This window comes from Scyliorhinus canicula, chromosome 6, assembly GCF_902713615.1.
Source record: "Scyliorhinus canicula chromosome 6, sScyCan1.1, whole genome shotgun sequence".
Classification (NCBI taxonomy): Eukaryota; Metazoa; Chordata; class Chondrichthyes; order Carcharhiniformes; family Scyliorhinidae; genus Scyliorhinus; species Scyliorhinus canicula.
In genome coordinates, this window is record NC_052151.1 from 88824320 (window position 1) to 88896408 (window position 72089).

Here is a 72089-nt window from a genome sequence, read left to right on the forward strand (position 1 = left end):
GGAAACAGACACGGGGAGAAAGTGCAAACTCCATGCAGACAGTCACCCGAGGCTGGAATTGAACCCAGGACCCTGGAGCTGTGAGGCACCAATGCTAACCACAGTGCCACCGTGTACACCTTGTATCTTGTATCTTGTATAATCTTGTACACCTCGATCAAGTTGCCCTTCAGTCCTCCCTGCTCCAGCAAAAACAACCCAAGCCTATCCAGCCTTTCTTCATACTTAAATATTCCATCCCAGGCAACATCCTGGTGGAGTGCCTCTGCACCCGCTCCAGTGCAATCACATCCTTCCTACAATGTGGTGACCAGAATTGCACAGTACTCCAGCTGTAGCCTCACAAAAGTCTGTACTACTCAAACATAATTTCTCTGCTTTTGACTCTTTGCCTCGATTGATAAAGGAAAGTGTCCCATATGCGGCACGGCTGCACAATGGTTAGCACAGTTGTTTCACAGCTCCAGGGTCCCAGGTCGATTCACGGCTTGGGTCACTGTCTGTGCGGAGTCTGCACGCTCTCCCCGTGTCTGCGTGGGTTTCCTCCGGGTGCTCCGGTTTCCTCCCACAGTTCAAAGATGTGCAGATTAGTTGGATTGGCCATGGTAAATTACACTTAGGTTGGGTGGGGTTACTGGGTTATGGGGATAAGGTGGAGGTGTGGGCTTGGGTAAGGTGCTCTTTCCAAGGTCCGGTGCAGACTTGATGGGCCCAATGGCCGCCTTCTGCACTACAAATTCTATGATTCTATGCCTTTTTCACCACCCTATTAACCTGCCCTCTGCCTTCAGAGATCAAGGGACAAACATGCCATGGTCCCTTTGTTTCTCAGAACTTCCCAGTATCAGGCCATTCATTAAATACTTCCTTGTCAAATTATTCCTTCAAAAGTGTATTACCTCACAATGTTCAGGGTTAAATTCCATCTGCTGCTTTTTGGCCCATTTGAACATCCCATCTATATCTTCCTGTAACCCAAGACACTCAACCTCACTGTTAGCCACCCAGCCAATCTTTGTGCCATCTGCAAATTTACTGATCCTATCCCCACATAATAATCTATGTTGTTTATGTAAATGACAAACAATAGGGGTTCCAGTTTACTCCGGGCGCTCCGGTTTCCTCACACAGTCCAAAGATGTGTGCAGGTTAGGTGGATTGGCCATGCTAAATTGCCTTTAGTGTGCAAAAAATGTTAAGTGGGGGTTACTGGGTTACCGGGATAGGGTAAATATGTGGGCTGCAGTAGGGTGCTCTTTGTAAGGGCTGACGCAGACTCGATGGGCGGAATGGCCTCCTTCTGCACTGTTAATTCTATATGGTTCTCATCCCCACTCTCCTGTCTTTTGCCTGATCCCCTTAGAAGCCGAGAAGTCTATCAATCTCTGCATTGAAGAGACTCAATGACTGAGCTTCCACAGTCTCTGTGGGAAAGAATTCCAAAGATTTACCACCTTTGAGTGAAGGAATTCCTCCTCATCTCAGTTGAAAACGAGCTACTCCTTCCTCTGACACTGTGACCCCTGGTTCAAGTTCCTCACAAGCCAGGAGAAGCATCTTTTCTGCATCTAACCTGTCTGAACCCTTAGGGATTATGTACATTTCATTCCGGTCACCTCTCATTCTTCTAAACTCTAGAGATGACAGCCCCAGTCTCCATAATATCTCCTCATAAGGATATTCCCAGTATCCCAGGTCTTCCTTAATCATGGTTTCTCACACACCTTCTGATCCAGCAGAGGGCAGCAGAGCAGAGCTACTGATCAGCTGTTCTGGGGAAATTTGCATACGTGCAGTGCGGTCAGCCTAAGTTGAAGGTGAATCTGCGAAGGGGACCCGAGGAGTTTGAGTGAAGGCAATCATCCAGCAGAGGGCAGCAGAGCAGAGCTACTGATCAGCTGTTCTGGGGAAATTTGCATACGTGCAGTGCGGTCAGCCTAAGTTGAAGGTGAATCTGCGAAGGGGACCCGAGGAGTTTGAGTGAAGGCAATCATCCAGCAGAGGGCAGCAGAGCAGAGCTACTGATCAGCTGTTCTGGGGAAATTTGCATACGTGCAGTGCGGTCAGCCTAAGTTGAAGGTGGTTTGTGGAGAGGCTGTTGGCAAGTGACAGTTAAACCCGAAACACTTTGTGAGTGTTTCCCACCCTACCTCCTCCTCTAACCAACCCCCCCACCCCACGGTGGTTGGGAAGCGGGAGCAGGGGCCTGTCGTGAAGGTGAGTGAGTGCCTTTAAATTTGCTTACCTTTGAGCGGGAGCAGGGTTTGAGGTAATATCAGGTAAGCTCTTCCTTTCTTTTTCTTTTTCTTGTTTTTTTTTTTAAATCTAGAGGTGATGTCAGGGAAGGCAGTACAATGCTCCTCCTGCAGAATGTTTGAGGTGAGGGACGCCGTCAGTGTCCCTGCTGATTTCATCTGTGGGAAGTGCACCCAACTCCAGCTCCTCAAAAACCGTGTTAGGGACCTGGAGCTTGAGCTGGATGAACTTCGGATCATTCGGGAGGCAGAGGGGGTCATAGACAGGAGCTTCAGGGAAATAGTTACACCAAAGACTGGAGATAGATGGGTAACTGTAAGAGGGACTGGGAAGAAGCAGTCAGTGCAGGGACCCCCTGCGGTCGTTCCCCTGAGTAACAAGTATACCGTTTTGGATACTTGTGGGGGGGACGACTTACCAGGGGTAAGCCATGGGGTACGGGCCTCTGGCGCGGAGTCTGTCCCTGTTGCTCAGAAGGGAAGGGGGGAAAGGAGTAGAACATTAGTAATTGGGGACTCAATAGTCAGGGGCACAGATAGGAGATTTTGTGGGAGCGAGAGAGACTCACGTTTGGTATGTTGCCTCCCAGGTGCAAGGGTACGTGATGTCTCGGATCGTGTTTTCCGGGTCCTTAAGGGGGAGGGGGAGCAGCCCCAAGTCGTAGTCCACATTGGCACTAACGACATAGGTAGGAAAGGGGACAAGGATGTCAGGCAGGCCTTTAGGGAGCTAGGATGGAAGCTCAGAGCGAGAACAAACAGAGTTGTTATCTCTGGGTTGTTGCCCGTGCCACGTGATAGTGAGATGAGGAATAGGGAGAGAGAGCAATTAAACATGTGGCTACAGGGATGGTGCAGGCGGGAGGGATTCAGATTTCTGGATAACTGGGGCTCTTTCTGGGGAAGGTGGGACCTCTATAGACAGGATGGTCTACATCTGAACCTGAGGGGCACCAATATCCTGGGGGGGAGATTTGTTAGTGCTCTTTGGGGGGGTTTAAACTAATTCAGCAGGGGCATGGGAACCTGGATTGTAGTTTTAGGGTACGGGAGATTGAGAGTATAGAGGTCAGGAGCACAGATTTGACTTCGCAGGAGGGTGCCAGTGTTCAGGTAGGTGGTTTGAAGTGTGTCTACTTCAATGCCAGGAGTATACGAAATAAGGTAGGGGAACTGGCAGCATGGGTTGGTACCTGGGACTTCGATGTTGTGGCCATTTCAGAGACATGGATAGAGCAGGGACAGGAATGGTTGTTGCAGGTTCCGGGGTTTAGGTGTTTTAGTAAGCTCAGAGAAGGGGGCAAAAGAGGGGGAGGTGTGGCGCTGCTAGTCAAGGACAGTATTACGGTGGCGGAAAGGATGCTAGATGGGGACTCTTCTTCTGAGGTAGTATGGGTTGAGGTTAGAAACAGGAAAGGAGAGGTCACCCTGTTGGGAGTTTTCTATAGGCCACCTAATAGTTCTAGGGATGTAGAGGAAAGGATGGCGAAGATGATTCTGGAAAAGAGCGAAAGTAACAGGGTACTTGTTATGGGAGACTTTAACTTTCCAAATATTGACTGGAAAAGATATAGTTCGAGTACATTAGATGGGTCATTCTTTGTACAATGTGTGCAGGAGGGTTTCCTGACACAATATGTTGACAGGCCAACAAGAGGCGAGGCCACATTGGATTTGGTTTTGGGTAATGAACCAGGCCAGGTGTTAGATCTGGAGGTAGGTGAGCACTTTGGAAACAGTGACCACAATTCGGTGACCTTTACGTTAGTGATGGAAAGGGATAAGTATACCCCGCAGGGCAAGAGTTATAGCTGGGGGAAGGGCAATTATGATGCCATTAGACATGACTTAGGATGTGTTGGTTGGAGAAGTAGGCTGCAAGGGTTGGGCACACTGGATATGTGGAGCTTGTTCAAGGAACAGCTATTGCATGTTCTTGATAAGTACGTACCAGTCAGGCAGGGAGGAAGGGGTCGAGCGAGGGAACCGTGGTTTACCAAAGAAGTGGAATCTCTTGTTAAGAGGAAGAAGGAGGCCTATGTGAAGATGAGGCGTGAAGTTTCAGTTGGGGCGCTTGATATTTACAAGGAAGCGAGGAAGGATCTAAAGAGAGAGCTGAGACGAGCAAGGAGGGGACATGAGAAGTCTTTGGCAGGTAGGATCAAGGAAAACCCAAAAGCTTTCTATAGGTATGTCAGGAATAAAAGAATGACTAGGGTAAGAGTAGGGCCAGTCAAGGACAGTGGTGGGAAGTTGTGTGTGGAGGCTGAGGAGATAAGCGAGATACTAAATGAATACTTTTCGTCAGTATTCACTCAAGAAAAAGATAATATTGTGGAGGAGAATGCTGAGACCCAGGCTATTAGAATAGATGGCATTGAGGTGCGTAGGGAAGAAGTGTTGGCAATTCTGGACAAGGTGAAAATAGATAAGTCCCCGGGGCCGGATGGGATTTATCCTAGGATTCTCTGGGAAGCCAGGGAAGAGATTGCTGAGCCTTTGGCTTTGATTTTTAGGTCATCATTGGCTACAGGAATAGTGCCAGAGGACTGGAGGATAGCAAATGTGGTCCCTTTGTTCAAGAAGGGGAGTAGAGATAACCCCGGTAACTATAGGCCGGTGAGCCTAACGTCTGTGGTGGGTAAAGTCTTGGAGAGGATTATAAAAGATACGATTTATAATCATCTAGATAGGAATAATATGATTAGGGACAGTCAGCATGGTTTTGTGAAGGGTAGGTCATGCCTCACAAACCTTATCGAGTTCTTTGAGAAGGTGACTGAACAGGTAGACGAGGGTAGAGCAGTTGATGTGGTGTATATGGATTTCAGTAAAGCGTTTGATAAGGTTCCCCACGGTCGTCTATTGCAGAAAATACGGAGGCTGGGGATTGAGGGTGATTTAGAGATGTGGATCAGAAATTGGCTAGTTGAAAGAAGACAGAGAGTGGTAGTTGATGGGAAATGTTCAGAATGGAGTTCAGTTACGAGTGGCGTACCACAAGGATCTGTTCTGGGGCCGTTGCTGTTTGTCATTTTTATAAATGACCTAGAGGAGGGCGCAGAAGGATGGGTGAGTAAATTTGCAGACGACACTAAAGTCGGTGGAGTTGTAGACAGTGCGGAAGGATATTGCAGGTTACAGAGGGACATAGATAAGCTGCAGAGCTGGGCTGAGAGGTGGCAAATGGAGTTTAATGTGGAGAAGTGTGAGGTGATTCACTTTGGAAAGAATAACAGAAATGCGGAATATTTGGCTAATGGTAAAATTCTTGGTAGTGTGGATGAGCAGAGGGATCTCGGTGTCCATGTACATAGATCCCTGAAAGTTGCCACCCAGGTTGATAGGGTTGTGAAGAAGGCCTATGGTGTGTTGGCCTTTATTGGTAGAGGGATTGAGTTCCGGAGCCATGAGGTCATGTTGCAGTTGTACAAAACTCTAGTACGGCCGCATTTGGAGTATTGCGTACAGTTCTGGTCGCCTCATTATAGGAAGGACGTGGAAGCTTTGGAACGGGTGCAGAGGAGATTTACCAGGATGTTGCCTGGTATGGAGGGAAAATCTTATGAGGAAAGGCTGATGGACTTGAGGTTGTTTTCGTTAGAGAGAAGAAGGTTAAGAGGTGACTTAATAGAGGCATACAAAATGATCAGAGGGTTAGATAGGGTGGACAGCGAGAGCCTTCTCCCGCGGATGGAGGTGGCTAGCACGAGGGGACATAGCCTTAAATTGAGGGGTAATAGATATAGGACAGAGGTCAGAGGTGGGTTTTTTACGCAAAGAGTGGTGAGGCCGTGGAATGCCCTACCTGCAACAGTAGTGAACATGCCAACATTGAGGGCATTTAAAAATTTATTGGATAAGCATATGGATGATAATGGCATAGTGTAGGTTAGATGGCCTTTAGATTTTTTTCCATGTCGGTGCAACATCGAGGGCCGAAGGGCCTGTACTGCGCTGTATCGTTCTATGTTCTATGTTCTACCTATGGTCGACAGGACTCTCAACTGTGTCTGACTCATCTCCCACACCTCTGCCCTTACCTCCTTTCCTCTTCCCAGAACCACAATAGGGTCCCGCTTGTCCTCACTTTTCACCCCGCCAGCCTTGCATTCAAAACATTATCCTCCACCAGTTCCGCCAACTCCAGCATGATTCCACCACCCAACACATCTTTCCCTCACTCCCCATCAGCATTTCAGGGACCGTTGCCTCTGGGATACCCTGGTCCACTCCTCCATCACTCCCTACATCTTATCCCCTTCCCATGGCAACTTTCCATGCAATCGGAGAAGGTATAACACCTGCCCCTTTGCCTCCTCTCTGCTCACCATCTCAGACTCTAAATACTCTGAAAAGTGAGGCAGTGCTTCACTTGCACCACCTTCAATCTGATCTATTGCATTTGCTGCTCCCAATGTGATCTACTCTACGTTGGAGAAACTAAACGCAGACTGAGTGACCGCTTTGCAGAATACGTCTGGTCTTTCCGCAAGCAGGACACAGACCTTCCTGTTGCTTGCCATTTCAACTCATCGCCCTGCCCAAGGCAAACTGAAGGAACAGCACCTCATCTTCTGATTAGGCACATTACAGCCTTCCGGACTTAACATTGAGTTCAACAACTACAGACTGTGAACTCTCTCCACCACCTTCACCCCATTTTTATTTATTTAATTTCTTCCATTGTTCCCCCTTCCCCCACCCCACTTTGACCAACCGTTCCTAGTTTCCCTTTGACACACTGCTCACATTTGTTCTCCCATTCACACATTTTAATCTCTTGATGTGCCACTATCAGCACTCTTATTAACCTTGACCACCCCCATTTACATTCCTTTTGTCATCTGTCCTCGACATCTTTGTCAATCTCTGCCTTTCGCTGACCCCCTATCCAGCCCCACTGCCCCCCCCCCCTCCCCTCCCCCCAACAGTATAAATCTGACCCCATTTCCAGTTCTCCCCAGCTTTGACAAAGAGTCATCCGGACTCAAATCGTTAGCTCCCTTCTCTCTCCACAGATGCTGTCAGGCATGCTTAGATTATCCAGTATTTTCAGTTTTTGTTTTATCCCAGGAATTAGTCTGATGAACTGCCACTGCATTCCCTTGATGGCAAGTTTATCCTTCCTTCGGTAAGGGGACAAACACTACACAATCCACCACGTGTGGTCTCACTAAAGTTCCATAAAATGGAAGCAAGACATCTTTACACTGTGTTCACATCCTCTTGCAATAAATGCCAACATAGCATATGTCTTCACAATTTCATGCTGCACCTGCATGTTAGTTTTCAGTGACTTATGAACAAGAACACTTTCCAATCTCTCCCCATTTAAGAAATACTCTGCACCTCCCTTTGTCTTTCCAAAATTAATCTGGATTCTCTGCTCAGGAGACTTTGCCTTATTTATTCACTTGCTCTGAGTGCATTGGTTCTCTTTGATTCTCTTTGATTTTACCTGCCAATATTTTTTCCTGTCCTCTCTTTGCTTTCCTGATTTCCATTTTTACTTCACCCTTGTACTTTCTGCACTCTAGGCTTTTTACAGTATTAAGTCTTTTGTGACTATCATAAGCTTTATTTGTCTGCTTCACCTTGACCTGTACACGTCTGGAAACCAGTGAGCTCCAGTTTTGACAGTACGACCTTTTTTCTTTGTGGGGTCAGGTCTACACTGTGACCATAGAATTTCCTCTTTGAATACCTCCCATTGCTTTAACACAGTTTCTGCTTCTAATAGCTGTATCCAATCTATACTTGCCATCTCATCTCTCAGAGTTATAAAATTTGGCTTCCTGCACTATCTTTGTCCTTTTTCACAATGATATTAAATCTAACTATATTATGGACACTAATACTTCATCCACCTGCGCAGTTTCATTTCCGAACAGTAAATCTAGAATTGTACCTCCCTCACTGGGCTTTTTACATGCTGGCTGAAGCAGTTCTCTTTTAACAACAATAATAATATTAATAATAATCTTTAATAGTGCCACAGGTCGGTTTGCTGAAATGAATTTACTGTGAAAATCCCCCAATCGCCACACTCTGGCGCATGTTCGGGAACACAGAGGGAAAATTCAGAATGTCTCATTCACCTAACAAGCACGTCTTTTGGAACTTGTGGCAGGAAAGCAGAGCACCTGGAGGAACCCACGCCGATACGGGGAGAACATGCAGACTCCGCAAAGAAAGTGACCCAAGCCGGGAATCTTGAATGCAGTTCACAAATTTTGCACCCTCTGTGCCCTTCACACTGTTTGTATCCAGATTGATATTACGGTAGTTGAAGTCCCGAGCGAGTACTGTCCTATTGTTTTTGTACTCAGAAATCTGTCTACATATTTTCTCTTCTAACTCCCTTCCACTATTTGGTGATCTAAAGTGCAGTTGTAGCAGTGTGGCTGTCTCCTTTTTATTTCTGAGCTCAACACATATGGTCTCATTTGATGCTTCATTTAATATATCGTCCCTCCCCACAACTGTAATTGATTCTTTATCCAATAATGCGACACCCCCACCCTTTTAATCCCCCTCCCTAACCTGCCTGACAACTCTATATACAGGGATACTCGCGATTGTATCATGCTGCCACGTCTCTATCTGCACCCTCAGCTCATCGACTTTATTTACTGTGCTCCTTGCCTTCTGACAAATTCCTGTGCTGTACACTTTTTAACTTATGCGGCTTCTGTCTTTCAGTCACTCACTAATTCTCTATCTCCTTTTCCCACCTGCTCTCAGCCTCGTGGATGTGCTACAGTTACTCCAGCCGCTGCTCAAGCTCCAAAACCTGGAGCTCAAGATTCAGCAGCTGGTAGTATTTCTTGAATATGTGGTCTTCTAGGACACTGGGAGCATCCGCGACTTCCCACATGCCACAAGACCACGCATTCAAAATGCCCAAGCTGTTTTACCATGGCTTCCCTTGCATTAACTTTATTTTACTTTGGTTTACTTATGCAACTTTATTTTATCTGGCCTCAACTTTATTTTTCTATTGCGTATGTTTCTTTGTAAGTAGCCCGTCACTTTAAAACAAAAGAGATTTTCTAATTCTCAGCTGTTTGATAATCCTCCCGTACAGTAGTTTCCCACCAACCAATGAAAGTTTGCTTTTCTTGTGATGTTAGGTTCTACGTGTAACTGACTGCCTGGCTCAATGTCTTCTGCAATTCCCATTGATGCCAGTTTTGCTAGGGTTCATTGATGCCACACTAGGTCAAATGCCATGTTGATGTCAAGGGCAGTTACTCTCTTCTCACTCCTGGTGTTTACCATTTTGTCCATGTTTGGACCAAGACTGTAATGAGGTCAGGAGCTCAGTTGCATTGGTGGATTGCAAAGCGAATGCCAGTTAGAAGGTTATTGCAGTTTGATAACACTATCAATGGCAGCTCCCATCACTTTGCTGATGATCGGAAGTACCTGATGGGGTGGTAATTGGCCAGGTTGGATTTGTGTTGCTCTGGGTGTACATGACGCATTGGGGTGATTTTCCACTTTGCTGGACAGAAACCAGTGTTGTAGCTGTACTAGAACAGTATTGCTAAAGATGCGGAGAGTTCTGAGCAAATCTTAAGTGCTATTACTAATTTTCTCCCTCTTAATTTTTTTATTCATTATTTGCTGGTTCTTAAAACCTGACTTACCACTAATCCTAGCTGATTTGTAAAGTTTTCTTTCAATTTGATATCATCCTTAACTTCTTCATTTAGCAATGGGTGAAGCATCCTTCTCAAACAGTCTTTCTTTTTTATTGGGAATCATCTTTCCTGAGAATTCTTAAATATAATGTAGCCACCTAAAATGGATGCTGAGCTACAAAAATAGGCCAAGCGCTAAGACTGCTGGGAAACAGACAGTTTAGCCAGAACAGCAGTCTGCAAAGAGCATTTTTGCATTCTGCAGCAGCAGAAACCAGTTTGGGCTCAGGTGAGAAGACCTTAGCTAGGTGCAAATGGCAAAACGCTTTGCATGCTAATGAGGAAATCAGACCTGAACACCCACACAATAGATACATTTGATTCTGAATGGACACATTTTAATCAAGGCCCAGACATCGAGGCACCAGAAACCTCCAAACAAAAGGGCATAAGAAACGCCCCCCCCATCACGGAGACCCCCTCGCATTGGGGAATTAAAACAGTATCGATGAGGAATTGACCCAATAGGTAGAGCCCGCCCAAGAAGAGGGAAGGACAATGGAACCCCTATAAAAGATAGGGATCTCGTGTTGTCCGGTCTGCTTTTCCGTGCTCCGGCTCTGACCAAGACCTTGAAGATCCAATCTGACTCCAGCCGTTGAGCACCAGCCGCCGAACCGTAAGTGCCAGTACGACGTTCGCTACGCGAACTAAGCCCGCTAGAACCCCCAGTGACCAGAACGCTTGCTGAAGGTTGCAGCCCAAGACCAGGACGAAGGCCTCACTCCCTGACCTTGCCTGTTCCTGTTAGATAAGTATTCTGATTACTTTAGTTTAGTCATAGCTTAGTCTCTTAGTGTGTGCATGAATATTTATTATTACTGTATAATAAATATTATCGTTTGGACCTTACTAATCGGTGTATCGTCTTTATTACTTTGAACTTGACCTTGGAATACTCGTGACGTTGTCTATACGGCAACTGGCGACTCCTAAGCTGAATAAATACATAAGACAGAGCCTAGTGGTGTTAAGCACTTGGAAGTTAATACACCCCAATAAACGCGTTTTACGCCCATAGCAAAACGTGCAACATTTAGTGGCGACTTCCTGACGGGACACGGTTGTAAGTGGAAACCCCACACCGTCCAGGACCCTGAAATTTGAATTGGAACTCCAAATTACAGAGAAAGTAAGAAAGTAAAGAAAATCACGAGTATTCAAGGTGTTCAAACTAATAAGCGTAATTCGGAAGTGTGTTTAGTGCATGCGTACTAACAGGGCTGTAAGGTAAAACTGAAAGCATTTTGTTGCGACAAACTTTCGGCAGTTTTGTGAACGGAACATAGCGTAAGCCGTACCCGTTTCTTGAAACACAACCCCAGCAACCCCCTGTTCCAAATTAACTAAAAGAGAGTCAGAGAAAATGGCCATGCAGGCAATGGAACGCCTGATGGATCCAGAAAAGTTTGTGGTCGCAGCGACCAGCAACAGTAGCAGGGTAGGCCAGTGTCCCACGTGGGAGCTGGAACTCCGCAAATATTTACAAGGAAAGGGATGGCCCCTTTGGAAAGAGTTTTGTTTGAATGAGGAGACAGGTCCCGGAAGTATAGGACATACTTGGTGGGAGAACCTCTCTCAAATTCACAAAAAGAACCTCAGTAAAGCACGCAAGCCGATGGCGATTGTGTCCTGTTTGGCACAATTGCGAGGCACAGAGGAGGTCGTCAGGATGCTCCGGGCAGAATTAGAGGAAAGGAACCGCATGAGTAAGGTCGATGTCAGGGACATTGAGAAGGAAAATCTGGATCTAAGAGGGAAGTTGGTAGAGAAAGGTAGAGAGGTGGATGATGCCAAGAGGGCACATCAGTCTTGTCACATCAGAACTGCCCATCTCAGCAGTTCCCAGACCCAGTACGAAAAGGCTTATCAGGACGTGCAACGTGCCGTTCTGATAAGAGAGGAATCAGAGAAGCAGGTGGAGGCATTGCAGAGGCAATGCTCTGATCTCAAAGCAGCTTTGAGAGCACTCCATGCTGCAACCACAGAGCAAAGGCAAAGTACTGTGGATCACGCGAAATGCAGGAAACAGATTGCAGAGCTGCAATCGCTGCTTTCGGTGCAAAATGGGTTCCAGAGCACCTTTGGAACCCAGTTAGATGGAGAAAATGCCCCAGATTGACAAGAATTAAGTGAAACAGCACAGCGATATGTTCAGGGAACATGTGCGCCAGCAGCGCAACAGAAAAGGCAGGCACCCCCACCCCCCACAGATCAGATCATATCCGCACCCATGAACCCAGTAACCACGCAGAGAAAAGCCATAACAGAAGGCGCACCAGATATAACCTACACCACCCCCTTAACTGTAACCCAGCTCAGGGACGCATGTGAGAAGATCACTCCGTTCCTCCCCACCGCAGACCCCCACCAGTTTTTCGCTAAAGTAAAACAGCAGGCTACCATGTACGGCCTGGATGAGAGAGAGCAGGTTAAGCTCACCGTGCTGAGCTTAGACCAGTCAGTAGTAGCAGCCCTCCCCGACCCACAGAACGTTGCAGGAGGCACCCTAGAAGAGATGCACACCTCCATTTTAGATGCCATCGGGTATAATCGAGGTGACCCCGTAGAACGTCTTAATAAGTGCTGGCAGAAAAGATCCGAACACCCCACAGCATTCGCAGGAAGGCTGTGGATTCATTTCAATGCAGTTTTCGGCGAGTTAAACAGAGCGCATTTGAACCGGGAAAATATGGTCAAATGGACGCGCACCATTATCTCACACGCAACAGAGGCAGGACAGAGCGCTTGCAACAGTTATGACCCCTCAGAAGAGGCCCATAATGAGAAATGGGTCCTGAAAAGGTTGTCCCGCGCTTGGGAGCAATCAATTCAGGCAAAAAGTAAGGTTCAATCCCCAGAAGAGGCTCAGGCTGCCGCAGATATTCAGGCAGTGAGAGAGCATCAGAAACCCGCATGGGTCAATGAAGGGAAGAACAGCCCACAGCAGAAAGGCCAGGAATGCTATAACTGTGGACAGTTAGGGCATTGGGCAAAAGAATGCAATGCACCCCAGCGATCTCAGAGAGGCCAGCAGACAGGCACTCTGAACCGCAGTAAGGCAAAACCCATCCACAATGTAGCAGTACAGTCAGGACCCACCAATGTGGACGAGACGAACTGACGGTGTTCGGGCTCCCCCACTTGGGTCTGTGACACACTATGGGACTCATCAGGGAGACCCGTAGTCACAGCAAGAGTAAAAGGGAAGCCCATAGAGTTACTGTGGGACACAGGAGGTTCCCGCACCACCATTAACTCTACGACCATGGCACACGCAGACACGTGGCCGACCACCTCCACCATTACACTTAGCGGGTTCACCGGACACTCGCAGCAGGGACATATCACAGCACCCGTAGCGATCCAGCTAGGAAACATCTCAACCAAACACCCCATAGTTTTAGTAAATCTTCCCTGGACAGCAGAGCACATCCTGGGGATAGATTTTATGAACGCTCATAGCTTGTCGTTCGACCCAGTGAACCAGTGTGTCTGGCGAATGGCTAGATCAGACAGAGCACCAGCCACCCTCACAGTAGGAGACTACGCTAATCGGATTAGCGCAGTGGGAGAGTACTCATTCGACCTGACTACACTCCACACCGACAGACAAATAAAAGCCCTACTGAATAAACACAGGATAGCATTTGCAAGTCACCGTCATGACTGTGGCAGAATGACTGGACCAGTTCACGTAACCGGACAGGACCCCCGACCACAGAAACAGTATAGATTTCCCCTGGAAGCAGAGGTGGAAATAGAAAAGGTGATAGGAAGCTTATTGGAGCAAGGTGTGCTCAGAACGGTAGCCTCGACCAATAATGCCCCTATTTGGCCAGTGAGGAAGCCCGATGGATCATGGCGTCTGACCATCGATTATCGGGAACTCAACAAAGTCACCCCCGCAGTAGCCCCAACGGTAGCTACTAGTCCCGAGACCATGCTCAAGCAGGGACTCAACTCCAAATACTTCACGGTATTGGACATCAGTAACGGATTCTGGTCAATACCATTGGCAAAAGCGTGCCAGTACAAATTTGCCTTCACTTTTAAAACACAGCAGTATACGTGGACATGCCTTCCACAAGGATTCCACAATTCCCCCTCCATTTTCCACCGACAGTTGGCAAGTGGTTTAGAGAAATTCTCCCGCCCCGAATGTCTGGTACAGTATGTAGACGACCTACTACTGCAGATAGACACAAAGGCAGAGCACATTACGCTTCTGGCCGAACTCCTGGAACTGTTGACTTCAATTGGATGTAAAGTTAACCCGAGAAAGGCCCAGATTTTTGAAACTAAAGTGATGTATTTGGGAACAGTCATCACACACGGCAAACGCGAGATCGAATTCAAAAGAATTGATTCGATTGTCAAATTGCCCCTTCCCCAAAATGTATCAGCCCTCCGGTCGTTTTTAGGACTGGTTGGCTATTGTCGGAACCACATCGACGGATTCGCGACAAAAGCCGCCCCACTCTCAGACCTCCTTAAGAAAGGAGCCCCCTGGGAATGGCTTCCGCAGCATACAGGCGCTGTGGAGGAGTTAAAACGAGCCCTTAGTGCAGCACCCGCGCTGCTAGTCCCCGACCAACTTTCCCCCTACGCAATAGAGGTAGCGAGCACCGATCTGACCCTCTCGGCCGTGTTGCTTCAGGAACGGCACGAGCAGCTAAGACCAGTGGCTTATGCCTCCCGACTGTTAGACCCGGTAGAACAAGGATTCTCTGCCTGTGAGAGGCACCTCCTTGCTGTCTTCTGGGCAGTACAATACTTCTCATACATCACCGGACTCAACCCCATTACTATTCTGACCGAACACACACCCACACAGCTACTCCTAGACGGTCGACTGAAGGACGGTTCAGTTAGCCAGATTAGGGCAGCTAGATGGACACTACTCTTACAAGGACGGGACATTACAGTAAAACGGACCCGCACACACACATATTTAGCAGACAACCTCCAATACCCAGGACAGCCCCATGACTGTGAAATTGTAGCTCCCCTGCATAACACAGGACCCTTCATAGCAAAAACACCCCCCAGGAAGATAGGGAACCCAAAACAAAGCCCCCAACCCACAGACACGTGTGGACCCTTGAGGATTTATGTAGACGGTTCCTCCACAGTTTTAAATGGTGAGCGTATCACAGGATGCGGCATCTATGTAGAGGACGCGCAGGGGCGCGCTCTCGAAGAAATCGCTCTTAAATTACCAGGTCACTTAGGCGCGCAGGCAGCAGAGCTCGCGGCCATAGCGTATATAGTGGACCACCCCGCTTCTTTCCCCAACCCAGCAGACATATATTCAGACAGCTTATATGTCTGTAACAGTTTGACCGATTTTCTGCCCCTGTGGAGGACACGAGGTTTTGTCTCCGCAGACGGGAAACCCCTTCCATCAGCCCCTCTACTCCAGCATATTTTAGAAAAAGCGAAGGACAGGACCTTCGGCATAATAAAAGTAAGAAGTCACCATAGGTCATCCCCCCCTGGGAATGTAAAAGCCGACGCATTGGCTAAGGCAGGTTCCAGGCGAGGACCCTTATGGACCCCCCCAGCTAGCGCACCAGCTAGCGCCCCTGTGAGCGCAGTCCAAATCTCACAGACAGATATTAAAGATCTTGTGGCAGCACAGAAGCAGGATAAGGACCTCCGGGAGGTTTTTAAAGGCAACTTTGTGCCAGAGTACAAGAGCTTTAAACACGCACTGACCACACATGAGGGTGTGATCATTAAGGAACAACTTTATGTGGTCCCGCAGCAGGACAGGAATGCAATGATTGCTTTATTCCATGATAACCACGGGCATCAGGGAATTGATGCAACAACGAGGCACCTCAGGCAACTCTGTTGGTGGCCTAATCTCAGGACTGATGTCACGCATTACATAGAGAATTGCCTTATTTGTGCACAGAATAACCCGGAGCGGTATTCTAAGAAGGCACAACTTCGGCATACTCGCCCAGTAAACGGCCCTTGGACAAACCTCCAGATCGATTTTATAGGACCATTGCCCCCTTGTAGGAATGGCTATAAATACGTTCTGGTGGTCATCGACACCTTTACCAAATGGGTAGAGGCATTCCCCTCTAGAACAAATACAGCAAAGACAGCTGCAAAGATCCTGACCCACCACATCTTCACGAGATGGGGTTTACCCCGAAGTATTGATTCGGACCAGGGATCTCACTTTACAGGACGGGTCATGAGGAACGTCCTGACAATATTTGGGATAAAACAAAATTTCCATATTGCGTATCATCCACAGTCCAGCGGGATTGTGGAGCGCATGAATCGGACTCTAAAAACTACCCTTAGGAAAATGGTTCAGGAGAATAACTCCACATGGGATTCAGTGCTCCCATTTGCACTCATGTTCATAAGGAACACTGTTTCCACTTCCACAGGCTACACACCACACACACTCATGACCGGACGCCCTATGAAAGGGACAGAATTCCTTTTAGGACTGGACATGACCAGCCCCGAGGTGACAGCCCTCACACACGAAAAGACGGTTAAAGACTTGGTTGAGACTGTGAGGTCTGCACAGATTGCAGCCGCAGTTCAGCTTGGAAAACGCCGTCAACAACGCACCGCTTGTTTTAATAAGACCGTACACCCCAGAGAATTCCAGGTTGGGCAACAGGTAATGTTATCTGTTTACAACCCCAGCAGTTTTTTGGCTCCAAAATATTCCGGTCCCTACTCAATTTCGGATAAAATTAGCCCCTCAGTTTACAGGGTAAAATATCCTAATGGGAAGACCGCGTGGTTCCATATTAACCAGCTTAAAGCATATGGGACACAGTCTAACCATGCTCATCATGTACTGCTAGATGCAGCAGAACACTTCACCCCGCCCACTAGAGACACTTTTCCACCATCCCCCTCACAGACCAGTTCATCAACGGACTCGCCCACGACTCCGCCCACAGACCACGACAGACCACGCCCCGAAACGCCCACAAGCTGCCACAGCAGAGACAGCAGGACAGACACTGACTCTGAGGACAGCGACAGCACACAGCCATACAGCCCACACTGCACCAACTACGACCCCGACTCCAGTGACCCCATGGAAGTAACTTACCTTAAAAACCCAGAACCACCACCCGACCCCGACTACCCCGACAACACACTTGACACAACACTATGGCACAGGGACAATTCATACAGACTTGTCCGCAATGACGAGAGTGACCCCCGGTCACACAATTCGAAAATAGCATGCCTGATCCACACAAGGGTGTGGGATCCGGGAGAGCAGGACGACACGGTGTCTGAATCCCGACACGGCAACCCCTTTGTGACCCTGTTCACAGAGACAGAGGAAAAGTGAGGTGTCCAGATGATGTAAAATAGGAATCGTTTGAGGGAAACGATGTCCTTTCTGATGGAACCTGCACGTATGTTTGTCTATCGTTTTATGTTTGTTTGTCCTTCAGTACTGTAAATGGTTCAGTTGGAGGATGGACATCTTCTTTTCAGCTGAAAAGATTGTGACCACCTCACATACACGTTAGTTTGTCTGCCGAAACTTCTGAGAACTTCAGTTGTATCCTCTGATGAACCGACACGGTTCACGACTTGTTCCCTGTTTTCAGATGAAGGAGCATCTTGGCTCCCTTGTTTTTAGGTGCCCCTCTATTCGGTGAATAGAGGCTGCAAGTCACGGTTAACACTTTCGTACCCGTTTTAATCCAGGTTACTCAGGCAGTGGACAAACGGCACTGAGGACCCGCCCTGTCTGAGAACCAACCTTGGTCAGCCAAGCTCGGGTATGGCACAGCACGCCCTACCCGGGGATCCCATCCAACTCGTACCCGTAGCGGCCCATACGCAACTCATTCGGACGTTTCTTTCAAAATTTTGTTTTCATTTTTCGTTAGGCAGCCCTTCGGCCGCCATCCCACATGCTATTTACATCCAGGAACATTCGGATGGTAACCTAGCAAAGCCTGCGAGACGGCTCGCAGGAGAAGGATTGTTAGGTGTATTCTGGTCTTCAAATTCGCTTTTGAAAAAAAAAAATGAGGGGAGTCACAGGGTGTGACTTGGCCAGTCATTTTTAAAGGGTCAATCGGAATATAAAAGACAGATGCACTAACAGGTAAAGATCTTAAACTGTGTATTGACAGATACTGTGCTTGATCCCATAGCTTTCGAAGGACGAGACAGGGATCGAAGCAAGGATTGTCCATACAGGAGGAAGAAAGAGGGAAACCAAGATAAAGATGATGGAAGCTCACCTATTGTTGTTAACTGTTATATCTGTTTGTGTGGAAACAAGACACGTTTCCCCCACAACCCCCACAGTAAATGTTTCCCTTACAACCACTCCCCAGTGCTCAGCTCTGATCAGTGAGGTTCAGACCTGGTGCACTAAATTTATGACATGGTACTCCATGTCATACGTAATCGAATCACTACTGGCGATTGCGATCCTCGTTATCCTTGTACAGACCCTCAGGTTGAGGAAGTGGAAGAGGAGAGCCTCCCGTTCTTGCCCTTCCGTCTATGGAGTTCGATCTCCGATTTTCCGATTTCATCAATCCCCTCTACCCCATGATGAATAAAGAACTGTGTAATGAATAAAAAAAATTCGACCCTGTATTGCATTGTCCTATACTCGACTGCCGAGTTAGGAAATGTGATGCTGTGGTGTGAATGGTTAAGGTTTTAGAGTGTGAGGAAATGTTTAAGTAAAGTTAAGGATAATTGTGATAGGTAGAGGTTCCCAGTTTATGGTAATGCATGTCCCCTTTGACATAGCGCCAAGTAGAATGTTAGGTAAAAAATTTTTCTTCCCATAGTTTAAGATAGAGTAGCCCAGGAACTGGCAAGAGGTCAGGGGACACAAAGAAGGCAACCCAGATGCACTCAAGGCGACGTACATTGTGATCCTTCACAATATTTTGATTGTGAGGATCACAAGGAGGGAATGTAGCCACCTAAAATGGATGCTGAGCTACAAAAATAGGCCAAGCGCTAAGACTGCTGGGAAACAGACAGTTTAGCCAGAACAGCAGTCTGCAAAGAGCATTTTTGCATTCTGCAGCAGCAGAAACCAGTTTGGGCTCAGGTGAGAAGACCTTAGCTAGGTGCAAATTGCAAAACGCTTTGCATGCTAATGAGGCAATCAGACCTGAACACCCACACAATAGATACATTTGATTCTGAATGGACACATTTTAATCAAGGCCCAGACATCGAGGCACCAGAAACCTCCAAACAAAAGGGCATAAGAAACGCCCCCCCCATCACGGAGACCCCCTCGCATTGGGGAATTAAAACAGTATCGATGAGGAATTGACCCAATAGGTAGAGCCCGCCCAAGAAGAGGGAAGGACAATGGAACCCCTATAAAAGATAGGGATCTCGTGTTGTCCGGTCTGCTTTTCCGTGCTCCGGCTCTGACCAAGACCTTGAAGATCCAATCTGACTCCAGCCGTTGAGCACCAGCCGCCGAACCGTAAGTGCCAGTACGACGCTCGCTACGCGAACTAAGCCCGCTAGAACCCCCAGTGACCAGAACGCTTGCTGAAGGTTGCAGCCCAAGACCAGGACGAAGGCCTCGCTCCCTGACCTTGCCTGTTCCTGTTAGATAAGTATTCTGATTACTTTAGTTTAGTCATAGCTTAGTCTCTTAGTGTGTGCATGAATATTTATTATTACTGTATAATAAATATTATCGTTTGGACCTTACTAATCGGTGTATCGTCTTTATTACTTTGAACTTGACCTTGGAATACTCGTGACGTTGTCTATACGGCAACTGGCGACTCCTAAGCTGAATAAATACATAAGACAGAGCCTAGTGGTGTTAAGCACTTGGAAGTTAATACACCCCAATAAACGCGTTTTACGCCCATAGCAAAACGTGCAACAATCTCCTTAAAAGTCTGCCACTGCATCTCTACTCCTACATTTAAACTAGCTTCCCAGTTCCTGTTTACTACTTTGTGGCAACTTTATAAACCTCTTCCTTTGATCTAATACATCATTTATTTGTTAGCCACCATTAATTCACATTTTCTGTTGGGTTTATGTGCCTTCAAGGAATTTTTATTTGTTATAAACCATAGATTAATTATTTCAGTCCTATCCATTACCAATCTAAAGTTGTACCTTATAATCCACCAAAGCTACCTTGCCCTTTGTACCTTCATAGTTTCCTTTGTTCATATTTACGATGCTACTCTTTAGTGGCTTATAAACCATACCTACCAATGCTTGCTGCTTCTCAGCTCCACCCAAGATTCTAGCGGCACGATTCAACGGACTCAAGTTAAAATCCGCTGAACGGCTCGTTTAGCAGGGTGTTTCTTAATGGCTTCAGCACCAAGAAACATCCCACTATTTAATGGCACTTTAGTGCTTTTTTTCCCCGCCGATGTCACACTTGGAGGGATTTCCTAAAGCTCCTCGCAGATCAGGGCATCATTTTATCCAGCAGCCCCGATCTTCTCTCTTCCTCCCCCCCTACTTTAGGCCACCCCTCCTCCCCCTTCCCCCTCATTCTCACCCGCTCCAACCTTGGAGAGGCCTCGGGAACCCCTCTCATCCCCCCTCTACATGGCAAGACCCATCCAGGGCCACACTTTTGGAAGTACCAACTTGATACCCTGGTAGTGCCCCTGGTACTCTGGTGGTGCCAGGATGGCACCACAAAGGTGCAAGGCTGGCAGTGCCAAGGTGCCCAGGTGCCAGAGAGAATGCCAGGGTGCCACCATGCCCTGTTACCGATCACCTGGGGTTTCCAGTGGTCTGGGAGATTCCCCCCAAGCGCTCTTATGCTGTTTGTGTGACCCAGAATTTAACAGCGCCCTGGCGAGTTACCCAAGCATGGCCAATGATTATCAGGTGCTGGATGAATCTGGCGTTCAGTTATTTAAATGAGCAGTAAGGCTCATTTAAATATTCAGATCTGGATCACACCGGGGAAAATGAGTCGGGTGCCTCGCGATCAGCCCGGCAGAGCCCGATTTGGGGCTCGTGCACGATTCTACCGTTGGCCGCGATCCTTGCAATTAATCAAGCCCTAATTTTTTTTTTTTTCTGATCCAAGATCTCCCTCATTAATGAAGCAATCTCATCTCTTATTATCAGTGCTACCCACCTCAAACTTTTTTTGCCAGTCCTTCCCAAATGTCGAATATTCTTGAATATTCAGTTCCCAGTTTTGGCCATTCTGCAGGGACATCTCTGTTATGGCAATTAGTTCATCCCTGTTTACTTTCATTTGTGCCATCAAGTCACTTATCTCAGAGTGCCTTTAATTTTGCCATTTTAACATCATTCTGTATTTTGATTCTATTTGATGCAAGCATTTAGTTCTGCTGCCTTTGTCTTTTGTTTGCTGCGTTTCTACTTTCCATTACCAATTTTTTGTTTTTCCACAATGTGAATTCTCTCTCAGGTTCCTATCCCTGGACAGCTCGTCAACAGCACTCATGAATCTCATCAAAAGGAAATTAGCCCCAGTCCTGCTAAGGTGTAATTTGTCCTCCTCAAACAGGTCCCTCCTGCTCCTGAAGCAGTCCCAATTCTCCAGAAATCTAACCCCCTGCCTTCAACACCATTTCTCCAGCCACATCTTCTTTTGTTCAATCATCCTATTTCTATATTCATGAGAACCTACGAAGCATAATCCTGAGGATACTGCTTTCGATTTCCTGTGATTCAATCTCTTTTCCAGCTCTCTAAAATTCTTTTTTCAGCATCTCATCCCTCTTTCTTTCTTTGTCGTTGGTACCGATGTGGGCTATGTCCTACAGTGACATCCTTGATCTTGGCACCAAGGAGGCAACGTACCATCCTGGGATCATGTCCACGATTGCAGAAGTGCCGATCAATTTCCCCAACTATCAAATCTCCTATCGCAAGGGGCAGTGCGGTGATGCAGTGGTTAGCATTGCTACCTCACGGCGCCGAGGTCCGAGGTTCGATCCCGGATCAGTGTCACTGTCCGTGTGGAGTTTACACATTCTCCCCGTGTTTGCTTGGGTTTCACCCCCACAACCAACCAAAAGATATGCAAGGTAGGTGAATTGGCCACGTTAAATTGCCTTTTAATTGGAAAATCTTAATTGGGTACTCTAAATTTTTTACTAAATCTCCTATCGCTTTTGTCTTCCACTGTTTTTCCTCCGCACCTGTTCAGTTGATCCAGGTGGTGCCCATGTGTTGGATCTTGCTATCCTCCTCTGAGGAAACTCGCCTCAGTATCAAAAATAGAAAACTGATTAGTGAACAAGATAAACTCAGGAGACTGCTGTACTACTTCTAAAGCACTCTGAAATCTCTGTACCTTAACCTATTATAGGCCAAGTGGCATTATTGAGCCTAGGGGATAGTTGTTGCAACAAAATAAATTTGCTGCCATGAAGGAGAAAAGTGGGTGGCCAATATTATAGTCAGTCTTTCTTGATTGGGTCATAGCAATTTTGACTTCAGAGAATAGTGAAATATATTAGATCAGCCAGCTGCTCTCTTGATTTTCATCTCCATTGACTCATCCAAATCCAGAGTTGCCCGATTGACTTGTTCTTAACATAAAACATGTGATCAGCATGGTGGCACAGTGGTTAGCACTCCTGCCTCACAGTTCCAGGGTCCCAGGTTCGGGTAACTATCTGTGTGGAGTTTGCACTTTCTCCCCGTGTCTACATGGGTTTCCTCCGGGTGCTCCGGTTTCCTCCCTCAGTCCAAAGATGTGCAGGTTAGGAGGATTGGCCATGCTAAATTGTCCTTTAGTTTCCAAAAGGTTGGGTGGAATTACTGGGTTACGGGGATAGGTGGAGGTGTAGGGTGCTCTTTCCAAGGGCCAGTTGTTAGGGACCAGGATTTAGGAAATACCAAAGTATCCCCCTTAACTGTTCCAATTTAATAACAAAATCCAAGTAAAGCCCTTTTCAAATGTGTGGCCCAGCACACTGGTAAAAGACTGTTATTGCTACTCTGTTTCCCTTTTCAAACAGCAGGTTTGTATTCCATCTGGAAAGAAATTATCCCTTTTATGTTATCAAATAGTCTGGAAACAGCTTTTAAAATGAAGATAGAGAAACACTTCTTTCAATCTGTGCAGTTCAAAACCCAGTCCAAAACTCAAAACGAAAGTAAAACCCAAAGTGAAAGCAAAAACTCAGAGCCACAGCCCAGATCCACCCACACAATGACATCACTGAAGCCATGTGATAAGACAAAAACATTTCTTAAAGGGACACTCCCATGACACGGTATAGACCTGATGGGCCGACTGGCCTCCTGCACTGTAAATTTTATGATAAAACCTTGGGTAGTGTTCATCAGTACAAAGTGTTTTGATCAGTTGAGGAAATATCACTTTTAATGTTACTTTGATAAAGCCGAAAAGAGAACTGTCCTTCCTTGAAACAGGACCAATGCAACCATGAGGCAAACTAGATGGTTGCCAAGAGTGGCCAAAAAAAGACAAATTACTTCTTTCCTGGAACAAGGAGTTGATATATATCTATCAAATGGTGGATTTTCAGATTAGGGGTATTGGAAATCTGCCATTGGCATCTTTCCTTCTGACCTTCGGACCCAAAAAATAATAGCCATCTTTTGAAAAAATTGATATTGTCACTGACAGTTGCTTCAAGAAAGAACTGCTGCTTCTGGCCTTTGGGCAGCTGCATGGTTTTCTAGCAGGCTAAATAAATAATTGGAAATGGCAGGTCTCACCCGTTCCCAGCAACTGCCAGTTTTTTTAATGTTCAACTGTCAGTTAACGTGATAGTTTCTGAGAGAGAGAACTGACTGCAGAGCAGTGATCAGAGGAGCAGTGAGCTTGAGAAAGAGAGAGCTGCTCCTCAAATCACAGATTCTGTCTCTCCTGTGTTGCATGAGTTTCCTCCCACAGTCCAAAGATGTGCAGGTTAGGTGGATTGGACATGCTAAATTACCCCTTAGTGTCCAAAGGTTAGGGATGGTGGGGATAGGGCAGGGGAGTGCACCTTTTGGAGTGTAGGTGCAAACTTAATGGGATGAATGGCCTCCTTCAGCACAGGGATTTTATGGCTATGGATTCCTCTGGCTCCTCAAATGACAGGTTCCTTCTCTCCTGCTCTTGCTGCTCCTGCAGAGACAGAGGGTGGGATTCTCCCCTACCCGGCAGGGCTGGGGGTCCCGGCGCTGAGGAGTGGCATTAACCACTCCGGCGTTGGGCTGCCCCAAAGGTACGGAATCCTCCGCACCTTCAGGGGCTAGGCCGGCCCCGGAGTGGTTTGCGCCGCGCCGGCCGGTGGGGAAGGGGCTTGGCGCCGTGCCAATGGCGCCGAAGGGCCTCTGCCGGCTGCCGTGAGTTGCCGCATGCGTGGCAGCACCAGCGTGTGCTGGTGTCATCCCAGAGCATGTGCGGCGGGGTTCATCTCTGCGTCGGCCAACGCGGAGGACCACAGCAGCCGACGCAGAACAATAGAGTGTCCCCGCGGCACAGGCCCGCGGCATATGCCGGTGGGACTGGCCGAGAACGGGCGGCCACTCGGCCCATCGCGGACCGGAGAATCGCCAAGGGGCTGCTGCCAGCATCCGCCGACCGGCATGGCGCGATTCCCGCCCGGCCAAATGTCCAGCGCCGGAGAATTTGGCAGCCAGCGGAGGCGGGATTCACGACCCGGCGGGGGGTTGGAGAATCCTGCCCAGAATCCATGGTTGGAGATGCAGGAAGGTAAGAAGGCAGAGAACCTGTTATTGGAGCTAGATGAACAGTTATTCTGACTGGTCTCACTGTCGATATGCAGGTGGCGCCATCACTTTGACCAGATATTTAACGGCCAGTCCGAGCTGTTGAACGCATTTTATAACGCTGAAGGCAAGAAGCTGAATAAGAAAAAAGAGGAAGCGACAGGTGAGACAATACCCAAATCATGGTGGGGTGGGATCCTGTACCAGATAGTCATAAGGCGAGTGTCCTACTGGGCTGAGATGGGGTGGGAGTCTGTACTGGGTTGTGATGGAGGTAGGGGCCTGTACTGGGCTGGGATGGAGGTGGACGTCTATACTGAGTTGGGGGTTTGGAGTCTGTACCAGACTCAGTTAGGGGTCGGAATCTGTACTGGGCTGGGTTAGGGTGGGTGTCTGTACTGGGAAGGGACACCGGAGTCCTTATTAGGCTGGTAGGGGTGAGAATCTGTACTGGGCTGAGATGAGGGTGGGAGTCTGTACTGGACTGGGAGGGGGTGGGTGTCTGTACTGGGCTGGGATGAGGGTGGAAGTCTGTACTGGGCTGGGATGGGGGTGGAAATTTGTACTGGGCTGGGATGGGAGTGGGAATCTGTACTGGGCTGGGATGGGGTGGGAATCTGTACTGGGCTGGGATGGGAGTGGGAATCTGTACTGGGCTGGGATGGGGTGGGAATCTGTACTGGGCTGGGATGGGGTGGGAATCTGTACTGGGCTGGGATGGGGGTGGGAATCTGTACTGGGCTGGGATGGGGTGTGAATCTGTACTGGGCTGGGATGGGAGTGGGAATCTGTACTGGGCTGGGATGGGGGTGGGAATCTGTACTGGGCTGGGATGGGGGTGGGAATCTGTTCTGCGCTGGGATGGGGTGGGAATCTGAACTGGGCTGGGATGGGGGTGGGAATCCGTACTGGGCTGGGATGGGGTGGGAATCCGTACTGGGCTGGGATGGGGGTGGGAATCTGTATTGGGCTGGGATGGGGGTGGGAATCTGTATTGGGCTGGGATGGGGGTGGGAATCTGTATTGGGCTGGGATCGGAGTGGGAGTCTACACTGGGCTGGGATGGGGTGAGAGTTTTTATTGGGTTGGGATGGGGTGGAAGTCTCTACAGGGCTGGGGTAGGGTTGGAGTCTGCACTGGGTGGGGGTGGGAGTGAGAATCTGCATTGGGCTGGGATGGGATGAGAATCTCTACAGAGCTGTGATGGAGGTGGGGGTCTGCACTGGGCTGTGATGGAGGTGGGGGTCTGCACTGGGCTGTGATGGAGGTGGGGGTCTGCACTTGGCTGCGATGGAGGTGGGGGTCTGCACTGGGCTGTGATGGAGGTGGGGGTCTGCACTGGGCTGTGATGGAGGTGGGGGTCTGCACTGGGCTGCGATGGAGGTGGGGGTCTGCACTGGGCTGTGATGGAGGTGGGGACTGCACTGGGCTGTGATGGAGGTCAGGGTCTGCACTAGGCTGTGATGGAGGTGGGGGTCTGCACTGGACTGTGATGGAGGTGGGGGTCTGCACTGGGCTGTGATGGAGGTGGGGGTCTGCACTGGGCTGCGATGGAGGTGGGGACTGCACTGGGGCGTGATGGAGGTGGGGACTGCAATGGGCTGTGATGGAGGTGGGGGTCTGCACTGGGCTGTGATGGAGGTGGGGGTCTGCACTAGGCTGTGATGGAGATGGGGGTCTGCACTGGGCTGTGATGGAGGTGGGGGTCTGCACTGGACTGTGATGGAGGTCGGGGTCTGCACTGGACTGTGATGGAGGTGGGGGTCTGCACTGGGCTGCGATGGAGGTGGGGGTCTGCACTGGGCTGTGATGGAGGTGGGGGTCTGCACTGGGCTGTTATGGAGGTAGGGGTCTGCACTGGGCTGTGATGGAGGTGGGGTCTGCACTGGACTGTGATGGAGGTGGGGGTCTGCACTGGGCTGTGATGGAGGTGGGGGTCTGCACTGGGCTGCGATGGAGGTGGGGACTGCACTGGGCCGTGATGGAGGTGGGGACTGCAATGGGCTGTGATGGAGGTGGGGGTCTGCACTGGGCTGTGATGGAGGTGGGGGTCTGCACTAGGCTGTGATGGAGATGGGGGTCTGCACTGGGCTGTGATGGAGGTGGGGGTCTGCACTGGACTGTGATGGAGGTCGGGGTCTGCACTGGACTGTGATGGAGGTGGGGGTCTGCACTGGGCTGTGATGGAGGTGGGGGTCTGCACTGGGCTGCGATGGAGGTGGGGGTCTGCACTGGGCTGTGATGGAGGTGGGGGTCTGCACTGGGCTGTTATGGAGGTGGGGGTCTGCACTGGGCTGTGATGGAGGTGGGGTCTGCACTTGGCTGCGATGGAGGTGGGGGTCTGCACTGGGCTGTGATGGAGGTGGGGGTCTGCACTGGACTGTAATGGAGGTGGGGATCTGCACTGGGCTGTGATGGAGGTGGGGGTCTGCACTGGACTGTGATGGAGGTCGGGGTCTGCACTGGACTGTGATGGAGGTGGGGGTCTGCACTGGGCTGTGATGGAGGTGGGGGTCTGCACTGGGCTGTGATGGAGGTGGGGGTCTGCACTGGGCTGTGATGGAGGTGGGGGTCTGCACTGGGCTGTGATGGAGGTGGGGGTCTGCACTGGGCTGTGATGGAGGTGGGGGTCTGCACTAGGCTGTGATGGAGGTGGGGGTCTGCACTGGGCTGTGATGGAGGTGGGGTCTGCACTGGGCTGTGATGGAGGTGGGGACTGCACTAGGCTGTGATGGAGGTGGGGGTCTGCACTAGGCTGTGATGGAGGTTGGGGTCTGCACTGGGCTGTGATGGAGGTGGGGGTCTGCACTGGGCTGTGATGGAGGTGGGGACTGGACTGGACTGTGATGGAGGTGGGGGTCTGCACTGGGCTGTGATGGAGGTGGGGGTCTGCACTGGGCTGTGATGGAGGTGGGGGTCTGCACTAGGCTGTGATGGAGGTGGGGGTCTGCACTGGGCTGTGATGGAGGTGGGGTCTGCACTGGGCTGTGATGGAGGTGGGGACTGCACTAGGCTGTGATGGAGGTGGGGGTCTGCACTAGGCTGTGATGGAGGTGGGGGTCTGCACTGGGCTGTGATGGAGGTGGGGGTCTGCACTGGGCTGTGATGGAGGTGGGGACTGGACTGGACTGTGATGGAGGTGGGGGTCTGCACTGGGCTGTGATGGAGGTGGGGATCTGCACTGGGCTGTGATGGAGGTGGGGGTCTGCACTGGGCTGTGATGGAGGTGGGACTGCACTGGGCTGTGATGGAGGTGGGGTCTGCACTGGGCTGTGATGGAGGTGGGGACTGCACTGGGCTGTGATGGAGGTGGGGACTGTACTGGGCTGCGATGGAGGTGGGGTCTGTACTGGGCTGGGATTGGGATGAGAGTCTCTACCGGGCAGTGTGGATATGAAGTCAGTAATAGGCCAGCTATTCCTGTGGTGTGCATGGCTCCCCTGTGTTTGAGAGTGGGAACCCAGTCTGAGATTGTCATGGCAACACTCTGGGACAACCTCGTTAATTTTATGATGTTCCCAAGCACAGTCTTTTTTTAAATAAATTTAGATTACCCAATTATTTTTTCCAATTAAGGGGCAATTTAGCGTGGCCAATCCACCTACTCTGCACATTTTTGGGTTGTGGGGGCGAAACCCACGCAGACACGGGGAGAATGTGCAAACTCCACACGGACAGTGACCCAGAGCCGGGATCGAACCTGGGACCTCAGCGCCGTGAGACGGTTGTGCTAACCACTAGGCCACCGTGCTGCCCGTGAAGCACAGTCTTTTGACATGGGACAATGGTGGACCAAGTAAATTTTTAATTTGTGAGAGGGGTGAGACATTTTTGGGGAATAAATGGCTATCATCATTCCCACAGCATTACATAAACTGAAAATTAAAGTGTTAATTCTTGGCTGCAGCACCTAAGTATTAAATGTGGAAATTTTATTCAGGCTGATGCACAATATTCATTTTCGCAAGTTAATTGTGGGGGATGGGAACACAGGACATAGAAACAGGAGTAGGCCATTCACCCTGTTGCACCAGTCGATAAGATCGGATACTTCAATGCCTTTAACCACACTACTCTCATTACCCTTTACTTTATTGTTAATCAGAAATCTATCAATTTATATCTTAAACAAGGCTGAAGGTTCGCCTTTGACACCTAATTCTCTTGCACCAGTCCGGCCTTGAAGACTTCCTATCTAAGTGTTCCAATGAGATTCCATTTACCATTCATAACCTATGAGCAGTAAGAAATATTTCAATGTGTAACTACTTCAATAATTTGCTGACTAAAAGTTGATATCGGTTAAAATGACCATGACGTTTTTCAATTGCTCTCAAATTGGTTGACTTTCAGGAAGGAAACCATCCGCCCTTACTTAGTCAGCCCTGTATGTGACTTCAGTTCCCCACCAATATCATTGATTCTTCATTGTCCAATGCAGTTCACGAAGAAAGGCTGACCATTTTCTTAAGTCAGCTAGTGATTAGCCTGAAACACCTGCATTTCAAATGTTCACCCAGGGCTCAGGAAAATTATCTGGGCCACAGTTGCCATGGATCTCTCCCACTCCGGGGCCCCCATCATTCACGACCATGACTCTGCCACCACCGCAACTCCCACCCATCCCCACCTCACACCTAGAACTCACCTTGATGGTACCCACTCCTGCCTATCTTTCAGCCTTCAACTAAATTTAAATAAGGCTGCATGGCCACTTAAAACCATGGAGGTTTCTTCACTGGTGGGCAGGTTATCTGACCAGAAGTCAAAATCAACCTATACTCCCTTATTGAGTGTCAAAGTTACAAATGAATCTGGAACACTGAACTATCTGTGAAGAACACCAAGCCTGGATAACATTACGATCCCAAACCGGATCCCAACATTTTCTAGAGTACTGGATAGAAACCCCAATATTTTAATTAATTTGTAAGACTCTGAGGAAAGACTCTAAGGGGCTGGTATAGCACACAGGGCTAAATAGCTGTCTTTTAAAGCAGACCAAAGCAGGCCAGCAGCACGGTTCAATTCCCGTACCAGCCACCCGAACAGGTGCTGGAATCTGGCTACTAGGGGCTTTTCACAGTAATTTCATTTGAAGCCTACTTGTGACAATAAGTGATTTTCATTTTTCATTTTCATTTTCGAAAGGATGCTTCGCACCGTAAGTGACTCCACACACAAATAGGAATTTTATGGTGTATCAAAACGAAAATAATGATTAATACAGTATTGAACTAACTTTAACATAATACGTGAAATAGCTGACATACCAGTTAAATAATGCTTAACAATAAAGGGAAACACTTTAACTTCTAACTGCTACTTATTTTTATTTCCAATCAAGCAAAACCCATCTCAGGAAAAAGTCTAGTCTACTTTTAAATGCAATTAGGGAACACAAGAATACGTGCTGCATTGCGATGTCTTGGAGAAACAACTTTGAGAGAGAAAGGTCCTTCAGGAAATCAGCCAGCAGATTCTTTTAAAAAAATATTTTTATTGACATTTTCAAAATTATATACATTGCTATTCATTTTCATTATTGTACAGTTACAAAGGTTCCGTCTTTGATTTCTCTGGCTCAGCCTACAATCCTCCCTATCCCCCCCCCTCCCCCCCCCCCCCCCCCCCCCCCCCCCCCGCCAGCTCCTCCCTCCTTGGCATCCCCCCTTCCCCTCTTTTTCACTGCTGTTCCCCATTTTTTCTTGCTGGGTTTTGCTACCTCGCCTTGCTCCCCCACCCCCGCCACTTCCCGGTCCTTCCTCGCTTTCCTCTTTCTATCTTGTCCCGGTTATTTCCCTTGGCTACTGGCTATTTATTTATTTATGTGTTGGCCACAAACAGGTCTCGGAACAGTCGGGTGAATGGCTCCCATGTTTTGTGGAAACCCTCTTCCGCCCCACGGATGGTGAATTTGATTTTCTCCATTTGGAGAAATTCTGATGGGTCGGACAGCCAGTCTGCAGCTTTAGGTGGTGCTGCTGATCGCCAACCAAGCAGGATTCTATCGCGGGTGATCAGGGAGGCAAAGGCAAGGGTGTCCGCCCTCCTCCCCATGAAGAGATCTGGCTGGTCTGATACCCCGAAGACCGCCACCTTCGGGCATGACTCCACCTTCAGCCCCACCACTTTGGACATTGCCTCGAAGAAGGCTGTCCAATACCCAGCAAGTCTGGGGCAAGACAAAAACATGTGGGCGTGTTTGGCTGGGCCTCCTTGGCATCGTTCGCATCTACCGTCCTCCACCTCCGGGAAGAACCTGCTCATTCGTGTTCTGGTCAAGTGGACTCTATGTACCACTTTTAGCTGCATTAGGTTGAGCCTTGTACATGTGGAGGTAGAGTTGACCTTGTGCAATGCTTCACTCCAGAGTCCCCACCCTATATCAAACCCCAAGTCTCCCTCCAATTTCCTCCTTGTCTTGTCCAGTTCGGTGTTGGCCCTCTCTAGCAGTCGTTCATCCATGTCACTACAGTTCCCTCTGCCGAGGATGTCTGCGACCAGTAGCTCTTCTAATTATGTCTGTTGTGGTGCTCGTGCGTATGTCCTTGTCTCCTTCAGTAGGAAGTTTTTAAGCTGCAGGTATCTGAGTTTGTTGCCTTTAGCTAGTTGGAATCTCTGCTAGTTGGAATCACAGTTCTTCCAGTGTTGTGACCCCAGAGTCAGTGTATAGGTCCCTGATTGTCAAAGTCCTCCCATCCTGTCTCCACTTTTTGAAGGTGGCGTCGGTGAGTGCTGGTGTGAATCTGTGGTTATTGCAAATGGGGGCTTTGTCGGACATTTTGGTCAGTCCTAACTGCTGTAGTTGGTTCCACATCTGGGGGGTGGCTATCACCACTGGGCTGCTGGAGTGTTTCTTGGGCGGGGATGGGAGTGCCGCCATGGCGAGGGCCTGGAGGGAGGTCCCCTTGCAGGAGGCCTCCTCCACGCGCAGCCACACTCTGGCTCCTTTATCCATCCCATCACTCTTTCCGCTGTCGCTGCCCAGTGGTAGAATTGTAGGTTTGGGAGGGTTAGCCCTCCCCTGGACTTTGTTTTCTGTAGGACCTTCTTTGTGATCATAGCATTCTTTCTCCCCCCATACAAACGGAATGATTAATTTGCCGGTGCGTTGAAAAAGGCCTTGGTGATATAGATCGGGATGGATCTTAGGAAGAGGTATCTGGGCAGTACACTCATTTTAATCATCTGTAATATCCCTGCCAAGAAGAGTGGGAGTGTGTTCCATCTCTGCAGGTCCTTTTTGACGTCCTCTGTCAGACTGGTCAGGTTCCATTTGTGGATCCCCATCCAGTCATGAGCGATTTGAGTCTGCAGATTCTTGTCTGTGTCAAACTATTGTTTAACTTCCCAGCATTTGTCAAAAAACTCCTCTTCAGTTTACAGCAAAATCTAAACTGAAACTCAATACCTGACTGCTTTAGCCCCCGGCTCCTCTCATTAACCACATCATCTCTATCCCAAATAACGGGGTTATGACCATCTTACTAAGGCTAACTACAACCCCTCAGGGGAATCTTCTTTCTATGTAAACAAAATTCCACTACCCCTATGTAGGTAAACACTATACATGGTTAGAATACATAATGGTCTCATTTTTTACAATGCTTTAAATATCTCGTCTGTAGCACCAGTGCCCGCCTGTTCTTTTAAGCAGGATTTTGAAAACACTTACTGCAGTAAAGACATACACACACTAACCCAGCCTTTTAACCATTACTGCACCAAATGCATACAATACAATATTTATTTGAAATTCCTATATTCATCACAATTATAGCCCCAAGTCTGAATATCTACATGATGGGCGGCATTCTCCATTTGAGAGACTAAATGTTGACGCCAGGACTGAATTGGGAGTGCTTCCTGGTCCTATTGGGGGCACCAGTACCAGAGCAATTCAGGACATGCTAATGGGCCAGCACACTGCCAACATGAAACTAGTGCAATTCCATCTGACGCCGATGTTGGGTTCATTGGGGGCAGAATTGGCACTGGAGAGCTCGACAAGCTAGAACCCCATATAAGCACTCCACTCCGCACACACTCTCATTCCAGTTAGGCCAGGAAGATGCCACAGAGGATATTGGCTCTGAGGTTCATGGATGCGGAGGTGGAGAGGTTGCTGGATGCTGTGGAGGAGAGGCGGGACACCCTCTTCCTCAGGGTGGCAGGAGGCTACCACCTGCAGAGTTCAACGAGGCCTGGGCAGAGGTGGCAGAGGCAGTCAGTGCCGTGGCTCCACCGTGAGGACCGGCCTACAATGTAGGAGGAAGATGAACGACCTGATTAGGGCAGCCTGGGTCAGTCACCACCTCCTTTGCCCCTGCCATTACCTCATCCCACACCCCCGCATGTGGCCTTCACCAAGCGGATGGGTAGGCAGTGCTGCATGAAGATGGGCACCCCGCCCCCAGACCAACCAGAGTGTTCCACAGCCTCTGCACTCCTGGCACCACCGCCAGCCTCCACCCCACACCCCACTCCCTCCTCCCTAGAGGGCAATCAAAACCAAGCCACCGACTTCCACCTTGCAGCACGCCCTGCACCACATGCCGACACTAGCACCACTCGTCATGGCCGGGTGCCCTGCACACACAGGTCACCAGCTGTGAACCCCTGTGCATCCCGCGTCTGAGTGTTTCACACCATGATTAATCTGTCCCCTCAGGATGAAGATGGCCCACATCTGCCGGGAGTGGAAAGGACCGGAGGTGGCCTGTCAGGTCTGCGGGTCCTCATCGCCATAGAGCAGAGGCCGATAGAGCTGGTCGGGGAGGTGGGAGAACAGGAAGTCGCCAAGGTGGAGGTTGGCATGGGACAACTAAGTGAGCCCCCAATGAATTACGATGTCCCTATGGAAAGTGAGTTACCCCTCTCCCTCTCACAACCCGTACCTGGGATTTCACCATGCGTCTTGTCTTTTGTCTGATGTACCTGCGCCTAGCCACAGCCCTGCTTTACACCAGTGCACCATTCTGGGGACCATTCCTGACTGTACTCTGGTTAATTATCTGCAGGGGGAAAGAGGCAGACATCTTAGCATTGTCAGCAGTCTCAAGCTCATCCAGGTCCAACAGGTGGCCCTGGTTTGCACTGCAACTCCAGCCTCTGCATGTCTCCCGCTCCCGGTCCCATCCCTTTGCAGTTCCTGCCACCACCTCCCCCCCCCCACACCTTGATTTGCACACCGCACCCCTGCCCCATCAGTGACTGGCACTGGGGGGGCTTCAAACTCCACCACCTGTCCCTGTCGGCAGGGTTACCGGTGGCCGTCATAACCCAAGTCAGCGATGCACTCTGCAGTCACTGTCCTTCACCCTCTTGTGGATTTGCTGTGGATGTGCTCCTTGGGTGGGCCGTGTTCTACCCTGCCAGCAGAGTGGCACCAGGTTGTCGGGTGGGGATGTCACCGTTGATGTGTTGGGTTAGCTGGGTCTATGTGGACTGCGTTTGATGCAGTGTAGCGAGAGACAGACTTCTAACACTTGATGAGATGCAACACGATTTTATTTAACATCTAACTATTTTACATGTTCAACTGTGGGTTGACACTATGCTGACTTGACTGGAGACCTGAGGCTAGCCTGACCAGACTAACTGACTACCACATGGTGTTTGCACTGCTGCTGCTCACGAGCTCTGACTGTCTCAGAGGCTGGATCCCAAGAGAGCGGGAAAACTGGTGCCCTCTGGCTTTATAGTGGTCGTGTCCTGTCTGGTGATTGGCTGCACTGTGCTGTGTGCTTACTGGTCAATCATTGCCTGTCTGCACTCCATTATATACATGGATGTATATTATGACATTTCCCCCCCCCCCTTCTTTTTTTAAAAAGTGTGTGCTCAGATAATAAATAGTAAGGTTTAAATAGTATGCGTGTGAAGATGTGTATATGTATGTGACTACATACAGAATATGCTAAAATGGACTTAGATACATAGGAAGGTGTCGCTAGTGCAGATATAGGGCAGATGAAATGGTCAAAAAATGATATTTACAGATGTCAAAACGATGAGGGAACAAAGTTGTGCAAACATTCAGTCTAGAAGTTTAGTCTCTGTCGCGGGCGATGAATTCTGGTTGACCGCCTCAAGGGTAGAGCAGTGGCAGCCTGCACTTGGATGGGTGGGACTGCCGCCAATGCGGTGGTTGCAGAGGTTGGTAGGATTGCTGGTAGATCGGTGGCATCATGGCAGGGCGTGTCCAGAGGAAGCAGTGTGTGAGGTGGGACATCACGGTTGGGTGGCGGACGTGGAAGTCTGCGCAGCGCCCACCTGTTGCATCGTAGGAAAGAGCCATCAGCCATGCGAACGAGGAACGATCTCGGGTCACTTGCTTGACCACCACAGGTGTGGGGGACCAGCCGCCGTCAGCCAGCTGTACACAAACTCGATCAGTTGGGACCAGCTCGGGGAGCTCCGTTGCATACGCGTCGTATGCTGATTTCTGTTGGGCCCGAGACTGCTGCATCTTCTGTATGACAGAGAAGTTGTCAAGGTCTGGAATACCCTGGCAGATGTCATCCCAGCCAGCGACACAACTGTCAGCACACTATTGTGAATTTGGAAACCTTTCTTACTTCCTCTGTCCCTCAGCAGCCTATGATGCCCACTCTCCATTTTTAAATACCTGTAGTAAACTGTGTCCGTGTCATTTCCGTTTTGTGGAGACGGAGCATCGCAGAGGCCCTGAGAATACTGACCGAGCCTGATAATGATAAGTTAACCCATGCAAATGCCGGTTTTGCATGCGGGCATGCAGGGTGTTGTCGCCACCAGCGATACCCCGGAGCATGGTGGACAGTTCGGCGCCAACCTCGAGTTTTGGCAGATGCCTGATTTTCCCCCCCATCATGATTCACGTTTCCGGCATCAAAATCAACCCTGATATCAGAGTACATCACATGAAAGAGTGCAAATAAATTATAAAATATTGTGATAATGCAACGATCTAAATATAATCAGATCTGGATTATGTTTAAGACTAAGAACTGTTATTCAGCCAACTCAGATTTTTCAATATGATTAGTGATGATATTTATTCCCTTCTTGTGTATTTGAAAGCAGAATCTACAGAGGAAATAGGTTTTTAAAAAAGCGAAGTGAGTTTTCAGTTCTTTTGGGATTGCTCTATTTTTGCTCTTCCAGTATAGCTCAGCAACGTCACAAAGACAAGTCAGGCAAATAAGATTTCAGATATGCTTGGACATTCACTTACAGACTGTCCAAGCAATTGGAGGAATGCAAACACTTTGGTTGCCTTTGGTAGCAATGTCTTGAATGCATTCAAAATGCATTCTCCTGGTCAGTGTATGTAGCAAAATTGTAAACATGATCAAAGTGAGCACATTCATGACTGTTCCAGAAATATCAACCAAAATGTATTGGACCCAATTACAATTTCACCACTCATTGTGAGCAGAGCTATGCTCTCCCTGGCCTTTGGAGTTGTTTACATTATTGAAGAAAATAAAAGCTACAATTGTATTATTACTTTTTATTCTTTTGATTCGGATTATAACACTATATAAGTGCAACAATAAAGGTTATGTAAGTTAGTGTAACTGTGAACGAGAAACTAAATTACCACCATCGTGTATATCCAGCATTTTTTATTATTGTATTTTAGATTTTCAGCATCAGCAATATTTTATAAATTAAAACCACTGCTGATTGGGAACAAAAGACAGGGAGGTGCATTTCCTCCTTGCTGAAATGGCTAAAGAGCTATAAATATATTTCCTTGTACATTGAACGTGCTATTTTAACTCACATAATCATTCACTTTGAAACTATTCACCATGGTCCATAGCAACACTGCACGACAAGAACGCACAGGCAAACCTTTTGCCCAGCAATAAAGAACAATACAGCACGGGAACAGGCCCTTTGGCCTCCAAGCCTGCGCCGACAATGGTACCTGCCTAAACTAAAACCGTTGGCACTTTTAGAGTCCATATCCTTCCATTCCCACCCTATTCGTGTCCCTTAAAACAGGCATTGTCAAACTCAGGGGCGCGACCCACGGGTTGATCGCGAGCGGGTGTCAGGAGAGTCGCGGAGCCGTCTGTCGCAGCATTCCCGATCGCGCAAATCCCCGCGCAGCAGCTGGCTGTTAATAATGGTGGCTGCAAGCGCCCTTCATAATGGCTGTGAACATGTAAAAAAATGCTGCCGCACTGCGCATGTGTGCCAGATCATCGGTGCGCATACACAAAACTATGTGCATGCGCGCCAATGATTGGGTTCGCATGCGCAGTGCGGCCGCTTTTTTTTTAAACGGTTGCAGCTTTTTGCTTTACAAGTTCGGGCGTGTTTTATTCATTTATTTTATTCATTTAATTTTTATTTTTTTCATTTATTTTATTCATTTTAGTTAATTTTTTACAAGGTTGGGAGGGGGGTTTATTTGATAAAATTTTACAGGAAAAAAATGCAGAACTTTGGACGGATGGAGACTCCATACTTTCCGACACTGGAAGGCTTCACCTTCATCCAACAGGTTCCATTGGAGCAGCGTGTACGAGGGCCAAAGGGACCCAAAACCATTTCCTCCATTTTTGTCAGCAGCAAACAATGTAACAGAAAATGGTAGGTCACGCAGGTCGGCCGGCGTGGATCGCGAAGGTCGGCCAGTGTAGGTCGTTAAGGTCGGCCAGGTTGAGTTCCAAAGGTTGGCCGGTTGGAAAAAAGGGTCCCCGGAAAAAAAGTTTGAAGAACACTGCCTTAAAAGCATCTGACTATTCACTCTGTATACGCCACTCATAACCTTGTAGACCTCTATCAGGTCGCCGCTCAACCTCCGTTGTTCCAGTGAGAACAGACCGAGTTTATCTAACCTTTCCTCATAGCTAATGCCCCCACACCATGCAACATCCTAGTAAACCGCTTCTGTAGCCTCTCCAAAACACCCTTCTGGTAGTGTGGCGAATAGAATTATACACAATATTCCAAATGAGGCCTAACTAAGGTCCTGTACAGTTGCAACATGACTTGCCAATTTTTATATTCAATACCCCGACCGATGAAGGCCAGCATGTCTATGCTTTCTTGACCACCTTATCCATGTGTTGACACTTTCAGTGATCGGTGGACATGCACACCCAGATCTCTCTGCCTGTCGGTACTCGTAAGAGTTCTACCATTTGTGTAATTCCTACATGCATTGGACCTTCTAAAGTGCATTACCTCACATTTGTCCGGATAAAACTCTATCTGCCATTTCTCCGCCCAAGACTCCAACCAGTTTATATCCTGCTGTATCCTCTGACAACTCCACCAATTTTTGTGTTGTCTGCGTACTTACTAAGGGAACAAAATACAGGAAAAGACTAATGCCAATTCATTCTGTTCCTCATTATAATGCTCCCACCTCATATTAAATATATTTGGTGCATGTTAATTACAGACAGGAACTGGCAGATTGGTTCCCCACCTCTGTCCAAGTTTCACCAGATCATTGGTTTACCGTTGTAACTGGATGAAAGTTTACTCCTGCATTGTCTAAGTAAATAAACATATAAAATCATAGTATAGTAATCAATTGCAGCAGAATGATATGCTGGGTTGGATCAGGAGAAGCATAGGCTACAAATTTAACAAATCTATACTGCTCTTATCAGAACTATTCTATTATTATAGTTCTATTATACATGCTTTGCTCGAATTTTGATTCAGTATTCTCAAGTGTAGGCATCAGAAGTGAAGATCTGGTGTGAAGAAGTGGAGTGCAAGAAAGTGGTGGGTACTGTGGCTGCTGATTTGTGGTATCTCTCCTAGCACGATTATCTTGACTGCTTTTAGCAGAAGTGAGTTATATTACAAATGGTGGCTTGTTTTCAGTGCAAAGGCATTAAAGGTTTTGAGCTGAAGATTGAAGCCGAGACAATCCGCCCCTGACATCAGACACCCAGGGAAACACATTTTCAAGGTTAGTTCAAAACCTTTAATGATAATAATCGTTTATTGTCACACGTAGGCTTCAATGAAGTCACTGTGAAAAGCCCCTAGTCGCCACATTCCGGCGCCTGTTCGGTGAGGCTGGTACGGGAATTGAACCCGCGCTGCTGGCCTTGTTCTGCATTACAAGCCAGCTGTTTAGCCCACTGTGCTAAACCAGCCCCTATTAGCACTATTCAACGATCATTGCATCAAGAGATGATGTTTAACTAGAGATGTGAACTGTGTGTGATCCTATTTTTTTCCAAATAGATTTTGAAGGCTGTCCCTCAGAAACTCAAAGCAATAAAAACACTGAATTTAACTCCTTAAGGTTCTTCCACACTTCCACAAGGCAGCTGTTAGGTCTGTACTACATTGTAATCAATAGGATAATTGAGGTAAAGGTTCTTCTCAGTACACCAGTGTGAGAATGAGTGTGGTAGTAGATATCCATGCAGCAGATCATCATTATCAATTCTCCAATGATGTTCTGGGTTGCTGAGCCATTTGGCCTGTCAAATAAGTCCCTAGTTTTACCCCAAAGGTTTTGCTTGCAAAAAGTGAAAATGTTCTGGAACTTACACTATTTCCTTGGAAGCAGTTACAATGTTTACACGCTGGGACAATTCAATGTCACAGAACATTTCCATGGGGATAGGAGACAATACTGATTCCACTTGTGAGCTCAATTTTGGCTAATGTAACCAAAGCACAAGGGGACAGGAGCATTTGAATGAGTTTTCTACAAGAACGCGGGTGATTGTTCAGCAGGCATTCTGATGTGACTGCACAGCGACTCCGTACAGCTGCACATTGCAACAAGATCCATATGATTTATTGTCTAGTTATTGCAGAAACCTCACCACAGAAAAAAAGAATGAGTGTCAGCTATTTAAGGGAAACAGGAGGAAGATGTGGAACTGCTTTCAAGAAGATATGGGAGGAACAATTTGCTGATGCATCCTTTCACCAATTGATAATATCGAGGTAATCACAGCACACTGTGAGTAGGGATAGCTCTCTACCTTTTGCACTTTGCAGTGTTAACATGTACTCTTCATATGTTGATCTTTCTCAATAGGCTTTCTCTGACTCCACTCACATGTAATTAGCTTCACAGAAGCCTTACAGTGCCACGCAGGAACCCTGGTAGTGCCAGGGTGCCTATGTGGCATCAGGGTACCATTTTGCCCAAAGCCCAACCACCCAGGGTACCCTGATCACCTGGAAGACCTCCCAACAACCCCCCTCCCTCCCAACCACCAAGTGACAGTGTACCTGCTCCACTTTTGTGGAGACCAATGCTAACGGCTCTCACTCAAGGTCTCCAAGGCACAGAGATTAGATCCTGTGCCTTCGGTAACTCCGGTGAGTGCATAAAAAAGTGAGCCTTACTGCACACTTTAAAATGCAAAGACAGGTCCACCCATCGTGGGCAAGATCCAGGTCACAATGTCTCGCAAGATCCCGTTAGAGCTCGTAAGGCATATCAAGCCGGGTAAATCTCATGAGAGGCCGATCCCAAGATTTACCAGCTGCGTCGCAGCAGGCCGCCTCATTGTATGAATTATTGGTCAAATCACCAGGAAACCTGACTGAAATTTTCCATGAATCCCACAGAAATTATATTTAATCATTTAAAAATATAATTTAAAATTATTTAAACTGAGTAAAATTAATCTACCTTTTTTTCATTCGCTGTTTGAAGCCTTTGCCTACCATTTGTACTTTTGAAAGGATCCATTAAAAATTAATGTTGCTTTTATCTGTGCCAATAAATGCAACAAAATGTTTGCTGCTTGGTTCAGTACAGCTGTCTGGCATGTCTGCATAACTCGAGGGTAAAAGAAAATGTCTGATAGGGTTGCCAATCAAACCTACAGTTCTAATAACCTCTGTTGACACTGACCAGCTATTTGGGCCCATCTGTCAATGAGCTCAGTGTATACCATCATATCTGTGTACGGAGAGTAAACTGTTGGACAGTGAGTTAACTTAGAGCCTTGTAAAAGCATTAATGCTTCAGGCAACCTCCTAAATGGCTGAATTCTTTTGGTGTTATTTATTGATATAAATGAATGTTTATGTGATACTTGTTATATTGAAATTTGTTTGCAGCGTCCTGTAGATTCCCTCCAGGTTTTGCCGAAATATCACTGGTGATTATCGTAATAATACATGTATACACAAAAAAAAGACTGCACTGAGTAACCTTTCATTTGGTGCACCGTGAGCAAAAGACTCTTAAATTATAATTCAACACATTATGTATAAGCAGATTTGTATCCACTGGGTACCATCCTTTTGAACGGCAATCTTCTCAATGCAGAATTGAATCTATTTTCTAATTGGTGTTTTAATAGATACTTAAACACGGAAACATTTTATAATTTATGAACTGCAATATCTTTTAAAAGCAATATCATATGTAACATGATATGTAACTTGCCCCTGGAGCCTCGGCATCCAGCCTGTAGTCTCACCGTTCAAACTGCAGGTACGTTGAATGAAAGATCAGCAAGGAGCTGCTCCTCCAATCACAGGCTAGTTCTCTTCCATGCTTGCAACTAAAAGCAATATCATATGTGCTTCTAATTAATGACTCTTTCTGATCGTGCAATGACACAAGTAGTGCAACTCAAACATGACCTAATTTCCATGATTGTATCACAATATCTCAGTCAGCAAAATGTTACTTCAAAGATAACGTCAGGATAATCTCATTTCCATGTACTTATACTGTTGCCACCTTGTTTTCTGTTTTGCTGTATAAAATTATACTTCACATAATTATTTCACACTAGGAGAATTGTTGTGACGGTTGCAAGAGTGCGGTTAGCAGTACCTGTATGTTGCTGTTAACTTCACTTGGTTATTTCCAAGGCATTTGGAATGCTGTTTGGTTCTTGTAATGAGCCTACGGAAACAGAAAAGGAATGTATGTTACAAGGTTGGCTGCGAGAAATCCTTTCTATATTTATGTGGCAGTACACCCTGGACAATGATGCAATTTGGAGCAGCCTCTATTCAGCAGCAAGCAAGCTGCACAAATAGAGGGGAGGCCTCAGAATACTTGGTGCTGTACTCCCAAAGTAGAGGTAGCACTCTGTACATGTACTGGCCTCTGGACATTACAAATTCATACAAATTAATGTAAATTGGTATCACTCCAAATTCCCCATACAGTTTTACATTACGGCTCTTGATTTGTTAAATGCCTGCATTAAATTAGTATTCAGACTTTTGTGAACTGTTCATTGAATATCATTACCACTTAAAGATATGCTGCTATATTTATGAGACGTGGAAATCCCTGCTGCTATTTTCCTCTTGCTTAACTGAACAGTGTGTATTGTTGTGAGTTTTTATTTTGGCCTGCTGCTATTTTCATTACATTCAACAATCTTTTACAGCATTCCCTCCGAGGCCCAAACACTGCCAGTTATATTTGATGTCAGCCTTGACTTGAGTGAAGCACTACCATCCCTGAGTCAGAAGCTTTGGCTTCAATCCCCAGTCCTGATATTTGAGCACATAATCGAGGCCAGGCTTGTCCGACGCCTGGCCCACAGGCCATAACCCTGCCCCTGGAGGATTGGCACCTAGCCTGTAGTCTCACCGTTCAAACTGCGGGTACGTTGAATGAAAGATCAGCAAGGAGCTGCTCCTCCATTCACAGGCTAGTTCTCTTCCATGCTTGCAACTAACAGGCTTGCCAGTGAGCCTATCAGCAGCAAATTCAAAAGAGAATCAGTCTCTGATTGGAAGAGCAGCGAGCAGTGTGAAGGCAAGTGGCTGCTTCTTGATTTTCAGAGTGTTTCCGCTCTCGCCTTCCTGTGCTGGTGCTGTCATAATATACATCCATGTATATGATGGAGTGCAGACAGGCAGTGATTGACATACAGGGTGACCAGTGAGCACACAGAAAACACAGCAGCCAATCACCAGACAGGACATGATCACTATAAAGCCAGAGGGCACCAGTTTTCCGGCTCTCTTGGGATCCAGCTTCTGAGACAGTCAGAGCTCGTGAGCAGCAGCCAGTGCAAACACCATATGGTAGTCAGTTAGTCTGGTCAGGCTAGCCTCAGGTCTCCAGTCAAGTCAGCATAGTGTCAACCCACAGTTAAGCATGTAATATAGTTAGATGTTAAATAAAATCGTGCTGCATCTCATCAAGTGTTGCAAGCCTGTCTCTCTCTCCACTGCATCAAACGCAGTCCACATCGACCCAGCTTACCCAACACATCAGGTGCCAGCTCATGAAGCAGCACAGGGCCAAGATAGTGGTGTGGGCTGGGAGGCAGAGTCACATGAAAAAGAAAATGAAAGGAAATATCAAATTCTGCAAATACAAATTGACTGAGCTGGCTGAGAAAATGAGATGAATTCATGCTGCTTTCTAATAGTGCTGATTGATTTGCAATTTGTTCCAAGCAATGGAACCGAGTAAGGGCTGGGGAGAGGGGTAGTGCGAATGGTGGCGAGTGGGGAGCACCACTTGTTCAGCAACCCGGAGGCAGAGAGCAAGGACTGCAGAATGGATGGAGGTCGGGAAAGTCTGATGAGTGGGAATCAGCGACATGGCCTGACAGATGAATGTCAGGAAAGCCGGCCAAAGGGTGGAGGACCCATCCACCATCCCTGATCAATTCCTCCTGAGGTAAAGTGTCCAAACCTCATGGGACCAGATAGGAAGTGAGTCTGCGTTTGTGTATGGGTGTGTCTGTGTGTGCAAGTGTATGTGTGTGGGTGTGTGTGCATGAGTGTGTCTGTATGTGTGTGCAAGTGTGCATCTGTGTGTGTGTGTGTGCACATGTGTGTATATGCAAACCTGTGTTTGTATGCATATGGATGAGTGAGTGTGTGTAACTGTGTGTGAGTACGTGACTGTGTGCATGGGTGAGTGAGTCTGCGTGTGTGCGAGTGTATGTTTTTTTAAATTCATTTTTGAGATGTGGGCATCTCTGGTTAGGCCAGCATTTATTGTCCATCCCCCGTTGCCTTTCAGAAGGTGATGACAAGTTACCTTCTTGAACCATTGCAATCCCTGAGGTGTAGGAACCACCTACTGTGCTGTTAAGGAGGGAGTTCCAGGATTTTGACCCAGCGACAGTTAAGGAGCAGTGGGTGTTGTGAGTGACCTGGAGGGGAACTTTCAGGGTGTGGGGTTCCCAGGTATCTGCTTCTCCCATCCATCTAGATGATAGTGGTCATGGGTTTGAAAAGTGCTGCCTAAGGAATATTGGCAAGTTCCTGCAGTGCACCCTGTAAATGGTACAACAAGTGATTGGGGTGCCTTTTTTAAATGCTGCCCTAATCTCTCAATCTCCAAAGCATCAATTTACCTGCTGGGTGTCCTTGAGACCCCCACCCCACCTCATAAGGGCCCCGGCCTGATCCCTGAACAGGCAAAATGTCACATTGGAACTGCCAGCCTGGCATGACAGGGACACCTGGCACTCTGGCAGTGCCAGGCGGGCACCCAGTGTGGTAGTCACCACTGTTGTACATATATATTGCATATGTGGTGTATTACGGTAAGGCTCCTGTACTACAGGTACGGGGGTAGATCCCTGCCTGCTGGCTCCGCCCACTAGGCAGAGTATAAATGTGTGTGCTCACCGAGCTGCAGCCATTTCGGCAGGAGGCAACACATCTTTGCTTAATAAAGCTTCGAATACTCTCTACTCTCGTCTTGTCATAATTGATAGTACGTCAAATTATTAAGCAGAGATTTTACAGCGATGGACCTACGCATCAAGCCACATAGCCTATAGCTGCACCCTCAAGCAGACAATGCCACGTCGGCCTTCGACTGGTTAGCTTGCTTTGAAGCCTACATCGGATCAGCGCCAGAACAACCCTCAGAAGCACAGAAACTCCAGATCCTGTACTCACGGGTGAGCTCTGATATTTTTCCCCTTATCCAGGACGCGCCCAATTACGCTGAGGCCATGGCGCTTCTGAAAGAGAACTACACCCGGCCGATCAACAAACTCTATGCCAGGCACCACCTGTCCATAGGGCAATAACTCCCCCGGTCAGTCATTGGAAGATTTCTGGCGTGCCCTGCACACCCTGGCGAGGAACTGCGATTGCCAGGCAGTTTCGGCCATTGAACATTCCGAACTCCTAATCAGAGATGCTTTCGTTACAGGAATAGGGTCGGCATACATCCGCCAGCGGCTCTTAGAAGGGGCTACGCTCTACCTCGCGGCAACCAAGAAATTTGTGACCTCACTAATGGTAGCCTCCCATAATGTACAAGCGTTCACCCCCGACCGCAAGGCGCCACCTTCCTGGACATCGTGGACCCACCAGCGACCGCCCCCAGCCAACCCCAATCCTGCGCCGCGCGGCAGCCAGCCAACCCGGGGGGGCCCAAGTGCTATTTGTGCGGGCAGACAAAGCATCCCCGGCAGCGCTGCCCGGCGCGGAGCGCAATCTACAAGGCCTGCGGGAAGCAGGGACATTTCGCTGCGGTGTGCCAGGCCCGGTCAATCGCCGCTGTAACCAGGCCCATTGTTCCTGCACCCCCCACGTGCGACCCATGGGCGCCGCAATTTTCATCCCCACAACCCACGTGTGGCCCGTGGGCGCCACCATCTTCCTCACATCAGAACGCGTGCAGCCCATGGGCACCGCCATCTTCCCATCAGACCTCCTGCGGCCCGTGGGCGCCACCACCTTTAACACCGACCGCCACGTACGCCCCGTAGGCGCCGCCATCTTTGCCGCCATTTTGGCCGGCGCCTCAGGACCCCTGCTCGTCGGGCACCTCATCGGGCCGCTCATCGCCCGCAACCGCCGCCGACCAGCCCGGAGCCCACCAACAACAGCCGCAGCTTGCCTCCATCACGCTCGACCAGTCCCGGCCACACAACCTCGCAACCGTGACAATGACACCTTGCCTTCTCGACTCCGGGTGCATGGAGAGCTTCACCCACCCCGATACGGTCAGGCACTGCTCCCTCGTGGTACACCCCATTACCCAGCGAATCTCCCTGGTCTCCGGATCCCACTCCGTGGCGATCCGGGGGTACTGCACCACCACCCTCACCATCCAGGGCGTAGAGTTCAGCAACGTCCGGCTCTACGTCCTCCCCAACCTCTGCGCTGCCTTGCCACTCGGCCTGGACATCCAGTGCAATCTTCAAAGGCGAAGTCTGAAATTCGGCCGTCCCCTACCACCCCTTACTGTATGCGGCCTCACAACCCTTCAGGTCGACCCACCTTCCCTGTTTGCAAACCTCACTCCGGATTGTAAACCCGTCAGCACCAGGAGCAGATGGCAAGTGCCCAGGACAGGACCTTCATCAGGTCAGAGGTGCAGCGGCTACTGCGGGAAGGCATCATTGAGGCAGCAACAGCCCCTGGAGAGCCGAAGTGGTAGTTGTAAAGACTGGGGAGAAACACAGGATGGTCATTGACTACAGTCAGACCATCAATAGGTACACACAGCTCGACGCGTGCCCCCTCCCACACATATCTGATATAGTCAATCAGATTGCACGGTATTGGGTCTTCGACGGTGGACCTGAAATCTGCCTACCACCAGCACCCCATCCGCAAGCCGGACCGCCAATACACTGAGTTTGAAGTAGACGGCCGCCTTTACCACTTTATTAGAGTCCCCTTCGGTGTCACCAATGGGGTCTCGGTCTTCCAATGGGAGGTGGACTGAATGATTGACTGGTACGGACTGTGGGACACCTTCCCGTACCTGGATAATGTCACCATCTGTGGTCACGACCAACAGGACCACAATGCTAACCTTTCCATATTTCCCTACACCGCCAAACTCCTGAACCTTACGTATAACAAGGAGAAGTGCATGTTCAGCACCAACTGCTCAGCCATCCTCGGCTATGTGGTTCAAAATGGAGTTCTAGGGCCCGATCCCGACCGCATGCATCCCCTCATGGAACTCCCCCTCCCCCACTGCCCTAAGGCCCTCAAACGATGCCTGGGTTCTTCTCATACTATGCCCAGTGGGTCCCTAACTATGCGGACAAGGCCCGCCCACTCATTCACTCCACCGTTTTACCCCTGACGGCCGATGCTCACCAGACCTTCAACCATATCAAGGCCGACATCGCCAAGGCCACGATGCGCGCAGTCAACGAGACCCTCCCCTTTCAAGTTGAGAGCGATGCATCAGACATCGCTCTGGCCGACACCCTCAACCAGGCCGGCAGACCCGTGGCATTCTTTTCCCGCACCATGCTTTTCTCCATGCCTCCGAAATTCGGCACTCCTCCATCGAAAAGGAGGCCCAAACTATCGTTGAAGTTGTGCGGCACTGGAGGCATTACCTGGCCGGCAGGAGATTCACTCTCCTCACTGACCAATGGTCGGTTGCCTTCATGTTCAATAACACACAACGAGGCAAGATCAAAAATGATAAAATCTTGAGGTGGCGAATTGAGCTCTCCACCGACAATTACAAGGTTTTGTATCACCCCGGTAAACTCAACGAGCCCCCTGATGCCCTATCCCGAGGTACATGTGCCAGTGCACAAGTGGACCGACTCCGGGCCCTACACGATGGTCTCTGTCACTCAGGGGTCACCTGGTTCTTTCACTTCATAAAGGCCCGCAACCTACCATACTCCATTGTGGAAGTCAGGGCGGTCACCAAAGACTGCCAGGTCTGCGCCGAGTGCAAACCGCACTTCTACCAGCCAGACCGAGCGCACCTGGTGAAGGCCTCCCGTCCCTTTGAACGGCTCAGCATGGATTTCAAAGGGTCCCTCCCCTCCTCCGACTGAAACACGTACTTCCTTAATGTGGTCGATGAATATTCCAGATTCTCCTTTGCCATCCCATGCCCCACTATGACGTCTGCCACAGTCATCAAAGCCCTCAATAGCATCTTCACTCTGTTTGGTTTCCCCACTTACGTCCACAGCGACCAGGGATCCTCCTTTATGAGTGATGAGCTGCGTCAGTTCCTGCTCAGCAAGGGCATTGCCTCGAGCAGGACGAAAAGCTACAACCCCCGGGGAAACGGGCAGGTGGATAGGGAGAACGGGACGGTCTGGAAGGCCGTCCTGCTGGCCCTAAGGTCTAAAAATCTCCCAGTCTCCCACTGGCAGGAGGTCCTCCCCGACGCACTCCACTCCATCCGATCACGACTTTGCACTGTGACTAATGCAACCCCCCATGAACGTCTCCTTGCCTTCCAACGTGGCTGGCAGCTCCAGGACCCATTCTCCTCTGCAAGCACATGCGGCTCCACAAGGCGGACCCGTTGGTCGAGAGGGTACAGCTTCTCCATGCACACCCGCAGTACACCTACGTGGCGTACCCCGATGGCCGCCAAGGCACAGTCTCCGTCAGAGATCTGGCACCAGCTGGTTCCCCCCCCCCAACTGCCCCAGCGCCACCCCGCCTCCCCCCAGCGCACCTCGCCACAAACCCCCACTCTGTCCTCCCCTTGGTCCCACCTGGGGATGAAGATGAGGACTACACGCTCCCGGAGTCACCGGCGACCAAGCCGACGCCTGCATCGCCACCGGGACTGCAGCGCTCACAACGGAGGATTAAGGCACCCGACCGGCTGAATTTGTGAACTTTCCCCAAAATGTACACTTTAAAAATGCTCTCATACATGTAAATAGTTTTTCCACCACCCCCGCAAGACTCTATTTTAACAGGGGGTGAATGTGGTAGTGTGGTGAATGTGTAACTACTATAAATTCACACTGTACATTACTGTGTCCCTGTGGGCTCCATCTGTGAGTCGTTGTGTTGCTCTGCCCACAGGGGGAGATGAGGAGCATGTACAGGGCTCCGCCCTTGGTTCTGCCCTCAGCAGGAAGTATAAGTGTTGCGGTCCTGCGAGTCCGCCTTCAGTTCAGCATAGTCGCAGGCAGGCTTAGTTGTAAGTCGATTAAAGTCACAGTTTACTTCAACTCGTGTCTCTGAATGAATTGATGGTTGCATCAATTTAATCGACTTAAAAACTACTATGGAATCAGCCCTCAAACCTGATCGACTGGAACTCGATCCACAAGCCGCAGAAGCAAAATAAATTTTTTTGCATTGCCTTCGGTGCTTCAAGGCCTACCTGGCTGCGTCGACTACCTCCTCTGTTACAGAAGAACAGAAACTCCGGGCGAAATTCTCCCATCGGGAGACTAAGGGCGAAATTCTCCGCACCCGCGGAAAGTCGGCAAACCGTCGTAAAAATCGGGACCGTTTTACGACGGTCGCGAAGGCTTCATTTCCCGACGGATTCACTTCCTGGAAATGGGCTAGTAGCGCGGCCGCGTCAATTACGTGCGTGATGACGACGGAACGCGACGACGACACGAACCCGCCCATGTGACGCCGCCCGACGCCGTAAAAAGGCGCGGGCGACCACAGAATCTGTCGGGCAGGATGTCGGAGCCGAGGAGAGCTGCTCCTCGCTTTGTAGATGCAGACGTCGAGGCGCTGCTCGATGCCGTGGAGCAGAGGAGGGGCATCATCCGCCCGCGGAGAGGGCATCGCCAACCTGCCAGCACGGTACGCCAGGCCTGGCATGACGTGGCTGCTGCCGTCAGTGCTGTGGGGCAGACCCCTCGCTCAGCAGAGCAATGTCGAAAGAAGCTACACGACCTCACCAGGTCTGCCAGGGTAAGTGCCATGAGGGTGCCCCCTAGTCACAACCATCTCTCCCCCTTAACTGCCCGGGGGGGGGGGGGGGGGGGGGGAGAGGGATTGGGGCAGAGTTATTTGAGGGTGGTTCACAAAGTTGTCACAGACCCAGCGCTCTGGCCCCGAGGAGAGATGCAATCATCTGATGACAACGTGCCCCCCCAAACTGTGCCAGTATCTGAACGGACTGCTGATACCTACCGTTTTGTAATGATCTACCTATGTTCCCTCCCCCAACAGGCCAAGGCCGGTCATAACCACCGTGAGCGGCACAAGACTGGAGGGGGTTCGCCCAACATGCACCCCCTCAGCACCTTTGAACAGAGGGCACTGGACCTTGTTGGGGGGTCTGCCACCCGCGATATCGCGCAATGCGAGGTTGGCGGAACTGCAGCAAGTGAGACAACCCTCCCTGACAAACACCCCCCCCCCTCCCCCATCCTCTGTCCCTTCACACACCCTGCCAACTGGGACACCTCCCCCATCCTCTGTCCCTTCACACACCCTGCACACTGGGACACCTCCCCCATCCTCTGTCCCTTCACACACCCTGCCCACTGGGACACCTCCCCCATCCTCTGTCCCTTCATACACCCTGCCCACTGGGACCGTCCAGCGGCCTGCCGAGCAAATCGAAATAACCCGTCTCATTCTCTTCCCTAGGACGTGATGCCGAACGACCAGGGCCGTCTGGCTGCAGACGGAGACAGGAATCTGCCGCCACCTCACCCGGGGCCTCACAACAGAGGGTGCCCGATCAGCGGGCAGCCCTATCCGCCCCAACCCAATCTGCGGACCAGGACGCACAGAGGGTTCGAAGTCCACCACCACCACCAGAAATGGCCAGGGACAACCCTCCTGTCGCTGAGCAGCCCCACACCATGGACGAGGACCTAAGCATTGAGAGCGTCGGGCTTGCGGCACTGCTTTCTCCCACCACATCCATCATCCCAGAGATACACACCCCGGCGGGCCTATTTAGTGATGAGTCTCCTGGGGCACAGTCTGGTTGGCACATCACAGATGAGCAGGTACAGCAGGTGGAGGTCGGAGCAACAGAGGGCCCGGACTCGCGGAGGCCAGACCAGGCCCAGGATGCAGCTGGCTCCCAGACGTTTTCGGAGTTCCTGGAGTTTATCAACCCACCCGCACAGCCGATGCCTCAGGAAACCCAGGGAAACAATGACGGGATGAGGGCTTCCTTCCAGACTCTGCAGACGCTGTTAGAGGAGTCGAACCGCATCCAAGAGCAGGGAGTGGTGCCGCTCATGGCAGAGACCCAGGCCGACACCGCACGGGTGGCATCCGCGGTGGAGGCAATGGGTCAGGTTATGCAAGACGTTGGGGTTAATGTGCACGCGTCATCCTCGGCCCTGGACAGGGTTGCCCTCTCACAGGCAGCAATGTGCCAGAGCCAAACCGACATTGCCGGCGCCCTGCGGGCCATGGCCGAGTCTCAGCAGGTCATTGGCCAGTCGCAGCACGCCATGGCACAGTCCCAGCAGTCGATAGCACAGTCCCAGCAGTCGCTGGCACAGTCCCAGCAGTCGCTGGCACAGTCCCAGCTGTCAGTCGCGGAGACCATCAACCGCCTGACACATGTGCTGGATGGCGTCGTGCACACACAGGTTGAGATCGCACAGTCCCTGGCGGGAATGTCTAACTCCCTGGACTCCGTCTCTGCAAACCTTCGGATCCTGGTGGATACCGTTGCAGGCCTCCAGGACTGGCAGCGCCAGGTGTCGGTGGTGCGACGGGGAACCTCCCCGCTCGCACCTCTGTCCCAAAGTGAGGCCCGAGGGCCACCGGGCTCCCCGAGGGAGGAGGAGGTTTCGGGGCCCGTCCCATTAACTCCATCACGGGACGTCCCGGAATTCTCGGCCTCCCCCCGTCCCATCCCTGGTGCATCGGGTGGGCAGCAGGCAGAGCAGGGTGGCACAATGTCACCCGAGACGCCCGCAGAGCAGCCTGGCCCATCAAGGCCGGGTCGCCCCAGGAAACGCTTGGCCAAGGAGAAACGAGTCGAGGGGGGCGATTCGCAGCAATCCTCCTCCACTCCTGCTGTATCATCTGGGGATTCACTTAGACGTAGTGGTAGGGCCCGTAAGGCAACTAAGATAGACACTGAGTAAGTTGGCACGGGTGAAGGGCACAGTTTAGTTGTAGGGGCTAGGGCACCTGTAAATAATTGTTAATATTAAACGCACTGTTCCACCTTACTTGTAATACCGTGTGATTGTTCCACAGCCACAGGAATCGTGATGGTGACCGAGTGTCGCTGGGGGTGACGGGTGGTGAAACCTCGGTGCCGGGTGTGCAGTCCCTGCCCCTACCCCCCTCCCACAGCTAGCCCACGCGGGCACGTGATGGAGTGTCAGTGACGAACTCAGCGGCCACCAAGGTGGATGGTTCAGCTATTGCCGTGGGTCAGACTCTCTCTAACGATTCTGAGCTCACAGCTCTGCGCAGAGCGGGCTGTCATCATTCCACATGGCACTGATCACACCCGCTGACACAGCCATCAATGTTGTGCCATTCCGTCTGTACCCAGTGATAAGCGTCATGTCGAAGTGGAGCAGTGTACACTGAGGGGGGGGGGGGGGTTGTGGTGGTGGCAGTTGTGTGGTGACCCTCTGCATGACTAGCGATGCAGGTGGTGGTTTGGTGTTCATCGGGGACGTCACATGCGATGCGTGAACCGTGCTGCCACCATGGCGTCGCGTGCCCGCCGTCCTTGCCGGGTCCGTCGTGCCGCCTCCTGGACATCACCAGCACCTGGGTCGTGTCTGCGTGCTGCGCCCGCCACTCCGCCAGCGTCCTCCTCCTCCTCCTCCTCCTCCTCCTCCTCCGTGCTGGCACCACTGCCACTAGCTTCTCCCTCCGCCTCCTGCAACAGGTCATCTCCCCTCTGCATCGCGATGTTGTGCAGCGCACAGCAGACCACTACAATGCGAGCGACCCTGTCGGCCTGGTACTGCAGGTCCCCTCCGGAGCGGTCCAGGCACCTGAATCTCATCTTCAGGAGGCCAAGGCAGCGCTCCACCACACCCCTGGTTGCTGCATGGGCCTCGTTGTATCGTCTTTCCGCATTGGTCTGAGGCCTCCGTATAGGCGTCATCAGCCAAGACCTCAGCGGATAACCCCTGTCACCTAGCAACCTGCCCCTCAGCCGGGGGGGACGTCCCTCAAACATCGCAGGGATGAACGACTGCGCTAGTATGTAGGAGTCATGCACACTCCCTGGGAACCTTGCACAGACGTTCATGAACCTCATGTGGGGGTCGCATACCACCTGGACAATAATGGAGTATGTCCCCCTCCTGTTTGTGAACACTTCCTTGTCCACAGCAGGCGGGCGCATGGGGACGTGAACACAGTCGATTGACCCCTGAACCCTCGGTATCCCGGCCACACTGGCAAATCCACGGGCTCGTGAGTCTTGACTTGCTCGGTCCTCGGGAAAGGTGATGTAGCGATCGGCGATGGCATAGAGGGCGTCGGTCACATCCTGGATGCACCTGTGCACCGATGACTGGGAGATCCCAGAGACGTCCCCTCTCGGAGACTGGAAGGAGCCGGTAGCATAGAAGTTCAGAGCGACCGTCACCTTGATGGCTACCGGGATCGCGTGTCCTCCCCCCGTTCCACGTGGGGCGAGGTGCGACAGGAGTTCGCAGATATGTATCACCGTCTGCCTACTCAGCCGGAGTCTCCTCCTGCAGATGATGTCCGGCATTGTTAGGAAAGAGACCCGGACACGGTACACCCTCGGCTTTGGTCGTCGCCTCTGACGCCGTGGCTGCACCCTCACTCTCTCCTCTTCCTCTTCCTCCTCCTCCTCCTCCTCCTCCTCCTCCTCCTCCCCCCCCCCCCCCATGCTGCTCGACGACTGGCAACTCCTCGGCCCTTCCCTCTGCTGCTGCAGCTGGCCCTGCAGCCACTGCGGGTTGTGGGTGTGGATGCTGCTGCATCTCCAAATCCAGTAGAGCGGCCCCAACCACTGCGCAGAACATAGCCGTTCTGTTCCCATGCATCGTGCTAACCTACAGAAGGGTGGTGGGAGGCAGAGAAACGGGACATGTTAGACGGAGGTTAGTCGACACCTCGGCAGCCGCCAGCCATGGGATACCAGTGTGTCCCAGTGGCCTGGTCGCGCTGCTGACACGTGGTCAGCCTAACCCCTGGTCACTTTCTGCATCCAACGGCCAGTAAACTATGGCCTCCTCACGGGTGCGTCAGTGGCCTGTGTCCGGAAGCCACAGGGGAACCAGCGGCCGTGTCCTCGTCACCTGCACACCATGGCATTGTGGCAGACATTTTGTTACGGGCTTGGACGGCTCACTCTCTACCTAACCCCCCCCCCCCTCCGTCGCCCCCCACTGCCCCCTCCGTCGCCCCCCACTGCCCCCTCCGTCTCCCCCACTGCCTCCCCCGTCTCCCCCACTGCCTCCCCCGTCTCCCCCCCACTGCCCCCTCCGTCTCCCCCACTGCCTACCCCGTCTCCCCCACTGCCTCCCCCGTCGCCCCCACTGCCTCCCCCGTCGCCCCCACTGCCTCCCCCGTCTCCCCCCCACTGCCCCCTCCGTCTCCCCCACTGCCTCCCCCGTCGCCCCCACTGCCTCCCCCGTCGCCCCCACTGCCTCCCCCGTCTCCCCCCCACTGCCCCCTCCGTCTCCTCCACTGCCTCCCCCGTCGCCCCCACTGCCTCCCCCGTCGCCCCCACTGCCTCCCCCCGTCGCCCCCACTGCCTCCCCCGTCGCCCCCACTGCCTCCCCCGTCTCCCCCCCACTGCCCCCTCCTTCTACCCCACTGCCTCCCCCGTCTCCCCCACTGCCTCCCCCGTCGCCCCCACTGCCTCCCCCGTCGCCCCCACTGCCTCCCCCGTCTCCCCCCCACTGCCTCCCCCGTCTCCCCCACTGCCCCCCCCGTCTCCCCCCCACTGACCCCGTTCTGGACCCCCTCCCGTTCCCAGGGATGCCTTCCCCGTTGTGGCCAGACTCGAGCGGTGCGCTGAGCGGTGCGCTGAGTGGTGCGCAGAGTGGTGCCCTGACCTCCTCCAAGCAGTCGTCAGCCAGGCCGACTGGTTGACGAATTTAAAAAGCAGGTGTGTTTCACGACGTCCAAACAGGGCGCCATGACGTCGGGACTTCGGCCCATCCGGGCCGGTGAATAGCGGGGGGCTCTCAGTGGCGATTCTGGTCGTGTCAGGGGCGGGAAGGAGGCGTCTGTCGGGAAACGCGACTCCGACAATTTGCGGGGTTCGGAGAATAGCGGGAGGGCGTCGGAACAGCGTCGCCGTAAAAATTTCCGACGCCCGCTATTCTCCGAACCGTCGTGAGTCCGGAGAATCGCGCCCTAAGTGCCGACGCCGGAGTGAAAACCGGAGTGTTTCACTCCGGCGTCGGAGCCGCTCCTCGCCCCCTATTCTCCCACCCCCAGGGGGCTAGGAGCGGTGCCGCGTCAATTTCACGCGCCGGGCCTTGGCGTCGCGTAAATTACGCGGCCGGTGCCGCTCAAATTACGTCACCTGCGCGGTTGCCGTCCTCCCCGCAAGCGCCCCGCAAGACATGGAGGATTGATCTTGCGGGCGGCGGAGGAAAAGTGTGCGTCCTTTAGAGACGCTGGCCCACCGATCAGTGGGCACCGATCATGGGCCAGACTGAGCGCTCCCCTGGTCCTCGATCCTCCCTCCCCCCCCCGCAGGCCGCACACGCAGCGTTCGCACGCTGTTCATGCTGGCAGCGACCAGGTGTGGTTGGCGCTGGCGTGAACCCATCGGATTGAGCAGGCCGCTCGGCCCATCTGCGCCGCAGAATCGGCACTCGCCTGCTACAAACGGTGAGCGGCGATTCTCCGAGCGACCTGTCGTGAAACGCGGCATGCCGTTTTGTGGGGGGGGGGGGGGGTGGGAGAATCGCGTGCGGGTGTCAGGGCGGCATGGCGGGAATCGCCCGGCACTCCCGTGATTCTCCCACCCGGCGTGGGGGTTGGAGAATTGCGCCCTCAGTCTTCTCCACGCACGGGTGAGCCATCGTATTTCAACTCAACTTGATGTAACTGACTCTTATACTGAGGCCCTCGCGATACTCGACCATCTGTATGTGCAGCCCGTGAGTGAAGTCTATGCGCGACACATCTTTACAACACGCCGCCAGTGCCCTGCAGAGTCGCTAGAAGACTATCTGTGTGGCCTTAAAGCTCTAGCACGAGAATGTAACTTCCAGGCCGTGACAGCCTCCCTGCACATGGAACTCGCCGTCCGAGATGTGTATGTTGCAGAGGTCCGATCCAATTATGTGCGGCAGCGTCTTCTCGAGAAAGGGGCCCAGGACCTGGAGGACACGGTAAAGGTCGCTTTCCAAAGTTTAAATGCGTTCCTGGCCGATCATGCGACCCCGTCGTGGACACCCAAACAGAGACTGCCACAGGCCTGCGCCGCGTGGCCACCTGCCCACCACGGAGGGCTATCGTGCCACTTTTGCGGCCAGCCCCAACACTCGCGGCAGCACTGCCCGGCCCGCAACGCGACCTGCAGAAGCTGCGGGCGGAAAGGGCACTTTGCTAGGGTCTGCTTGGCCAAAGCTAAAAACTTTAACTCGAACCCTAACCCGAACACTCGCTCCTCCAACTCACAGGCCCGCGGCTCCCGCAATGTGGCAGCGTGTCTGCCGACTCCGCACAACATGTGCGATTCATGGGGGCCGCCATCTTGGGCGCCATCTTCCTTGCCGCCCACCACGTGCGATCAACGGGGGCTGCCATCTTGGCCATCACCGGCTACACCACTCGACGATTATGACCTCCGCGGACAGTCATCATGGGGCCGCTCCAGCACCGCCGTCCACGGCACCGACTACCCGCAGCTCAGTGCAGTCACTTTGGACCAGTCGCGGCCAAAGCACCTCAAGAGCTCCATGATGTCCGTCCAAATCAACGGATACGAGACACCGTGTCTCTTCGACTCCGGGAGCACCGAGAGCTTCGTTCACCCAGATCTGGTAAGGCGCTGCTCGCTCCCGATATTTCTGACACAGCAAAAAATCTCCCTCGCCTCGGGGTCGCACTCTGTTCAGTTACAAGGGTGCACTATTGCGACGTTAACAATACAGGGCACCAACTACACCAACTTCCAACTGTATGTACTCCCAGACCTCTGCGCCCCCCTCCTCCTAGGACTGGATTTCCAGTGTAACCTCAGGAGCCTAACACTCAGCTTCGGCGGACCTCTTCCCCCACTCACTATATGCAGTCCAGCAACTCTGAAAATCGACCCCCCCTTCACTCTTCGCTAATCTCACTGCCAACTGCAAACCAGTAGCCACTCGCAGCAGGATGTATAGCCTGCAGGACAGGGTGTTTATTAGATCCGAAGTCCGGCGTCTTTTACGTGAAGGAGTCATAGAGGCCAGTAATAGCCCCTGGAGAGCTCAGGTGGTGACCGTCAAGACTGAGGAAAAGTTCCGGATGGTGGTTGATTACAGCCAGACCATTAACTGGTTCACGCGCCTCGATGCGTACCCCCTCCCCCGGACTGCAGACATGGTAAATCAGATCGCCCTGTACCGCATATTCTCCACGGTGGATCTGAAGTCTGCATACCATCAGCTCCCAATCCGCCCGAAGGACCACCACTACATGCCGTTCAAGGCAGACGGCCGCCTTTTCCATTTCCTCCGGGTTCCCTTTGGCGTCACGAACGGGGTTTCGGTGTTCCAACGAACAATGGACCGAATGGTGGATCAGTACGGGCTGTGGGCCATGTTTCTGTACTTAAATAACGTCACTATCTGCGGCCATGACCAGCAGGACCATGACGCCAATCTCCACCGATTTCTCCAAACTGCCCAAAAACTCAACCTCACATATAAGGAGAAATGCGTTTTCCACACAACCAGAGTAGCCATCCTCGGCTACGTCATGGAAAACGGGGTCCGAGGAAGCCGACCCTGACCCTCTACCTCACTGTTCCAGGGCCCTCAAGAGGTGCCTCGGATTTTTCTCACACTACGCCCAGTGGGTCCCCCAGTATGCGGACAAAGCACGCCCACTATTTAAGGCTACACTCTTCCCACTGTCAGTCGAGACTCGCCAGGCCTTCAACTGCATCAAGGCGGACATCGCCAAAGCCGCCATGTGGGTGGTAGATGAATCCGTCCCATTCCAGGTGGAGAGCGACGCCTCAGAGGTTGCTCTTGCTGCCACTCTGAACCAGGCAGGTAGGTCAGTAGCATTCTTTTCCCGAACCATCTCTGCTTCGGAACTTCGACACTCCTCAGTCGAAAAGGAAGCCCAAGCCATTGTGGACGCCGTACGGCACTGGAGGCACTACCTCGCAGGTAGGAGGTTTACCCTCATTACCGACCAGAGATCGTTTGCCTTTATGTTTGATAACTCGCAGCGGGGCAAAATCAAGAATGATAAAATCTTGCGGTGGAGGATCGAACTCTCCACCTATAATTATGATATCATATACCGTCCTGGGAAGCTCAAAGAGCCCACAGATGTCCTGTCCCGCGGCACATGCGCCAGCGCGCAAGATGACCGACTACAGGCAATCCACAATGACCTCTGCCACCCGGGAGTCACCCGGCTCGCCCACTACATCAAGGCCCGCAATCTGCCTTTCTCCACCGAGGAGGTTAAGCTGTCACCAGGAATTGCTCGATCTGCGCGGAGTGTAAACCGCACTTCTATAGACCAGACAAGGCCCACCTGGGAAAGGCATCCCGGCCCTTTGAACGACTAAGTATTGATTTCAAAGGGCCCCTCCCTTCGACCAACCGTAACATCTACTTTCTCAATATTATAGATGAATTCTCCCATTTCCCGTTTGCCATCCCATGCCCCGATATGACCTCCCATACAGTCATCAAAGCGCTGCACAGTGCCTTCACCCTGTTCGGTTTCCCCAGCTACGTCCACAGTGACAGGGATTCGTCCTTCATGAGCGACGAGCTGCGTCAGTACCTGCTCGACAAGGGCATCACCTCGAGCAGGACTACCAGCTACAACCCCAGGGGGAACGGGCAGGTGGAGAGGGAGAACGCGACGGTCTGGAAGACCGTCCTACTGACCCTCCAGTCCAGGAATCTCCCGACCTCCCACTGGCAGGAGGTCCTCCCCGACGCGCTCCATGCTATTAGGTCCCTCCTGCGTACGGCCACAAATCGGACTCCTCACGAGCGATTATTTGTTTTCCCTAGGGGCACTACCACTGGGGCCTCGCTTCCATCCTGGTTGAGGACACCGGGCCCTGTCCTCCTTCGGAAGCACATCCGGACACATAAAACAGACCCGCTGGCAGAGAGGGTCCTGCTCCTGCACTAAAACCCCGACTACGCATTTATCGAACACCCCGATGGCCGACAGGGCACCGTTTCCCTCCGGGACCTGGCACCTGCAGGATCTACTACCACTACCACCGAGGTACCCCCCACACTACACCCCACCGACCTCCCACGCCCTGCGCCCCTGCACCTACTTGCTTCCCGCGCCTCCTTCCACCCGTCACACCGGTCCGCAGGAACGAAGCTCTGGAAGAACCATGCCCGGAGTCCACCCTCGGATTCGCACCGAACATCCTTCCACAGCCATCCGAAGCGGCTGCAACATCAGTGGTCCGTCCGTCTCAACGCACGATTCGAGCGCCGGACCGACTGAACTTATAGACCCGTCACCCCCGCCGGACTTGATTTTTTTAACAGGGGATGAATGTGGTCAATGTGTAACCACTATAATATCACACTGTACATTACTGTGCCCCTGTGGGCTCCATCGGTGAGCCGTTGCGCGGCTCTGCCCACAGGGGGAGATGAGGAGCATGTACAGGTCTCCGCCCCCTACAGGAAGTATAAGTGCTGTGGTTCTGCGAGTCCACCCTCAGTTTAGTATAGTCGCAGGCAGGCTTAGTTGTAAGTCGATTAAAGCCACAGTTTACTTCAACTCGTGTCTCTGAATTAATTGATGGTCGCATCAGGTAGCCACCACTGTTTGTATATATTACATATATGATTACGTATATGAAAGTAATAAGATAAGGCTCCAGCTGCAGCAGCTGCAGGAGGCAACACATCTCTGCTTAATAAAGCCTCGATTACTCTCCCTTCTCATCTCGTAATTGATAGTGCATCACCCGGGTCGCACTGCAATGGTGCCTGGGTGGCATCAGCAGTGCCAATGTGCTCCCCTGCCCGGGGGCTGACTACTCGGTAGCTTCCGATCACCTGAGATACTCCCTAAGTACCGTTCTGCCTGGTCCCCTTTTGTGGAAACCAGTGCTAAATGGTGTCTAGCTGATGTCTACTTGATGAGGTTGTTAGATCCTGGGGACTGGTTAGCTCTGGTGGAGACATATTTAAGTTTGCTTAACTGCACACTTAAATATGCAGATTTAGGTCCCGCCCATTGTGGGAGCTGGGCGTGGTATGGCCATTAGATTGCGCCCCTTAGCTCAGGCCCAATCATCACCCCATCCCTGGTGTTCATAAATTAGGATAGGGGAATGTGTAACGAGACCTGGGTGTCCTCGTGCACCAGTCACTGAAGGTAAACATGCAGCTGCAGCCTGAGTTAAAGAAGGTAAATTATATGCTGGCCTTCATTGCAAGAGGATTCAAATACAGGAACAAGAATGTCTTGCTGCCATTATACAGGGCATTGGTGAGGCCACACCTAGAATTCTATGTGAAGTTTTGGACTCTTTATCTGAGGAAGGATGTTCTTGCTCTAGCAGGAGTGCAGCAAAGGTTTACCAGACTGATTTCTGGAATGACGGACTGACGTATGAGGAGATATTGAATCAGTTTGGATTGTATTCGCTGGAGTTCAGAAGTGGGGATCGCTTAAAAACCTATAAAATTCTAACAGGACTGAACAGGGTAGATGGAGGAAGGATGTTCCCGATGGTGGGTGTGTCCAAAACCAGGGGCCACAGTCTGAGGATACGGGTAGACAATTTAGGACAGAGATGAGGACAGATTTCTTCACCTGGAGAGTGGTGAGCTTGTGGAATTTGTTACCACAGGAAGTAATTGAGGCCGAAAGTAGTTAGATGTAGCACTTGAAGCAAAGGTGATCAAAGGATAAGGGGCAAAGCGGGATTAGGCTATTGAGTTGGAAGATCAGCCATGAGCATACTGAACGGCGGGCGGAGCAGGCTCGAAGGGCAGAATGGGCTCCTCCTGCTCCTATTTTCTATGGGCGGGATTCTCCAGCCACGCCCGTCCGGCGAACAGAGAATCTCACCCAAGGTCAATGGACTTTTCCATTGTCCGCGTCTTTCCCGTGGTGATCTTGCGTTGTGCGGAAGAATCCTGCCCTACATTTCGATGTTTCCATGACCATGTTTCTCTCTAGCTCTTCTTCTTCAGCAAAAAAAACCAAAAAGGTTTTATTTGTGAACATTGCTTTTCAGCACATTTTAATGTGCATTTTTATTAACGTCTATTTTAAGTAATTATTGACATACTGTGGGGATAGGGTGGGGAATTGGCCCTGTGTTGGGTGCTCTTTCAGAGGGTCAGTGCAGACTTGATGGGCCGAATGGTCTCCTTCTGTACTGTAGGGATTCTATGATTCTAGGAGGGACCAAGAGTAGATGCATTTTGTAGAATCTAGGGGCGCTGTGGATTGGCAGGCAAGCTTGGATGAGGGGTGGATGGTGTTGCTGAGGAAGGCAATGCCATTGCCATGGCGATTACCTTTGCCACTAGAAGCCACTTCATGGGCTGTGGAGTGCCCAAGCAAGAGGGTCTCACTCCAGAGGCTGCTGGGAGGCCACCAAGGTTTACTTGGCAATCTCCCCATGGTTTGGTGGCCCTACAATCGAGCAACATTCACAGGAGGGGGCAGATGGGCCCACTGAAGTGTCCCAATTGGGCTTCCAATGGTGGTGTGTGTGTGTGTGTGTGGCTGTGTTTGTGCAATCTAGACCTTTGCAGCTGCTGACAAAATGGCATGCTGATAGGAGGATATTGGGAATGCCACTGGAAGCTTCTCTGTGCTGTTTTACCACCCTCCCACTCCCCAGCCCATAAGAAATAAGAGCAGGTATACCCCTCATTGCCAATAGGCTCCAAAACGTCCGGCCATCGTGTCAAAGTGGGTGGATGAGATCATAATACAGATTTGCCTTGCTCTCGCTAAATGGAAGAGCAGGCTGTTCCCATGTAATCTCCCATGTAACCTTGTGTAGAAAGGATGGAAATTAAAATGGATACAAAAACAATCTTACACCTGCTGTGTCAGCATTTTCTATTGACAATGTGTCTACTTCTGTCAGGTGCTTTCTCTATTTGATGTATGCTGAAGTATGAAGTACCTCTCACACACACTGTGGACTAGGGCAACTGCCCAGATTTCTACTCCATTACACCCACAATTGTATTTATTCATGAATCAAAGCAGCTGTCAAAACCTACCCTTCTTTATGCAAAGGATGGTAAACATAGATTGAGCCACGGAGGCAGTGGAAGTCGGGCACCTTGTGAATTTTAAATGGGTGAAGGATTATTTTGTGTTTTCACAGAATGAGCAAAATGGGATAAAGTTTGACCTTTGAAACTGGTGTGATAGTTGGAAATAGTATTCCCACTCCTGTGCAGTGTTCTGTTCTTAAGCAAAATTGTGATATAATGAGGTGGGATATTTGATTGCATCTTAGAACATCCTGGTCTCCTGGAGTTTGTTTGGTTGTAGTGCGGAGTTTGAGAAAATGTTCTGAGTTTCTTCCCAAAATTATTCACATGTTTTGTTCCTCCTTCATTGTATCCCCCAGGAGTAAACATTAGAATTAATATATTATTCAGGTTGAAGAGGGCAGTGCACAAAGTTACATCATCCAATGGATGAATATCATTAAGGAAAGAGAAGATGAAATATGAAATAGCTAGTAATACAAAAGAAAATAGGAAAAGTTTTTTCCAACGTATAAAAGGTAAGAGAGAGGCAAAAATAGATATTGGATCACTGCAGAATGAGGCTGGATAAGTAATAACCAGAAACAAAGAAATGGTACAGGAGCTGATAATTACTTTGCATCAGTGTCCACGGTGGAAGACACCAATAGGATGCCGGAGCTCCAGGAAAATCAGGGGACCCAGGTGAGTGCAGTGGCCATCCTGAGGAGGTGGTTCTGGGAAAACTGAAAGGTCTGAAGGTGGATAAGTCACCTGGACCAGATGAACTACACCCCAGGATTCTGAAGGAGATAGCTGACAAGATTGTGGAGGTAGCATGGTGGTTAGCATAAATACTTCACAGCTCCAGGGTCCCAGGTTCGATTCCTGGCTGGGTCATTGTCTGTGCGGAGTCTGCATGTCCTCCCCGTGTGTGCGTGGGTTTCCTCCGGGTGCTCCGGTTTCCTCCCACAGTCCAAAGATGTGCGGGTTAGGTGGATTGGCTATGCTAAATTGCCCTTAGTGTCCTAAAAAATAAGGTTAATGGGGGGGGGGGGGCGGTTGTTGGGTTACTGGTATAGTGTGGATACGTTGACTTGAGTAGGGTGATCATTGCTCGGCACAACATCGAGGGCCGAAGGGCCTGTTCTGTGCTGTACTGTTCTAAATTCTATTGGTGGTGATCTTTCAGGAATCACTGGAGGCAGGGAGAGTTAGAGAGATCTGGAAAGTAGCTATTCTAACACCGCTGTTTAAGAAGGGAAGCAGACAGAAGACGGAAAATTATAGGCCGGTTAGCCTGACTTTGTTACTGGCAAGATTTTAGAGTCCATTATTAAAGATGAGATCGCGGAGTACTTGGAAGTGCATGACAAAATAGGACTGAGTCAGCACAGCTTTGTCAAGAGGAGGTCATATTTGATAAATCTGTTAGACTTCTTTGAGGTGGTACAAGGAAGTTAGGCCAAGGAGAACCTGTGGATGTGATTTATAGAATTATAGAAATTACAGTGCAGAAGGAGGCCATTCAGCCCATCGAGTCTGCACCGGCTCTTGGAAAGATCACCCCACCCAAGCTCACACCTCCCCCTATCCCCATAATCCAGTAACCCCACCTAACACTAAGATTTCCAGAAGACCTTTGACAAGGTGCCGCAAAGGAGACTGTTAAATAACTGTTAAGTGTAAGATCCTGGCATGGATAGAGGATTAGCTGACTAGAAGAAGGCACAGTAAGAAGTCTTACAACATTCCTGCCTGGTGATTGTCGCACGATGCCCGTTCATTCGTTGTCGCTGTGTCTGCATGGTCTCGCCAATGTACCACGCTTCAGGGCATCCTTTCCTGCAGCGTATGAGGTAGACAACATTGGTCGAGTCGCACGAGTATGTGCCGCGTACCTGGTGGGTGGTGTTTCCACGTGTAATGGTGGTATCCAAGTCGATGATCTGGCATGTCTTGCAGAGATTGCCCTGGCAGGGTTGTGTGGTGTTGTGGTCGCTGTTCTGAAGGCTGGGTAATTTGCTGCAAACAATGGTTTGTTTGAGGTTGTGCACGCGGCACATACTCGTGTGACTCGACCAATGTAGTCTACCTCATACGCTGCAGGAAAGGATGTCCCGAAGCGTGGTACATTGGCGAGACCATGCAGACACTGCGACAACGAATGAACGGGCATCGTGCGACAATCACCAGGCAGGAATGTTCCCTTCCAGTCGGGGAACACTTCAGCAGTCAAGGGCATTCAGCCTCTGATCTCCGGGTAAGCGTTCTCCAAGGCAGCCTTCAGGACGCGCGACAACGCAGAATTGCCGAGCAAAAACTTATAGCTAAGTTCCGCATGCATGAGTGCGGCCTCAACCGGGATCTTGGATTCATGTCGCATTACAGCCACTCCCCACCATCTGGCCTGGACTTGCAAAATTCCACCAACTGTTCTGGCTTGAGACAATTCACACCTCTTTAACCTGTGATTATCCCTCTCTCTGGATCTGTAATGATTTGATTACCTGCAAATTCTCGCATTCCAAGCATTGTCTGGCATCGCTGACTTTGTCTATATAAATGTTTCTGGATCATACTTCTCCAGTCACCTGAAGGAGGAGCTGCGCTCCGAAAGCTCGTGTTTGAAACAAACCTGTTGGACTTTAACCTGGTGTTGTAAGACTTCTTACTGTGCTCACCCCAGTCCAACGCCGGCATCTCCATATCATAGAAGAAGGCAGAGAGTGGGAATAAAGGGATCTTTTTCAGGATGGCAGCCAGTGACTAGTGGTGTGCCCCAGGGGTCGGTGCTGGGACCACAACTTTTCACAATATACTTGAACGATTTGGAAGAAAGAACTGAAGGCATTGTTGTTAATTTTGCAGATGATACAAAGATATGTAGATGGACAGGTGGCATTGAGGAAGCAGAAGGACTTGGACAGGATAAGAGAGTGGGCAAAGAAGTGGCAGATGGAATACAATTTTGGAAGGAGGAATGGAGGCATAGACTACTTTCTAAATGGGGAAATGCTGAGGAGACCAGAAGCACAAAGGGACTTGGAAGTCCTTGTTCAAGATTCTCTTAAGGTTAACGTGTATGTTCAGTCGGCAGTGAGGAAGGCAAATGTAATGTTAGCATTCATTTGCGAGGGCCAGAATACAAGACCAATATACTTTTGAGGCTGTATAAGGCTCTGGTCAGACCCCATTTGGAGTATTGTGAGCAGTTCTGGGCCCCATATCTAAGGAAGGCCTTTGAAAGGATCCAGAGGAGGTTCACAAGAATGATTCCTGAATGAAGAGCTTGTCGTATGAGGAATGGTTGAGGACTCTGTGTCTGTAATTGTTGGGGTTTAGAAGGATGAGGGGGATTCTTATTGAAACTTAGAGGATACTGCGAGGCCCGGATAGAGCGGACGTGGAGAGGATGTTTCCACTAGTAGGAAATATTGGAACCAGAGGGCATAATCTCAGATGAAAGGGACGATCCTTTAAAACCGAGATGAGGAGGAATTCCTTCAGCCTGAGGGTGGTGAATCTGTGGAACTCTTTGCCGCAGAAGGCTGCGGAGGCCAAATTACTGAGTGTCTTTAAGGCAGACATAGATAGGTTCTTGATTAATAAGGGACCAGGCGTTATGGGTAGAAGGCAGAAGAATGGGGAATAGAAAAGTATCCGCCATGATCAAATGGCAGTGCTTACTCGATGGGCCGAGTAGCCTAATTTTGCTCCTATGTCTTGTCTTAGGGACCTGGTGGACTTTTCTCACCTTTTCTTGAATATTCTTGTTTGAACTTGCCTCCTTTTGGGCTATGGAAAAAAACCCACAAACACAGTTCTCCAACTATTGACTGATTAACCCAAATCATTAATGCATTTCCAGTCAGGCTTATCTTCAGTGAAGGAAGCACTTACCAAAGTAGATTGCTCATTACAATTTGCAGATAGCTTTTGATAACTTGGCATTGCTAAAATGAGGCAAAGCATCCATTGGTTTTGAGGTTGTTGGAAGTGGTTTTCTGATTCATGTACACTCCTCTGTCCTGAAGCAAATTGGGATATCATGAGGTGGGGCTAGGTAATTGAAAATAGTACTTCATCTTGGGTCAGCGTGGTCTCCTAGAGCTTGCTTGGTTCCATTAGGGAGTTGCAGAGTAATTTCCCAGTGTCTTCTCAAAAATAGCCACTGGTCTGCCCCTTGCTCTTTGTGCTCAATGAGCACTTTCCTATTAATGACAACGAATCTATGCATGCGCTGCATCGCCAAAACATCTTCACTCCAAATGTATTATTGCATTAACAGTGACGTTATAGCATTTTGTCATTATTTATGCATAAATGCTACAGCACATTCAGCCAAGGAGCAATTGCATGGTTAAATATCAGCATTGAAAATTTTCTATATGCATCAATGCACCATGAAATTCATGAAAATTGCATATGGTTATTTGCCTCACCATTGAATTGAATGCCCTAAAGTTGTGTGGCAGATACAAACTACACTTGTCACAGGAGTTAGGTCTTGTCATTAAAAACATAAATGCACTTTTAATAACATTTTAATTATTAATTACTTCCAATCCAATTACTTCCTGGCACTTAAAATGAAGTGTTACGAGTATGGAGCTTAATTCCTTCAGTTGTAAGTCGAGATTTTAAAATATTATGTTCAAATATTTATACTTATTTAATGTTTCTTTTCTGTCTCTTTTTCTCACTGTCTTAATCTAATCTTTCTTTCCTTTCTATTTCTCTTTCTGTACCTGATATGACACTGAGTTCATCTACTTTAATTCACTCTTCTTTCTCCACTCTTGCACCATTTACTTCTCAAGCCTTCAATTAGTTGGTTAATGAGATATACAGTACCTTGCCCTACCAGGTGCTTGATTTTTTTTGCTCTGATGTACAATTCATACTTTCAGAAACTTATTGCGTGCAAAAATAATTGCAAACTGAATCATGAGCAACTAACAGAAGATGTTGGTAGATGACTTGCTACAGCTAAGTATAGTCCACTGTATTGACAGTACTTGGTCACCTTGCCTATTGATCACTATCCCACTTGTCAAAATGACTCAGGGCCTTTTCTCCCTCCAGCATTAAATTGAATTACTAAAGAATCTTTCAAAAGTGGCGCACACTGTCCAACATTGCATACAGTTGTCAGTTACAGCATAGGATGGAAGTAATGCATTGCTCCAACAATGTGATTCTATCCCACTCCTTCAAGAACAGCCCCTCACTGTAACTAAAGTGCTCACCTTGGGCAGTGCCGAAGAGGAGGTGCATGCTGCCAGTACTGTAGGAGGCTCACACAACGCATTGGCAATGGGGCCCCAGGAACAAGGTAATGTAAGTTTTCCATGGTCAGAGATTAAGGCCCTTGTGAAGGAGGTGTGTGTGTGGAGGGTGAGCTAAAGAGAGGGCAAAATGTGATGGAATTTGTACTGTTTAAGAGGGGATCGAACAGGTGGAACAAGATAGAAGGCCAGGAATAGATGGGAGTTCAGGATCCTCAACCTGGTGATTGGTAGCATTTTAGAATTCAGTTAAGGGGAACAAAGAAACTGATAAGGAAAGAGAAAATAGCATATGAAAGTAAACTAGCGGGAAACATAAAAACAGACTGTAAAACTCTCTACAGGTATGTAAAAAGGAACGGATTTGGAAAGACATATGTGGGCCCACCATAGCAGAGGCAGGCAAATTTATAATGGGGAGTAAGGACATTTCAGAGAACCAAAACAAATACTTTGAGCAGGAATCTCTGGCCCAGGAGGCTTGCAATGTGTTCCCCGATGGGACGGAGATTTAGATGTCTGGTGAAAATCAGGATTGGTGCCGAGTGCCGACCCGAATGCGATACTCCGACCCCCCCCCCCCAGCTGGCTGCATGAATGAGGTCCACGATAGGCGTCGGTGGGGGGAATGCAAATTAATACAAATGGGTCTTAATTACCATTTGCATTTATTTAGAGGGCCTAGCGCTCTATGCTCTGGCCTTTTATGATTCTCTGATCCTCTGTGGGGGGTCCCCCTATAACAGTAGTCCTGGGGGGTGGGGGGGGGGGGGGGAGGGCAGCACCCAAGCAGTTCTGGGGTGTGGGGGTTCCAGTTCTTATGTTCCTGTGTTAGTAATCATACTGGATGCAGTGCTAATGATATGGTCTGACCAGAGTGCATGCAGGGCACGAGTCAGTGGACTCAAGTTAAAATCCGTTCTTGGGCGACGAGAAACACCCTGCTATCTAATGACACTTTGTTGGTTTTTTTGGCATTGGGGAGTTACTTCCCACCGAGGCCCCGCAGATCGGGGCACCATTTTGCCCGGCAGCCTGATCGTTACCCCCACCACTCCCCCATTTCAGGCACCTCACCCTAGCTCTTTTGATTCCCATCCTCCTCACTCCCTCACCCTCAGGTGGCCCCCTGGAGCCCTGCTCACATCCCTTGCCCCCTCTGCTTCCCTATCCCCTGATCACCTGGAGGTCTCCAAAGTCCTCTGAGGCCCCTTGAGGTGGCTTCACGCTTTTGCCACATTTGTGTGGACCAGTACTTAACAGCGCTCTGGTGAGGGTTCTAAGGCGCGCAATAATTCTTTTTTTTTTAAATATAAATTTAGAGTGCCCAATTCACTTTTTCCAATTAAGGGACAATTTAGCGTGGCCAATCCACCTAACTTGCACATTTTTGGGTTGTGAGGGTGAAACCCATGCAAACACGGGGAGAATGTGCAAACTCAACACGGACAGTGACCCAGAGCCAGGATCGAACCTGGGACCTCAACGCTATGAGGCCGCAGTGCTAACCCACTGCGCCACCATGCTGCCTCTGTGCAGTAATGCTTATTCAAATATTCAGATCTGGATCTCACCAAGCGATGACAAGATCCAGATCGCATCGGGCGGGGCAAATCAGGTGATCACAATGGGCCCGGCACACAGTGCGGAGTCCGATTTGGGACTCGCACATGATTCACCCATAGTGCCAGGCACAACGGTGTCACTGAATCGTACTTGTAGTTTGAGTATGACCTAATTCAACATTTTAATGACTTTGTTGATTGCTGTTTGACATTGTTTGGAATTTAGAGTGCTGAGTTTGTTCAGATGCCCAGTCCTTTTTTAACAGCATTCTTAAGTATTTAAATACACTTCATTGAGTGCCAATGTTGTTCATTTTCCTTCAAGTGCAAAGTACTTGATATTTTGCTTGGTTAAACCTTATGCGTGATTATGTTCTTCTGTAAAACTAATTTTGTGATTTCTCTTTATAAAACTTTTTTTTGATGAGCTATTAACATTTTATGTTGCAAATTCACAGGGCCACATAAGACCAATGCATATATCAGCAAAAGAAGTTCCAACAGACAACTATACCAATAGCCCCCCTTAGTGAAAATATTTCTCTTGCAGATTTACATTGCCAGTCTTGGCTAAAACATATATTTACAGTGGTTTATGTGCATTATGGTTCATGCATTAATTTGCCAGCAAACCAGTCTCTTATAGTTTCCCTCCCTTCTACCTATCGTCCATGTTTCTCTTGGGTGCATTTATCTCCCCATTCCCCCCTTGCCCCCCCCCCCCTCAACCCTCGTGCCTCACCCTTTCCTTCTTATTCTTGTTCCATGACCTGCTCTGTGTCCATCCTCTCCCCCCCCCCCCCCCCCCCCCCCCCCCCCCCCCCACTTCATTGGTTGCTGGCCACGAACAATCTTGAAACATGTTCGTGAGTGGCTTCCACATCCTGTGAACATTTTCGTCCGACCCACTTTATCTTCTCCAGCCTGCAACCTTGGGTGGTGCTGCCGATCACCAGCCGAACAGGAGTCTCCACCAGGCGATCAGTGAGGCAAGGGCTAGGACGTCAGCTCCCCTTCCCATGAAGATGTCTTGCCGCTTTGAAAGGCCAAAGACAGCTACAAGTGGGCATGGTTCCAGCCTCACTCCCACAACCCTGGACATTATCTCAAAGAAGGACGTTTAGTACCCAAAAAGTCTGGGGATAAGTCCAGAACATGTGGGCGTGGTTGGTTGAGCCTCCCTGGCACCGTTCGCATTTGTCCTCCCCCTCCGGAAAGAACCCGCTCATTCTTATTCTTGTTAGGTCCATCTTGTGCTTTTTTTTTACTCTTTCAGGGGATGTGGGCATGGCTGGCTGAGCCAGCATATATTGCCCATCCCTAATTGCCCTTGGGGGACAGTTAAGAGTCAACCACTTTGCTGTGGGTCTGGAGTCACATGTAGGCCAGACCAGATAAGGGCAGCCGGTTTCCTTCCCGAAAGGACATTAGTGAGCTAGATGGGTTTTTACGACAATCGGCAATGGTTTCATGGTCATTAGACTTTTAATTCCAGATTTTTATTGAATTCAAATTCTGTTGTGACGGGATTCGAACCCAGGTCCCTAGAGTTTCAAGTCATTCAGAAACCCAAGGTTTCTGGTTTACTAGTCCAGTGACAATATCATTACGGCAAGGCCTCCCCGGCCATGCCTACCTTTAGTTGTGTTCGGCCATGCCTACCTTTAGTTGTGACCTCCCCTAGGTCACCTGGGTTCAGTAGTCTTTCTAATAGTGAGTATCCTGGTATCTGGTGGGGTACTTTGTCATTTTCTTGCGGAGGAAATACCTGTATGTACTTTCCGTCATTCTCTTTCGGGTGCTGAATTTCTCCGTGGGTTCCCCCAGGGTCGCTACTCTACCATCTACGTACATGTCCCTATCCATCAGTGTCCTCTCGTCCTGTCTCCACCTCTTGAACGGCGTGTCCATTGTTGCGATTATTGCAGATGGGGGCCATTGTGGACATTTCGGTTAGTCCGAAGTGCTGCCTCATTTGATTCCATGTTCGGAGTATGGCTACTACCACTTGGCTTTCCGAATATCTGACCGGGGGACAGGAATGCGGTTGTGGCTAGCGCTCGGCGGGATGTCCCTGCACAGGAACCTTCCTCCATCATTTCTGAACTGCATAATTCAAACTCACCTTGTTTGATATCATCTACAAATATGACCAGTTTTGTATTGTGTTCCAAGTTATTGATGACAATTAGAAGAAGTAATGGTCCCAACATCAATCTCTCGGTCTCGACATTCTGCTCACTTAACTTGTAGCCTTTTGTGTTGAACTTTGTCACATGTTTTCTGTACATCTGCATACAACATGTCACCCTACCACGGCCAACTCCCCACCCTATCCCCGTAACCCCACCTAACTTAAGAGGCAATTTTATCATGGCCAATCCACCTAACCTGCACATCTTTGGACAGTGGGAGGAAACCGGAGCACCCGGAGGAAACCCACGTAGACACGGGGAAAAAGTGCAAACTCCATATAGACAATCACCGAAGACTAGAATTGAACCTGAGTCCCTGCCGCTGTGAGATAGCAGTGCTAACCACCATGCCACCCTGAAAGAATTTGAAGAGTTTACCAAATTTTGTTTCTTTGCCATCTCTGTGCTATGTGTAGTGGCTCGAGAAACACTCGGGAGGCTTCCAGTGGTAACAAAGCGGTTTATTAATGAAATGCTAAGGCTGGTCATTATACAGACACACAACACAATAGAATGGGTCTTGTCTCTTCAACTCCAGAGTCCACACTGCCCGGGCATCTGCTCCCAGGAGCCTGCGATAACTCGTTATTGGCCGGGGTTCACACACACACATGTGATTGGCCTTGAACTGGTCATATGGTCCACTATGCCTGCCCTCTTAAATGGGCTGCATTACCATATCCATTTGCTCTTAATTCCGTTATAACATCTTACACAATAACTATGTACAGGCTCTATATACATGGCAAAAGACATCAGGGGTAAAATAATTTGTCAATGTGTCAATCAGTCTGGGGTCACTCAAGTCCTTTTGGACCTTCATAATCCACCTTTTGGCTTGATGTCCTTCAAGGTAGTCAAGCTGTCAGTGGCCGATGACAGTTCAGGAGGCCTGATGGTAAGAGAACTGGCTTTACTGGCCTCCAGAGGGACATCTTGCTGGGTCAATTCAAAAGTCCTCAGATCCCTTGTTCAGTACATTCACAGAAGTGTCCACAACACTAGTGGGACCCATTTACTCTGAATTGTGGGTTTTCACGCCCCAGTTCCATAAGATGATCAATGTGCTTTTTTGATAGTCCTTCCATTTGTATTCACCACGTATGACACAGGACCCAACTGGGACACAATCTGTCTGGCTAACCATAGCAGCACTGGGGCAAAGCAACAAACCAGGACTGGGTCTCCAACTCTGAATTATCTGTCACCTCTCTACATAGCCCGTTGAATTCTCTGGGAGACTGACGTATATAGATACATAGAAGATAGGAGCAGGAAGAGGCCTGTTGGCCCTTTGGCTCCATCATTTATCACGATCATGTCTGATCATCCAACTCAACTCACAAACCTCTACAGGTGTGCCATAG